Consider the following 71421-nt stretch of genomic DNA (forward strand, 5'->3'; position numbering starts at 1 on the left):
ATTGATATCATGGTCTGCTGGATTCTTAATCTGCAGACAGTGGCAATCAACCAAATGAACATGGGAGATGTAGCGGGATAAGATTAAGTGGGCTGGTAAAAATGACAGGCAGCCTGAAGCAGGTCAAAACCAGGCAAGTAGCCAAAATGGGATATTGGTCCCTGCAGGGTTGGTGTCAGCGCTCACCATCCTTGGGCATCTTCCAGGGCCCTGGCACGACCCACTGCTGCCATCTGTTCTGGGCTCCACTTAGAAGAAATAATATTCACCCACCACCCTCTAAGCAACCACCATTCCAATTTCCTACGGCGTTACTGGTGTAGCATCACTGCAGGGTATTGTGGGAAACGAAGAAGACAGGCTGCTTGGAACATTGCCATTCACTGCTGCAAACCAGGGCCCTGACTCTTTTCCAGCAACTGATGCTTGTTTACCCAATAATAACTTCCTGAAGGATTCACCCTAGAGACTCACCTGTCACAAAGTGCACAAAGGTGGTTTTTTTTAATACCCAAGGAATTGTTCCGCATACGAGATGATGCGAACATCAAAACGTCTTATATAAACTACCCACTGCTGACTGGGTTTGTAGCAAGAAGTTGTGCCTTTCCTTTCCATTTGCGATCATTCAGCTTGTCTGCATTTGTATAAATATATCCATATTTAAGCAAACATACATTTTTAAATATAGATTGCTCTGCAGTAGATCCTGCAAATCACCTGCTTCCGGCCTTATCTATTGATTAACTCGTTCACTACAGAAATATGCCAGAGCTGCCCAGAAAGAACTTGGAAGTTCTGGCTCCCATCAGTAACAAGGAGAGATTCCTCACCAAAGAGAAGATTTTTTCCTGGTTGTGTGTTGCTCAAGCATCATTACTTGCCTGATTATAAAATAAGCAGTAATGTGATTGTAGCATTTAAAGCTGGGATTTAAGCACAGCACTAACATTCAAGAGCCAATTTCCTTTCTAGCTCAACCTTTTAAAAAATGGGTTTTCCAGGAAACAAGTGGAGATTGTTTTCTTGAGCTTGGTCTCCCAGGCGAAAGATTGTGACATTGTGATAAGTAGCCTGTCACAAGGTCAGCGTCACGTAGGAATTTTGTCTGAACGGTCCCTTGATAAATTCCACCTGCTCTGACTGCTGAAAGGCATCTCATACACCCTGCACAGGACTGCTCTGTCACAAAACTCCTAGGTCAGTGATGGCGAACCTTTTAGAGACCGAGTGCCCAAACTGCAACCCAAAACACACTTATTTATCGCAAAGTGCCAACATGGCAATTTAACCTGAACTGGTGCATAATCTGCAGTAGCTGTCACTACTCTGACTCCTGTTTAGCCCTGAAGAAAGAACTACCTGGTTACCATATTGCACTGTATCTGGGGAATTTGTGTGAAGTCCAGGCAAGCTCTCTCAGCGTTTGCATTGAAAGAGAAGATGCATATAGATCTTTTTCCCATTCATTAACCCAACAATTACACATTCTCAACACTGTTGTTTGCCTTCATGAAGGTAAGGGTAGTTAATATGTTTTGACATCACCACCATGAGACTAGGTTTGTCTTCTCTAGGAGCTACTCATCTTCTCTGTTAGGATAAAATACTTGTTTCTGCAGCAGCCGGAGCAGCTTTTAGAGAAAATAAATTCAACAGTGTTTTCCTTGCTCCTTCGCCCAGCCCTGACCGGCCCCTATGCAGGGCGTCTGGTGTGGCCCTGGGCATACCCTCACCAGCTGCACTTGGCTGTGGTTGAGCTCAGTGAAGAAGTATGCCAGCAAGTGGGAGGCGATCATGGCATGGCGAGGCCGGTGGGGCCTGGAGCCCTGGTGCTGGGTGAGGGGCGATGAGGACGGGGCAGAGGCAGCCCTGCCTGGCTACCTGGCACTAGAACAAAGTGGCTTCTTTAGGCTTGCCAGCGATTCCATCCTCCCCGGCTGGCTCCCGCATGACGCGCCCTGCCCAGTGCCTCCCATTGGTGCCGGGCAGGAGAAGGTGGCTGCTCGGCTACCCCATTTGAGCTGAGGACTCTACACGCTGCCCTTGCCTTCTGCTGGCTCTGTGCTGGGGCAACGGCACACGTGCCCACAGAGGGGCCTCTGAGTGTCCCCTCTGGCACACGTGCCATAGGTTCGCCACCACTGCCCTAGGTAGCATTTGTTACATTGTGTTGAGCTAGGAAGTCATTTTGGACTGAACTCAAGAATGCTTTGCCTGGTTCTCAGGCTTACAAAGATGACTCCACAGCAGGACTCTCTGAACTTTGTTGTATTGCAAAACCTGGGCAAATAAACCCTGAAGTTCTTCGCGAGAGTCAGGAAAGAGCTTTATTATTATTATTATTCAAGAAAAGCAAGGAAAGGGTGATTCGGTTCTCCAAACAGGTCCTAGTGGGTTCGCCTGGAGGAAGTAGAATCACTAACTCGGGGGAGAGAAGTTGTCCTTTTTGCCATACAGAAGCTGGGCGTTGTCTATCGCACGAGCCACTAATGCCGGGCATGCACTCCAGCTGGCAGCGCCCACAGTGGAACACCATTGCCACTGAATCAGTTCTTCACACAGCGCCGTCTGTCTGCCCCCAAGGAGAAGCCTTGCTGGCAGTGGCAATGGAAAGAGCCAGGCTCATTGTGGCAGATGTGATCACATGGGGCCGGTCTTTCTCTGCACTCATTTACATCTGAAAAACAGAAGGAAGAGACATATTTCACCCAGCGGGAGGAGCAGATACCAGCGGGGATTTCAACGGAGTGCCCAGCAGCAGGGAAAACCAGCTCCTTGGAGCCTACCCCTTGCAGATGAAAAAATGATGCCTGCAGCAAACGGTTACCCTACTCCCTATTGCAAGAGGTAGTCACTGACCTGGCTCTTCCACAGTTTTGTGCCATGGAACACCTCAGAGAGATCTAGAAGAGGACATGCTATGGCAATGCCTGCCACCATGGAAGGTCTGGTGGTCTGGCTCATTGCTTGCAGACTTTTTGGAGCAACAGCTGCTGGCCTACTCAGCAGATACTGGCTACTATTTTTTAACCCCCCCCCAAAAAAATGTATAAACTACTTGTTTGTAATAAAAGCTTGCAGTGGTTTACAAAAAGGATTAATATTAATAAAAGACAATTTAAAAACTTACCCAGGCACTTGTTGGCATCTTGGGGATCAGTCTTGAAGCCAGGGTGGCACTGGCAGGAATGCCCACCCTGTGTGTTGACACAGACGTGGCTGCAGTTATGCAGACCATAGGTGCACTCATTTATGTCTGGGCAGAGAGGAAGGATCATAGTGAGCGCAGCAGTGGTTAAGTGTTCCTGTTCACACACGTGTCTCCAACCTCATGAGGAGACCTCATGGGCACCTCTCAGACAGCTATTACCACTGGGGAAAACATGGTTAGATTCCCATTCCTGATACCCTCAGGGTCAGTCTTGTAAAAAAGTGCCCCAAATTCCCATGACCATCACCACCCCCAAATTGCTGGGTGGGGTGGGGTGGTGGTGAAAACCTGGCCATGGCAACTAATTATGCAGACCTCATTGGGGCAGCAAACCTTTGTGACAGATGGCTCAGGTGGCACCCTATATTTAGCCATTTAGCAGGTAAGTGAAGCCTCCAAAGACACTCCAGAGGAAAGCCATTTTGCACCCAGTGGACAGTGAAGTAAGTTTTATCAAGAGCATGAACTGTGCTCTGTTTCCAAGGAGATGATCTGAGAGACTATCCAGGCACCAGCACTTAGCAGGGGAAAGTGGTGTTTCCTCATGTCCACTACTCTGGTGTGGGGAAGCTTGCAATGATAGGCTTCTGATTCTCTCTTTTTCTCCTCCAGAGGGCACCAGTGTCCTGTCTGATTGTTGCCATCTGGATATGCAGCAAAGAAGCAAGAAAAGGCTTGGTCACTCCTTCAGGTTGTGCTCTCAAACTTATCTGACCAAGTGACATGTCTACTTATTAATTGATCAATGGAAACTCTATGGAACCACAGCTCAGGTGCCCAGAGTATGTGACTTTCGCAACAGAGCAAGGGGGTGATGCGGCAGATCGGGATTCCAGCCTCTACTCCAGCTGTAGGTATCTCAGTGCCCCTGCTGGGTCAGGTGCATGGAAAGCAAGAGCCCCTCAAGAGTTCAGTTCCCTAGAACTAGGCAAGGCACACAATCCAGACACATAGCTCACGGAGGCACATAATACCCAAATACACATTTGAGCATATAGCAAAGAATGATAAGGTGTGACAAGGCCAACACTTATCAGCACCCTTGTGTGGCACACCAACGTTCACTCACATTTCTGGTTCATTCAGGCACACACTTGTGAACATGTGACTCACACAGCATGTATGTGGACATTGTATTGCCACTGTTTATCCCCTGAGGTCTGCTTCCAATCAAACTATCATGGGATCTACATGCATTTCTCTCCATCAGCAGCATAGTGGTATGTTAATTCTCTCTCTCAATTTTAGACATATCTGGGGACTTACCTTTCTAAGAAACATGGCCATATAAATCAGCAGCAAAGACCTCTGAGGGTTTAAAATGGGACCAGAAGCACAGGATCATGGAACTGGAAGGCACCTAATGGGCTACCAAATGGCCGATGTCTCCAACCTGGACTGGAACCCAGATGAGGTGTTCAGAATCTGGAGCCCCACATCAAACCAATGCCTTCAAGTTACAAGAAAGGAGAAAACTTTCTGACAGTCAGAGCTGTTTGACAGTGGAACAGTCTCCCTCGGGAGGTGGTGGACTCTCCTTCCTTGGAGGTTTTTAAAAGCAGAGGTTGGATAGTCATCTGTCATGGAAGCTTTGGCTGAGATTCCTGCACTGCAGGGGGTTGGACTAGATGACCCCTGGGTTCCTTCCAACTCTACCATTCTATGATTCTGTGATTCTTCACACTCTCTACACACACTGTAAATAAAGATTTCCCAGATTCAAATTATCCCTGAACAATTGCGCCCAGCCTTTTTAGCTTCCTGCCCAAGATGTATTTCAAATGTGATTTTTAGGGCAGGTAAACCCATACCTAGTGCAGAAGACTGGGTGGGGGATTTTTAAATCAGCCATGATGTGGAGCTCTTGGTGCCCTGCCTCCTCTCTGCCTCTTATTTACTATGTTTCTTGTGTTAGTTTCACTGATAACAGTGATGGAGAAGGTCAGGGATAGGAAGAGGCTAGGGTGGGATAGAATCATTAGTTATGTACACGCCCTCCTGCAAAATTGCCCTGTGGACTCACAACTGAATGAGTCCTCAGCAGAAATGCAACATGAAGTGCATGGAAAAAAGGGAAGCTGTTCTGACCCTCATGAAATGCAGCAAATAAATGATGTGCTGTAGCAATGGTGCTTTCTCTTGGCGACACCAGACTTTGAGGCTTGTTGTTCTGTGGCTTAGTCTGGCCAAATCGATCAGCTCCTTCTGTACAGGTGAAATGGTTGCAGAGAAAAAGCAGTCCTGCTTTTCAAGAGGACAAAGGCTTCACAGCAGTGCAAGGCCAACTGAATTTCCCATCAGGGAGATGTGGGTCCTGGCAACAATGCCAGAGATGTGACAGGACTTCAGGCAAACAAATAAAGGCTTCAGGAAACAGAATCCTCTAGAGGAGAGCCCCAAGAGGTCATGATATCTTGGATTTGATTCTACATCATATTGGAGAGAGGATTGTTAAAGCTGAAGAACCACAAAAGCTTTGCATTCCAGAGGACAGAAGTAGACCTAATGGACTTAAATTACTGTGTGGTAGATTTTGGTTGAACATTAGGAGAATCTTCTCAGTGCTAAGAGAACTTTGGCAATGGAACTAATCATGTCCAGTGGGGATTGGGCCCTCCTTCCCTAGACATGTTCTAAGCAGATGCTGAATGGCTGACTGTTGGGATTTTGGGTTTAATTTTGATGTAATTTTAGATTTCCTACATCAAGTAAGGCGTGGGGATTCTGCTAAACTGCAGCTCCCATCAGCCCCAGAAACCATGGCCCATGGCTAGAAATGATGGGAATTGTAGTTAAGCAGAGAGCAATCCACAGGCTCCCCACATTAGAAGACAGCCTACAAGACCCCTTCCAGTCCTAGGATTCTACGAGCAAAAATAGCAAAGGGATCTGTTCTCTCCGCAAGAAGCATATTTAGGCTGCAAATGAGACAAAGATGTATGGAATGAAATTCTGAAACTGTATCTCTAGAAGCAGGATGAGTAATGCCATTAGTCAAAAGAGAGCCAGATAAACTTATGAAGGGTGTTGAATGAGAAGCATCATCTTAGGTTTCAGGAACAGTCAAATGTGGTCAGGAAATAATTAACCCTCTCCAAAAGGTGTGAGTTTCTTTTCTCTCCTTAATAACAAAACAAAAAAAATCACTCATTGGTAGTGATGAATGAACTTGGTTTGGAATTGAGCTGGGTAGGGAATGAGGAGCAGGAATGAACTATCCCACTCCTAATTCAGAAAATAGTTAAGAAGTATGTTGAACTCAGTTCCAAGCCTGTTTCAGACACACTTGTGCCCAAAAATGACAAGATCCATAAATTTATCCAAACCCTCACAATGGCAACCCATACCCATTCACCTGTCTATGCCCTCTCAAGCCCCTTGTTCCTCTGCGTGTATCTTTGCTGCTCCTCCAACGCAGGGAAAGGGAGAGGGGTCTCTTTCTCCCCTTCCCTCTTTACTGTCTGCATGCTGCTATGGTTCTGTGTTAGACGCAAGGTGTACTGGGAAATGTAGTTTCCCAGAAATATTGGCATAGGTTACTGGAGTTACATTTTCCAGTGCTTCTCGCATCTGGCACACAGCATGCCAACTGTCCTCTCCCTTCGACTGCTGAAGCACACACACACACACACACACAAACAAAAGCATGGAAATGAAGGGGCAGTGATGGATGGGAGGCAGGAACACGGGACATTTGTAGTCCAAGGATAATGGTTTGATACCTCACAAGGGTTTGCAAAGGTATCTTCTACCAAGTCAGGTTGATCGGTACCTATATGGATTTCTGCCTTTTCCCTTTCCCCCTCCTGGTTTGTGGCACAGATCGCTTGTCCGAGCCTTCTAGGCTTCCTTTACTGAATGCTTTTTGTAGCAACCATGTTTTTCAGTGTGTCTAAGGCAGGAGCACAATAACTTGAGAATGGGAAATGCACAGCCATCAACACAAAGGAGAAATCATGGCCAATCAAGACACCCTGGGTAATGCCCATTTTTATTCATTTTATTTACATATGCATTGCATATTTACAAACATGCATATCCCCTTCACAGTTATGGTGTTCATAGTATAATAGGCATTGGCCATGCTGGAAACCTGTTTTCCATGTGACGCCCTTACCTTTGCCTTGTAACAATCTTTGGTATGGAGCGCTTTGCTCACTTCTGTTGTGGGCATGTTATGAATCAGGATTAATCTAACAAAAATCAGTTGTTGTTGGATTACAGCTCCCATCATCCCTGACTATTAGGCCAGTAGGACTCCAACAACATCTGGAGGACCACAGATTCTGCAATCGTGATCAAAATTGCAAGGGCTTAAAGAATTTGGTCGAGCTGTTTGCATAGGGAAGAAGTCACCACAGCTCAAACAACTGAGCTACTAAATAGTAGAATGGCATGGCCTTGGCTGGGAGGCAAATAGTCAACATGCAGTTGTCTTACAAGTTGAAGCTTCCTCATGTGTAGCCAAAGTCCCATGCAAATGCCTGCAGTCATTTGCCCTGCGGCTGTTATGGCTACCCATCTCCCTGAAGGTTCACACGTGTCTCTCACAAAAGGAAACTGGCACACAGCTTGGCACCACCTCATTCTTGGCCCACGTTGATCTTCTGAATATAAGTTGTGGCCCCGCATTCCCCATACCCCCAAGCATAGCTGCAAGCAGGTGCTTATAGACAGTGTAGAGTTTATTGGGTGGAGTGAGCTGAGAGACCGGGTGGGTTCAAACTTCAGACACACACTGGTAAGACAAGGTCAAGGTGAATCCCGGTCCAGTCGGGCTGGGGGAGCAGGAGGAGGAGGAGGGAAGGGAAGCAATCATGTCACAGGCCAAACCAGCAGGCACAGGGTAACTGTTATCAGTTTTAACCAAGCAAGCAACTACCAGCGGGAGCCGCCATCTTGGTTAAAGGCAAGCTCCTAGGAAGATGGCAGCCACTCTGAGGAGACAAAGCATTGGTGGGGCCTCTGCCCTGTCTTGTTTTCTCAGAAAACATGCAAGGGGTGTGACACTAGTGAGAGAGTGTCGTCCGCCGGGCTGCGTAGTGCCCTTTGCAAAGATGGCTGCCCCCACCTCAGTCCATGTTCCCAGGGACCACCATGAGAAGACTGGATGAGAGAGGTTGGAGGGGAGGATTACAGGGGAAGCCACTTCCATCTATAAAGGCTGCTTTTTGTCCTTTATTGGCAAGGCTTAAAGTGCATAGGAGTGAAAGCAGAGTCCGAGGCAAAGTGGAAGCAGAGGGGCAGAGGGCAAGATGGGGCCCAGCCAGCTCCCTGAGGAAGGGTATCCACCAAAAAAGGCCACTTGAGCTGCACAGAGAGGGAAACAGAAAGAGAGACAGAGAGAAGGAAAGAGAAAGACAAGGCAAGAGTTAGTGGCGGTTGGCAAAGAAGGAGGTCTTCAGGGGCTAAACCAAATGTTTGCTGCCTGACAAGGGCCTGGTAACCCTACCTACAGAGTAAAAGCAACATACCGAGGAAAGCAACAGGTGTTGGGGGGGGGGTAAGCACCCATTTCCACACGTCCCTGCAAATTGCACTCTTTGCCCACTGCTTTGCAGCTGTTCGGCAACTATTACGCTTTTCCAGACCCATGCCTGATGCCAGATGCCTTATTTGGCCCGAAGGTATACTTTACCGCTTCTCCTCCTTTGCTCAGGCATCCTAACACGGCATACAAAGCAGGCGCTACAGTGGCCCCCCACCCCACCCCACACCATTTTCTCATTGGCCAACGTACAGAGATCATGATTCCAAGCTCAGGACCTCACTGGCTTCACTGCTTTCCCTTGCTCCTTCCCTTCTTGGGATTATGAAATAAAGAAATCTCAGGTAAACTTTCCACTGCTCGGGTGGCTTCAAGGGAGGGCTCAGCCCCTGTGGGGAGCGCCTCTCTCTCTCCCTCCCTCTGCTCTGCCAAAGCCATCACTCACCAACGCAAGCTGTGCCGTCCTCGTTGGGCTCAAAGCCGCGATTGCAGCGCTTGTTGCTGCGGCAACGGTACCCGCCATATGTGTTGATGCAGATGGGCCTGCCCCTGGGGCAGACAAAGGGGAATTCTGCACACTCATCCATATCTGAGAAAAGGGGGCAGAGGGCGGGTGGAGGGAGGGAGGGGGGTAAAGAGAGAGAAAGAGAGTGTGACGGAGGCCCAGGACAGGACGGAATCTAACAACAGCCTCTTAACACCATGGTTGGGCTGTTGCTTTATCCCCAGAGACTATCGCTGTGCAGCTGTGGACGGCTGCCACAAAGAGCCCGCCTCGTGCCCCATTGAGCCCAGTTGTGGGTAGAGGAAATTGCACCCGAGCACCATTCACTGAGCTGCCCCTTGCAGGTGACTCACCAACACATCGCCCGTTCTCATGCTGAGAGAAGCCTTGGCCACACTGCAGGAGAAAGAGAGAAATGTGTTATCTGTGTGCTGCCTAATTGCCTCCCAGCCTCGGCTCCCTCTCTGCCTTGCCTCCTCCAAGATGCTATTTCCAGGAAATCAGGGGGTTTGTGTGGCTGCCTCAGACCATATAGCAGCTAATGTGGTAGCTCTCAACCCTTAAGTCTCTTTTTGTTATCATCTCAGTTCTGAAAAGGTATATGGAAAGTTTCTGCTCAACACTTTAAAACAGCAGGGGAACCTAGGTTGGGCTTTCACAGCTGGCAGGAGATGAGATGAGTTCCCCAATCATTCCCCAAGGTCTCAATTGCCTTGTGTGCCTATTTCTTCACCTCCAAGTGTTTTGCAATGGGCAAATTCACTGTCCTGCAATCTGGGCAGCAAAGAAGGAAAGGGTCGGTTTCATGCTGTTCTAGACTTCTTAAGATCTGTGACGGAGGGGATGACATACTCTGCTGCAACTCCACGTCTCTCCAGTATTTATAACAGTTCTGTGTAGCAGTGGGAGTAATGCTACAGCCAGACTACCCAAACCCAGACTCTGCGATTCACATATGGAACCCGTTGGGACAAGTGGTCTTCCCACTTCACTTCAATGGAAGGGGAAATCCATATGTACAAATGGGTTCACATTCAGAGCCGCTTCCTCTAAAAAAGAAAATGGGGCATCCTTTGCAAGTGATTTCCTATAATGCACAGTAAAGGACCCACGTCAGATTTCTGGATAGTGGGCTTCTTTGGGAGGATGGGCAGGAGCGAGTCTTGATCATTTCCATTGTGTAGATGCAGGTCCTCTTAACATCTAGTAAATATGCCACTGAACACGGAGAATTCACAACTCAGCATCCACCAAACAGAGAGGTTATCTAACCTACATAGCTTGCCCTCGTCTGGCTGCCCATCCACCAGAACATGACTGGTCCAACTATCTGATGATGGTGTACAAATTCATATCTAGACCTTTCTTCAAAGCAAGTGAATATTCAGGTTCTCTCTGCAAACTTCAGCAGCCTTTATTGGTCAACTTGACAGATGGCAGCAGAGGAAGCAGAGCAGGGGAAGGACAAAGTCTGCTCTGGACCACTTCACTAGGAATAACTCCAGCAATTCCTGCTGCAGCCAGAGCTGAAGAAGTCGTGTTGCAGAACTTTTTGGCACGGACTGTCTAGCCATTCTGTGCCCCCTTCCGCTGCAACTCTAGTGTTGAAATTCACTGAGCTGACAGAAGCACATTTTGTAGAAACGTCATTTCAGTTATTATCTGTCTAGCACACCAAGGCCCCTTCGGCTGGTTTACAGCCTCCCTGATCACTTGAACTGTTGCTGCCACAAATCAGGGAGCTCCAAAACAGACCACTCAAAGGGAACAGACTCAAATAACTGGTGTTATTAGTGGCATTTGTATGCCACCCCATAGCATAGGAGTAGGAAATTAGGCCAGCTGATCAGTCTTAAGGAGTCTAATCATAGAATCATAGAATCATAGAGTTGGAAGAGACCACAAGGGCCATCGAGTCCAACCCCCTGCCAAGCAGGAAATCAAAGGTCTGGTTGGTCCAAGTCCAATTTAAAAATAAGGAACTCTAAGAAGGGGAAGTGAGCAGGGGCCCTGGACCTGTAGCTAGCATCTAAACAGCAGCCAGAGCAGATACACAGGTTACCTGGCCAGAGTCTTCCCACCTGTATTTCTGTTTAAATGATAGTAATTGTTTTTCAGTTTGCATCTATATGTATAACTTGACATTTGCAAATTTTATGCCAAATTGTGTCCTCTTTTTTGGGGGGGGGGAGGTTATGTGAAAGTGGACACACTCCTGTTGCCTAACTGGGCAAGTAACCACCAAGTTTGTCCATTAAAAGAAAATGACATTTGAAAGAGAGAGAAAACCTTGCCCAATAGCAGCCTGTGAGCTTGTCCTTTTCTTTCAGTCCCCAAATGTAACTTCTTCCGCAAATCTAGGGCCCCCTCCAACTACTTGGAAGTCATTGTCTTAATTTTGGGTGGCCCCATTTTACTTGACAGGCACTCAACCACCACAGTTCACCCTTAAGAAGGGAGAAGAGGCCCCTACAAAAAATATTGCAGTGCATCTTCTTTCAGCATGCTATAAGTCACAAGCAGCTGAAGCAAGTCACTCTCTCCCAATTTCTATTGGGTTTTTTTTTATGACACTCTGCAAACTGCAAATCTTAGGTACCAGTGAACACATTCAGCCTTCACTTTCTTTTAAGAGACAGGGAATTGCCCTCTTTTGATATTTTATTTTTAGATTTATTTATTTGCACTTCTGTTAAGCTCAGGATTCCCCTTTGCCTGCTGAGACACCCTCAGTGGCTCTTTTGATGTCCGTTTCTTTCAACAAGGGGGCACTGAATTTGTTACTGGAGGGGGTCCTTATGACGAGGATTCTTGACATGCCTTATGCAGGAAACACAGCTTAGGTTTGCAATTTGCCTTTCTAAGGGGACAAAAATAATACCTCTGTCAGCACAGAGCCTCCAGCAGGATTTTGCATGGCCCTTTTTCTCAGTGAGATGAGAAAACGTAAAAATGTTTCAAAGAGGAAAGGGTGAAATTGAGGAGGGATCCATTCTAAGTAACATGCACATGGCTGGCAAAGGCAGGGCTCACCTCCAGAGGCAGAATGGTAAGGGGTGATCCCGGAGTGTCCCGGGGATAGGGGATCTCCAGCACGGAATTGATCTCGCTGCTTGCTATCGACCGGCTGATCACCCGGCCATCTGGCCAAGTCACCTCCAGGCTGGTAGGCTCATCCTGTCCTACAGGGAAGAAAAGCAAGGAAGGATTGAGCCCGGGAGAGATAAACAAAAAAACCCTGGCAGCCCACCCAGGGATCTGAATTGCTCTGGAGAACCATCTTCCTCCCATGCGGTGGTCTGTGCTTTCCTTTCCCTCTTTCCCCTTTCAACCATTTCTTCCTGCAGAGATGAAAGAACTTGGCATGTGATGAGGCTCATGTCCTTCCATCAAGCACTCTGAGCCAACACTAGCATGGCTCTTGGGCACAAGGCCAGCTGTGAGCAGGGATGTGGGGCATTGTGGGGCACGGGCCCTCTGACTTCCCGTGCCACTTGGCTTCTCAACTCACAGTGTGGTCTAACCCGGCCAGGCCCCACTAAGCTGGGCCACCTCGGGGCTGTGGAAGAGTAATGAGGTGTGGAGACATGCCGTCCCTTCTGCAGGAACAGCTGGAGGGGGCAGGCAGGGGCCTCGCTGCAACGCACGTCCGCTCTGCTTTTTAGGACGGCAAGCTCCTGCCACTTGCTTTTTAAAGGCAGACTTTCCAAATGTTTTGAAAAAAGAGAAGAAGAGGAAGAAGAAGAAGAAGAAGAAGAAGAAGAAGAAGAAGAAGAAGAAGAAGAAGAAGAAGAAGAAGAAGAGTTGTTTAGATTTGATATCCCATTTTATCACTACCCTAAGGAGTCTCAAAGCAGCTAACATTCTCCTTTCCCTTCCTCCCCCACAACAAACACTCTGTGAGGTGAGTGGGACTGAGAGACTTCAAAGAAGTGTGACTAGCCCAAGGTCACCCAGCAGCTGCAGGTGGAGGAGCGGAGATGCGAACCCGGTTCACCAGATTACGAGTCCACCGCTCTTAACCACTACAACACACTGGCTGCACACTGGGGATAGGTAGGTTTCACCAAATCTACCCTGTTTTCCAGCAACATTAGCAGACTTGGGAGAAGTCAAAGATGGGGTATTATGCCTAGAGGCAGAGGTTTCAGACTGAAGGGAGTTTGTTAGAGGAAGGACAGAAACAAATGCCTGCATAGCTTGCAATGTGTTCTGGTAGCGCAGGGCAGGTATTATCAGGGATGAGTGGCAGAGGGGATTCAGGAAGTTCAGAAGCATCATTGGGATGGCCGTGAAGATGGACAGGACGGGAAGAGACCTGGGAGGGCACACACCCCGCTCAGGCTCCAAGCCCTGCTTCCAACTCCTCCGCACTCACCCAAGCCAAAATGGGCAACGGGCTCCATCTCGCACAAGTACCCAGACCCTCCGTCAATGATACGCAGATGGGCACCACTCTGACGCGTGAAGAGAACCACCTTAGCACCACGAGCAAATGCCCCGAAGCGCGTACGTGGGATCACTCGCAGCCAGTTGTTGCCAGCGCCCTGTGGAGATGGACAGATAGACTAAGCTAAGGAATGGGCAGGTACGAAAGGGAGGAAGGAGTGGACCATGCTTGCTCAGATGTGGGCTGGGATCTGAGCGCATTGTGAGGAGCACCTCTCAGCACCCACCTCGTTGACCTTGAAGACTGAAAGCGGCTGGGCCATGGACTCTCCATGTGACAGGATCAGGTCCAGCCTTCCATCGCCATCAAAATCCACCACTGCCCCCCCTGGAATGACACAACGTCCATAAGCAAAGGTCTTGTTTAGCACCCATAGGACCATATTCCCCTTCCACAAACATGGCTGGAATAAGATCCAGCAGGAGAGTCAAGGAATAGGACTTCTTACATCTCTGCCCCATGATTCCACCCAAACTGCCTCCACTGACACTGACCATCTGTGTGCCTGTTCACCCCAGAAACTGTTTCTGTTCCTGGTGCCAAAGGCTTTGTAAATGGCGGCATCATTTCTGCGAATGTTACTCAAGATTTCAGCGTCTTGGTGGTGGGTGGGAATTCCACACAGCCAACCCCTGGATCTTAATGTAATTGTCATGAAGTAAGATTCTGGCCTGGCTTGGTTTCACCCTTTAGTGGGGTAGGAGTCATCTTGCTTCTTCTTGATGGAGGCACACTTCAATTATTTTTATGGGTTATGATATGCTATGAATTCTTACTGTTTGGTAAGTTGTTTTGTATTTTAATATTTTGAAGGTCACTTAGAGATGTTTTGCAAAACGTGCTGAAATTAATAATAATAATAATAATAATAATAATAATAATAATAATAATAAAACTTTGCTTTCATGCTTTGCTCTAAGAGTTGGCCAAGCATGTGTGACCAGATCACAGACCTTTTGTCTTGGGGCATGGGGATATTTTGTCTCTCTCCCCTCCACCCACCAAATCATAAAGTTCTGATCTTTTCATGGGGCACCGAAGCCCCCAGCTCTGCCAATCCTCTCCTGTCTCTTTTGAGTGCCTGCTGTCTCTGCAGTGAGGAGATGCTCCCTGCATCCATCCCCCTGCTGATGACCCCTTCTTCAGATGTTGATGTAAGTTCTTTGGGACACAAGAAGTGTGTGACTTTTAAAGGAACTGCTAACAGTGAAGCCAAAAGCTGGCCAGTCAGACCTCTGGATTCTTCCTGGCAGAAGAGGCAAGGAGGGTTCACCACTAGGGGAAATGGGTTGAGTGGCAGCATGAGAGTTTTGTGCCTGGGTATTTATATGCAGGGTGGAATATAAATACGAATTTTGGAACAAGCCCCCACCCCAGGCTGTCTGGTGGTTAGAGTAACCCCTCTGTTCACTAAGCCCACTTCTGCTAAGCCAAGCCACATGATCATGTTCCACAAGAGACATTGTGGAGACCCACCTGTGCCACGCCCCTCGGGTTCCACAGCATCACCAGGGTTCAGTTCCTCGATGGCCGGGTCAGCATGCTCTCGGCGGACCACCCTGTGGCAGAAGGGAAGTGTGCCAGTGCAGAGAAGACGCTCTTCCCTCCCACAAAAGGGCCCGTCATGGGAGTCAAGCCTACTACCACTACTCCTGAGTGGGCACCACCCTTTGCCCACACACTCTCTTGCCAAATCCTTATCTTCCCAGAAAGGGGCCCTGCCCACTCGCATAGCAACAGGTTTCCGCACGGACTGCCCAGATTTGCCACATGCTGCTGCTATCACTTTATTAGCCTGAGAAATGTAAGCGGCTCTGTTTAACGAGCCATTGATTGCCTACAATTAATGGGAACCGTGCATAAGTGCTAATTAGTGAAAGCCAGAACCTCCAGGGATGTGGTCTAGGCGGAACAGAACTGCTGTATTAGTAGCGGTGTAGGAAGGAGCTCAGTCACAGCTCTGTCAGCTGACCGGAGGGAGGGCAGAGCAGGATAGAACACGCCCTCCTGTGGGTTACGGCAGTGGGGGAACTAAAAGGCGCTAGATTCTGGGTGCAGAATCCAGCCCTCCCCCCTCCCTCGCCCCATATTCTCAAGTTCTGCATGCAGGACTTCCTAAGGACAGACTCTGGTGCGGGGGTCGCCCTCCCTGCAGTGCCCGGGAGCCTGGTAAGATGGGGAGCCCACTGCCCCAGCCTCTGGTGGCCACGTGGCTCTCACCCACCGGAAGAGGCGGTTGGCGGATGAGCCGCGATAGGCGATGTTGTTGAAGAAGACCTCCAACTCCTGGTCATTGTCAAAGTCAGCAGCGATGACGGTGCGGACGGGTGATGGCATGGACAGTTTGGGCGTGGCAATGTCCTGGGGGAAGGACGGGGGTTAGTGGGGCAGGGCTTGGGCTGGAGCAGGGCCAAGAGGGAGTTCAGGTCTAAGGAGGGGAGGGGTCAGGAGGCATTGTGGCTGGCAGGGCCAGAATACAGGGGAGCTGTGGAGTGGGGAGGGGAGCAGAGCCGGAGGAGCTGGGCACAGCGCAGAGACTGCAGTCTCTTGCAAGGCAGCAGCTGGGGAAGGAACCAAGGAGAGAAAAAGGCTGCCTGGTCGACACGGCAGGAATAAGCAACGGTGCGGAGCCGCGGGTCTAAAAGACGAGGCAACCCTTTAAAAACAAGGAACATCTGGCGGCCCAGCTGGGGGCAAAGGCAGCAGTCTCCTTGGTGATCTGCAGTTCTGCTCTGGCTTTCCAGAATGCGTGTGGGGGGGGGGAATAAAGCACAGAGGGAGCGCCGAGTGGCGGTGGCAGTGGGGATCCCTGCCTGCTCCAGCCCAGCCTTCGCACATTGAGCAGGAAGGGTCTGAAGGGGAAGGGTTCGCATATTCAGCTGAGCGCACTTGGAAGTGTGCCCGCAACTGGGAACTCTCAATTGCACAACGTTCCTGATCCTAAGCGCATCCAGCTGAACACACAAAGACTCCTCCTCCAGAACCTCAGGAGTCAATGCACGAAAGCTGGCAAGTGTTTGTGGAGTGGGGGGGGGTGAGGGGGAGCTAGGAGTGTGGCTGGCCCACATGGCCTTGCACAAAAACACACACCCCACACACTGTATCTTTCCCCAACACCAAGCGTTCACTGAATGCCTGAGTAAGGCTTCTCTGTTCCACTCTTTCTTAGGCACTTCCAAGGACTGGACTCTCCCTCCCTGATCCCACCACTTCCCTGCTCACAGCCCAGGCCTTTCAGCGTTTTGGGACCTCCCTCTTCCACGTGACACTTACTCGGAAGCGCCCACCTGCGCTCATCTGCAGGTAGAGCCGGTGAGGTCCGTTCCAGTTACCGTAGATCAGGTCCACTTTGCCGTCGCGGTTGAAGTCGGCCAGTGCCACGCCCCGACCGTGCTGGTAGGGGTCATCCAGGCCTGTGGGAGGCGGCAGAGGAAGTCAGCAGGGCTGAGAGTGCCCTGAAGGCAAAAGGACGCTGTGGACTCAACTGAGCCTTCCCTTCTGCTGATGCCTGGCTCAGAGGTTGAGCAGCTCAGAGGTTGTCAGGCAGCTCTTGCCCCAAGTGGCTCAAATTCAGCCTGTCAAGGGACAGTGGGGGGCAGACTACAGGGGGCAGAGGATGGCTGGTGGAGCAGGCAGTCCACAGGCAGGGGGCAGGGGACCTCTGCAGATTCCCATGGACACCTAACCCATCCTTCCCGCCTCTCCCCGCAGGTCCCTCTACTCCTATTCTCTTGCTGACAAGGAAGGAGTGTTTCTAAAGGGAATAGGTGTCATCAGCAGCACCACGGTGATGGATGCCACCCTGACACCTCGTTAAACTCCAGTGATCAGCCAGACGCTCAATTACTGGTGGTGGCTGAGCCCTCAGGCACTTGACATCACACACACACCAGCAGGCAAGGAGAGGGGCAGGGAAATGGCAGGACCCCGCCAGGATGAAAGAGGGCCAAGCAGCTGCTCTGGTGAGTTCTGACCCACAGCTAATGGCTTCCGATGACACCCTCACCCTTGCCACTCACTCACCAGCAGAGGGCGCTACGTCTATGAAGGTACCGTCACCCTGGTTCTTGAAGAGGAAGTTGGCTCCGTTCTCGTTGTCGCAAAATATGTCGGAGGCTGCTTCACTCAGGATGGGCCCCACAGCCAAGCCCCGGCCCCCTGGGAAGAGGAACAATGAAAACCAGAAGTTAGCGCAATATGGGCATTACAGGTGGGACAGGTTCCCGTCGAGATGTTTCGAAATCATCAAGCCATCCACTTCTTGGTCCGCTCTCCTGCTCCCTTACACCTCTTTTCACAATTATTGAACTTCACTTGAATGTTGGGGCCCAGTCTTCACCAGAAGTCTTCACCACAATTATTACAAAAATAGTCAGTGGCAGTTCACTGCCATAGAGACTGAGAGCAAGACAAAAATGGCATACAGCTCAGCAACACATCCCAGTTGCCAGGACTGAAGGTGCCTGCCTTCCACTCCTCCTCTCCCAGATGTTTCCTAGGCAGCCTCAAACTGTGTCCGTGTACCTCTGGTCTCTGGTCTGCCCTCCTTATTATCCTGCACATTCTTGGGGAGAAGGGGGGAAGGGAGCTTGTCGCAGCTGGGGAGGGAAACTCCCAGGATGCTTCAGTAGTCTCTTGACCACCCTCCTCTGCTTCAGCCTCAGAGTCTGAACTGCTGCCTGTCACAGGTTCCTCCTGCTCACTAAACCCTGTTGTCCCTTCAGTATCTAGCATCTCCTTCCAATCCCCCCCCCCCGATCTCACCTCAGTGTCCCACCACCAATGTCCTGGCTCTGATCCTTCCCTATCTGGGATTTCCAATGGGGTGGTGGTGGTATCCCAACTGGTGTCTTCCACCACTCTTCACCATCCAGCCAGGACCTGACACCTCCCTATACTGGAGGCTTGGGCTTAGTTGGCCAAACTTGGCTTTTGACTGCTATTTTAGTTTTCCTAATATCCAGGATCTGTGTGTTTCTCCAACAATAGAACATCTGAGGCATTGTGGGAAAACAAAATGGTGGACATATGTGGCTGTTGCTAGAGGAGCTCTGTCACTCTTCGCAATGCCCAGCCACGTATAGGAACATAGGAAGCTACCTTATACTAGGCCAAACCACAGGCCCATCTAGCTCAGTGTTTAGAGTCATAGAATCACAGAATGGTATAGTTGGAAGGGACCACAAGGGTCATCTAGTCAAACCCCCTGCAATGCAATGCCCAACACTGGGTTCAAACCTACAACTCTGAAATTAAGAGTCTCATGCTCTACCAACTGAGTTCAGACAGGAAACTCTTTTCCCTTCCTGAAGATGCTGGGGGCTGAATCTAGAACTTTCTGCATGCAAAAAGCAGAAGCTCTACCATTGAGCGACAGCCTTTCCCCTTATGTTGGGCTAGCTCTTGGGAGAACAATCCTCTGCCCTCATACCTGTGAATTTGTTGACTCCGGCATCTGCCGCCACATCATTCAGTGCCACAATGCCATTCTCCAGGTCGCTGGCAGCTGTGTCCATCTCGATGAGGGCATGGGGCCCAACTCTCATACTGGCATAGTTAGCTATGTAGATGGAGTAGCGGCCAGAGCCCTGTAGGAAGGGATGTGGGGGCAGGTGAGAGGCCTGAGTCTTCACTGGACTGGACCCCTCTCTTCCCAGCACGAGGACAGACGCAGAGGGTGCCACACCCAGGGCCCTGACAGGGATGAGTCTATAAAGGTAAAGCCACTCGCGGGCACCTGAGCAGAAGCGGCGTAGTCTAGCCATGGGCTTCCAAACAGGGGGATGCCATTCTTCATGCTCCCCTGTTTTGCCTCAGACATCTCTTCCAACCACTCCTTGTCCCCCCCCCCATTGTTTCCCTCATGGCACCCTGATTTAGCAATAATCGTTTGAAAATAAGCCACGCAAGGCAGAGGGAGAAGAAAGCGCAGGTGACAGGGGCATAAATCACCTAGACAGGCTGTGTTTATCAGCAGCACGGCACCCGCCTGGCATGGCAGTCCCTGATGGGAGTCCTGACAGCTGTGAGGGAGGGGGAGGAGGAGGCAGAGCTCGGCCTTGAGAAGTTGGGTGGAGAGCAGGCCCCTCTAAGCCCATGTCCTCCCCTCCTCCATACAACTGCACTGGTGCATCTTTGGCTCCCAGCTGGCCCCACCCCCCGTGGGCCTGACCCACAGCCCTGAAATCACAGCCTCAAGCCAACCCACCCCAACCTGTTCCACACACTCACCGTCCTGTCCACGCAGGCCACGGAGCGCCCAGCAAACCAGCTTGCCACACCCCGGTTCACCTCATCACTCAAGATGTCCTCCCAGCGCCCGTTCCGAAACTTGAACAGTTTGTCTGTATAGGTAGCTACACCTGGGAAGGAGAGATAAGGTATCAAGACATTTCAGGGTCTCCTGGCCAGGTGCTGAATCAGCTCTCCCTTTCTCTCCTTTTCTCCCAAGACAGGAAATCAGTCTGGGTTGTGCATGACTTTCTTTGGAGTCCTAACCGTGTAATTATGCTACGGGCCCTCCCTAATTGATGCTCCAGACGATCTGTTTGTTCAGCATTCATCCTGATTTGCTTGCACAAATCTTGCCTGGTTAGACTATGCATTCGTTCTGATTTGTTTATGGGGAGGTTATATGACAACGGGTCCCTTCAGACTGGTGCTTTTTGTGGCTATATTCTGCAAAATGTCACTGATGCAATAATTGCGCATTAGTGGAGGGTTTACACCACCCTCAAATCTACTGCTTTATGAGTTGTTCTGTGATGCCCATGGAGAACATCATCACCATCGAAAGAAGAACTTATGCTTAGTGCAACAAAAAGTGGATAAACACTCACTGACCCCGAACCTCTGTGGTCTGAAAAGTTGCAGGATTTCGGCACTGAGCTACAGAACATGCACTTATTGCAAACAAAGCAGTATGTCTGTCCTGAAACCTTTTCAGGAATGAACAGGCCTGAAACTGGGATCCTATAAAACTGTCCTGACACCATCATGAACACAACTAATGATGAATATTCAAGAGAAGAGACATCTGGAAGGACCCAATGAACATGCATCCTGATTTGCTTCTGGGGTGTTTACATGTCTTCCCATTAATCATTTCTTCATGCCACACTATTTAATGCATTTTGCTGTCACTTTCCAAACTATAAAAAGTCCCCTGCAAGTGGGTTTGTTGAGCTAGGGCAGCAGAGTGCTTTAATCCATTTGAATTGCACAAATCTAAATTGAATTGCTTTTGCAAAATACTGACAGTCTAGAGGCACCCTAAGCCTCCAGCAACTGGAGGTTTGGAGTGCAGAGACTTGCTGCAAGCCTGGCTCTGGACTGCAGCATTACACTCTGCAGGTGTGACACCCATAGATGCAGATCTTTGCAAGTGATGAATGCACCCCTGAATGCTGATCTAGATTGAACCCTCATGGCTGTCCCATTTGGATCGCATTCCCTCTGCCCACAGATGCCCGTTCCTGATCATCCACCTTTTGGGGCTCCCCCTACTCTGCCGACCTCGCCCAATGCCTAATTGCTCTCTGGTACTGCAGGGTTGTGATCAGGACTGCGCGACAATGAATGCAGCAACCCCAGCAAAGCTTAAGGGCTGGTAAGGGAGGCCCAAAAGAATAAACTCATTAAGGTAAAATGTGCCAGAGCAGCGCGGAGCCATGTTCATCATAAAGGGAAAGGGGAAAATCAATGGCAGGCACTGGCCGGGCCCTGATGCCAGGAGTAATGTGAATGGCTGATTTAGGGAGCCTTTGGCAGCTGCAAAGCAGTAATTAGGTGTGTCAGGAAGACTGATAAGTGGAGCCAAGAGCAGGTCGATGCTGCAGGTGAGGGGCCCAGCCCTTCTCAGGAAGGATGCGATGGGGAAGTGGTTGCTTTTCTAGGCAGATTTCCGGAGACCCCAGGCAGTGCTTTGGACCAAAGGAAAAGCGGTGGTGGTGGGAGGGCATTTATTTTTTCCAGATATATTCCAACTAGAAATGGTGTAGACTACAACTCCCATCATCCCTAGCTAACAGGACCAGTGGTCAGGGATGATGGGAATTGTAGTCCCAAAACAGCTGGAGGGCCAAGTTGGGCCACCATTGCCCTAGAGCAAGTCACAGGCTGCCAGATCTGATCAAGCAACATATTTCTAGGATTCGAACATGTGAAGCCATCCAAGCAAAGCGTCTGTTGACTTGGGTGCAATTCCTAACTAGCCCCAAGGAAGGGGCTTGGCCTTGGGACAGAACCAAGAGTGCGTATTTTGAGGCTGGTCACACCTAGGCATTGCAAAAGCACGCCGAACACCACCTCTGCAGGTGGGATCTCTTAGCAGCAGTCTAGGAATTAGGGAACCACCTTCCCAGAAAAGAAAATATTAGACCCTCTACCATTAGGTTGCAGCATTGCCAGTAGGTGGTGGGAAAGAATATGCTTTGGGGTTTCACTACTTTCTCCCTTGCGTAATCCCAATGCTGTCCCAAAGGATGTCTCCTTGCCCAGTGAGATACTTGCCTGTCCCTCAGAGATCCCAGGGCTCCTGGAGCTGCAGTCCCTGCTGGCAACTAGAGATGTGGCAAAGCCCTGAGTCAGCAGCCAAGTCTCTCCTCCCCCCTCTCCCTCCCCCCCCCTCGCCACCCGCTGCTGCCAGAGAATCGACAAAATCACTCAGCTGGGAAATTAACTCCAGCCTTGAAACATCCCACCCTGGTGGCCAGCGAAGGTCAGGGAACTGGAGTCAGTGGCTCGGGGCTGGCAGGTGAAGAGCCCCAAAGCCAATGGTGTGAAGGAGGGGAGCCTGCACTGCCAGGACATCAGCCAAGAAAGGAGAGTGACCACTGGCCATCACCACCACTGCCACATGCCCCTCTGTGGATCACTCCCATTCCCTTTTCATTCTGCTGTTTGTAGGATAAATGCCAGGAACTGTTAATGATAGGATCGTTTGTGAAGAAAACATCATGTTTTCATCATCAGTGAGTGAATGTGGACTGATGGGTGGGCACCACGTGTTTAATGGATATTATGGGATAGGCACGTCACAGCAGAGGTGAATGGAGATGGCTCATGGCAGACAATGGGTAGGTGTGCAAGAACTTAGTAAAAGATGTAAGACTGATCGAGGTGATTCTTGAGAGGCAGGTGGGTCTTGATGGATAGATATCAAGGACGAGGAAGTTCATAGGGCACAGGAGAAGCTGGATATGCTAACTGGGTTGCCGGCAGGCAAATGTCAGGAAGGAACAGCTTTCACACTCACCGGAGAAGGCGTTATTGGTGTTGAGGAAGTAGATCTCCTCCCGCCCGTCCCCATCAATGTCGCATGCTGTTACACCAATCGCATTGCCTTGGCGATCCCGCAGTGCATAATATGGGGAGCTACGTTCATCCACTGCAAGGTTCACCAGCCGGCCCCGCATCTTGTCATACTTCAGCACCAGGTTGGGACCATTGTACCTGAAGGAATGGAGAGCGGGAAATGTGATGTGGGAGGTGCTTCAAGGTAGCAGTGACCCTTCCCACCAGATCTCTTCCACCATTCTCATTTCGTGGGGTTACTGGGAGAGGCAGCAAAGGGCACATCCCAGCACTGCTATTCCTGGGGGAAAGGGAAGGATGTGTCACAAAGAGAGTGGAGCTTGAAGCCAAACATGGAGGAGACTTCAGAATGTCTGTATTTATTCCACTTGTATGCTTCTCCTCCCTGCAGTTCAGGGCAGCAAATGAGGGGACTATCCTATTGAATCCCCACAACAAAAAGAACAGCAAGGCCAAGGTCATAACATGGGTTTCATGGCTGGCTCCGTTTCAGAGCACAGTATCTACTATTACTATAATCCTGCTATAAAACCTGGCACTGTAGATGTTCCAAATCAGGTAGATAGCACTGCAAAAAGGTTTTTAAATTCTTACTTTACTGTAAAGAAAAGAAAAGGGGGAAACCATCAGCACCCATGAACAATAAGAACAAACCAAGAACCCAGAAAAATATGTATGTGAATGAGCTATCATACCTAATTTAAACATATATTACACATTCATATAATTCAGCCATATGCCCAAAAGAATATCCAAGTGAGACAGATGATTGTTTGATACATAATGCTTTAGTTGACATTCCCGCACTGCAGGCAGTTGGACTGCATAACCCCTGGGATCCCCTCCAGCTGAACAATTCTACAGTTCTATGTTCAAATGTGCAAAGGGCAGTAAAATTTTCAGACCACCGTGCGGTAGATGGTGGGTGGTTATTCTTCTAATTGCAGGGTTAAATTATAAGGATTTGGAGGTGGGCTTCTGGCTGTGGGGCACCCATCTCTATGGAAGAAGAGTTCCTTTTTCTAACTCATTTCACTCAAATTGAAGGACTCTGGGATCCAGAAAGGCAGTACTGGGGCTCCCAGGAAATAAAAACCAGCTGGTAAAGCAAGCAAGGGAGGTGCTTATTTGAAAGCATTGAACATCTATCAGAGATCTGATGCCCAGAAGATTCAGGTTGAAATTCCCCTTGTCAGTTTGGGGATCAACACAACCCACCTGGAGCTTGAATGCCAAACTGGCTTATGACATTGGGTTAGTCTGGAAACCCCTGCCAGGCAACAGCTGGCACTTATAGTAAGGGGATGGCACCTGCCCGTCTTCAGGACAGCTACGGCCCAGTGGCACCCTCCCACGCCAAACGTCCAGTTAATCAGCTTCTCAGAACCCTGATAGTCAGATCCAGCATGAGACCCGGATTCTTTTAGACATCCATCCATGCTAACATCACACAATGCGAAGTTGCAGAAACGCCTGAGCAGTTTCATCTGGCAGCTAATGATGTGTGACTCTAATGTGGTTAGCATGGAGTTTGTGAAGGCTGAAAATGCACAGTCTAGAGAGAGAAAATTAATACAGCAGAGGAGAAGGAGGTCAGGTAGGGAGGGAGAAACCTTGAGGACAATGTTACAAAGCCCTGGAGAAAATAACGCTCACCAGCACCCAAGGGGAATCAGGATTGGGGCCTGATAGTGAAGCGCAATCGATAAAAAGAGCCATAGCTGTATTGGAGGCTGAATCCTGAACATCAGAGGTGAACATATCAATATATTGGCCAGATTCACCTGAAAGTGCTAGCGCCTGTGAGACTTGGGAGAAGAAAAAGCTGGCTTTGGGAAATCTACCACACCATCACTGAAGCCATCTCAGAAGGAATGAGTTCCTATAAATGTACACACTTTCCATTTCTTCATTCTCAAACAGAACATGGATTCAGATACTTCCCAATTATTTCAACCAGTACATGATAGCCAGATGATCTGAAACTTTTCTCATATGACTGGCTACACTATTCCCCCTCCTCCCCATCTGTAATCATGAATAGGAAGGAGGCTTTCGTGTGATGAATCCCATGTAAAAGGGTTAACAGCTGCTCTGAGTTCTTCCTTTAAAAAAAAAAAAAAAAATTATTAACCGGCCAATCAAATCAAATTAAATCACATCACATAAATTCCGAATTACAAAGCCGAATTTTAAATTTTGTTGGGGGGACCCATATTTCAAGATCCGAAGGGGGATTCTGATCATCTTCTTGCTACTGCGTTAATGTCCAAATCAGTCCAAATCAATCTAAACAGAGTTCATAATTCTATCCAGTCTTATCTTGCTGTTTCCACAGCACATCTTGTTCATATATTTTCTCTTTTTTCTTTATGATCTCTTCTGATAGTCTCCTTAAGCCGATAAACACCAATAATAATCCTGTGTGAATTTTTCCGTTCTTCCAATCCTCAAATCGAGATGGTTTCCATATATCATCGCCTTCATAGATAACATTGCTCTTTCCATCGTTAATCTCGCAAAACTGTCGCTCTTAAGTCCCACTGAGGAGTTTCACCCACAATATAAAAACAGCTCTATTTCTCTATTTCTCCTCAGACTTAAGTCCTCTGACAGAACTTCCCAATATGGCGACGGCATTTTTAACTGCGTCATTGCAAAGCTCTTATACATTCCACACTCTTCTTAAAACATGCTTTGGTTCGAAAGTTTATCTCCACACAGCCTTAAATCCACAGCTTAAGTCCTTAAAACGACATTTCTGACTCGTGAGGAGAGGGGATTCTTGTTTAATCACATAAGGAAAGAAAGGAAAGTTTTTCCCCCTCCCCCATCAGTCATTTGCCATACCGAGTCTTGGCGTATCTTCTCATGATTTCTCTTGTTCCTCCGATTCGTCTTATTTTATCAGAGATCTCTTCTGTTAGCAGTCTTTACTCCCCCTTCTTCCTTGAGATATGTGCATTCCTTCATCCAAATTGTTTCTTTTGAAGTTCTTGCAGCTAGTGGCGTGGATCAGGGACGGCGTCCAGGAGCACCGGAATCCCCCAGGAGGGCTTTGTGCCTAGTGCCCCCATCCCCACAAATTCGGGGGTGGTGTAGGGCACAGCAGGCAAGGCAGTCCCCCCCACCATCCTGGGGGGGGGTAGGGAGGCTAATTACTCCCATCATAGCCTCCAAATTACCTTGTGTGGGTCGGAGAGATGTTATTGTCAGCCATCTTCCGATGCGCCCCCTAGTGGCCCCCCGCTCTGAGTTCTTCCAAAGTCTTATTTCTATGTGACGTTTTTGTGGTTGGCATAGCCTTTGCCCAATTGGACATGCACCCCACTGAAAAGCACAGTGCTGCCTAGGCTATGGTGAAGGTCTTTCCAGAACGGTGGCAGTCTGTGATCCAGAGCACTCTAGATCTGAGCAGCTAAGAAACTTTATTGGATAAGACAGTTCCGCCCCTCTCTCAGGAGCCAGACACACATTAGTGCAAAAGCAAATTAGAAGTAGCTAGGCATGAGAAAGAACTCAGCCTGCAGATGGTTTTGCATAGTTCTAACTCTAGTCTCTCTTGTTAAGGCAGCACAACACCACTTCTCCTCGATAAAGGCTTTCCCAAGAAAGCTGAGAAAAGTATTTTGCCGCTTAACCAGGTGAACTTGCCAACTCCAGTGCTAAAGTCTTTAAGAGATCCAGGATGGCGAAGCAAGATAAATGCTCTCCCACCTTGTTCCCAAAGCCAGGCAAGTTGGAGCAGAGGGCTGGGCGCTGTTGCTACATACCATTTCATTGCTCTAGGGCCCATAAAACTCATTTGGACATCGGAAAATTAAAGGGAGTACATGAAGCTTAAAATGTAGCTTTTTGATATGTATGAACATGCTCAAAGTCTCCTGGATCTTGTAATAATCTCAGCTAAGTTACTTGTCTATCGGGACGCAGGTGGCGCTGTGGGTTAAAGCCTCAGCGCCTAGGGCTTGCCGATCGAAAGGTCGGCGGTTCGAATCCCTGCGGCAGGGTGCGCTCCCGCTGCTCGGTCCCAGCGCCTGCCAACCTAGCAGTTCGAAAGCACCTCCGGGTGCAAGTAGATAAATAGGGACCGCTTACCAGCGGGAAGGTAAACGGCGTTTCCGTGTGCGGCTCTGGCTCTGGCCAGAGCAGCGATGTCACGCTGGCCACGTGACCCGGAAGTGTCTCTGGACAGCGCTGGCCCCTGGCCTCTTAAGTGAGATGGGCGCACAACCCCAGAGTCTGTCAAGACTGGCCCGTATGGGCAGGGGTACCTTTACCTTTACCTTTTAAGTTACTTGTACCAGATAGGTGCCTGAATTTTGAGAGGATCTCCCCAGGACGCATGCAAGAGGAGTTGCAAAGACGTTCTGTTGCCTTTCCCCTTCCAATTTTTAAAAGTTGTCTAGTGCCTCTTGCACAGATGAGTGAGCACCAGTTCCCAGCTTAGGGCTTTCTGCCTGGGCTGACTCAGCAAGCGCTATACCCTGGCCTCGGATAAACAAGTTACACAAGCAGCAGTCATTGGGTTATGAAATGTCCCGTCTCTGTTTATGGTTATGGCCTGGCACGGGAGGGAAGCAGATAATTGCCTTTCCCCTCCCCCCTTCCACATCTCCCTGGGATGGTTGCAGCCAAACTCCCTGGGAGGGTTTTAATTCCGCCCCCCTTCCCATGTGGCCCACCCACTCCTCATTCTTAGGCCAGGAAAATTTGGAGCACCGCCCTTGTCAAGACTACAGAACACAGATGGGATGGGTCATCCAAACAGGCTCCTTAGCAATGGAGTAGGGGCACAATCCCATTTCAGACCACAGTGAGCACTTACTCTGGGACTGGCAGCAAACCCTTGAGCTAGCAAGTGTCAGTGATCAAAGAGAAGCCAACAGCAGCAAACCTGCTTGTGCCCAGACTTGTCTTCAGGTGATACATTCAGCTCCTTAGCACACCCCCTCCCACTGCTAACATTTTGCATCCAGCCACAACAGCAGCATCTGTGCTATTAAGACTCCAAGTATCAACAATGTGGCCATGGACCATGTGAAAGTGGTATCTGAATTGACATTGCTGAATATGGTCAGCTTGGAGGCAGACACTGCATTGGCAGAGGAAGGAAGATACCTGCAACAGAGATCGCCAGGTCAGCCTGGTCTCACTTCAGCAAGACTCAGCCAGTCTCTGGTATGAGCACATCTTGGACAGCAATAGCTTCTCTGGCATGCGCTGGAGGAGATACTGGGCATGTGAGGGGGTGTTTGCTATAGGATGCTTCTTGGAGTTGCACCAGCACTAATGACAAAAACAGAAGATGAAAGGGGAAATGCTACCATCTGACGGGTGGAGAAATAATGGAATTCCTCCCCAGAGAACACTTAATGCATTGTTGAAGCTCTTCTACATAGATCAGACCTGGATTTGGTATTATTTGATTTCTATTAGCAAGCTGGAGAACCTACTTATTAATCTTGCAGGTGACACAAAACTAGCAAGGTCTGCAAACATTTTAGGGGATAGGAGTCAAATTAAAAATGAATTTGGCAAATCAAAATCCTAGCCACAGGTGAGCTGGGGGAAAAGAAGAAAATAGGAAGCGTTTTGAAGGAAAAAAACCCCAACTGAACTTTAGAAAAACTTGGCTAGGTTGGCAGTAATACTGCTGAGAAGTGTCTGGAGTTATAGCAGATCATAAACTAAATGTGAGCTAGGAGTATGGCCAAAGCAGACAAAATGTTGTTTTGAGGTTGCCTTCTCAGAAGCAGTGTGTCTAAGAAGCAGAACCTACTTGCTCTGTTCAGCACTGTTCAAGCCACCGCTGAAGAAGTAGTGTCTTCTTTTATAAGAACATTGACAAATTGGTGACAGTTCAGGACAGAATGATGGAGATGCCGGGTTTGGAATGCAAGTCCATGAAGAAAGGTCAGTGGGACGATGGGACAAAAAGGATGGATGGATTCAGGTTAAACACAAATACAGGTAAATGAGCAAGTTTGCTGAGCTGATACAGACATTTCCCTTTAATAAAACTTTAAGAAGTTAGATCAGATATAGACCCGCCAGAGATGCTGTAGATCAGGGATGGTGTTTCCACAGCCCCCCAGAAGTCATTGGACTCCCATCATCCCTGATCACCAGCCATGCTGGCTGGGACTGATGGAAGCTGGAGTCTGGAGAGCATCATGTTGGCTATTCCTGCTGTAAAGAAATTGTGCAATCCCAGTAATTCATGATTTAGCAGCACTCACTGGAATCAGAGTTCCTTCAAATTGTTTGTGTCATGAGGACAGCAGTCTTCATAATCATATCCATGTTAATATTAGTAGTAATGGTAGCAGCAGATCTCCACAGCCTAGATTTGTCTCATGAGGTGTGGGGTTTCTGTCTCACAGTGTTAAAAGTATTGTGGCTTGCAGTTCCTCAAAGGCTTCTTTCCTACACGGTTTCCTGACAGTCTAGAACATAGAATCATAGAAACGTAGAGTTGGAAGGGACCACAAGGATCATGTGCAGAGGTCTCCAAGGGACAGTCTAATCAGGGCAATCTGTGTATTGCCTGACACTTCCTTTGCTGAGGACTGCATCTTATTTGGCTAGCAGATTAAGGGGATCCTTGGGATACAGGTGAAATCCTGCTGCTATTGCAGTATGGTTCATGGGGGCGGGGCTGTCCTCTCAAGGATGCCCTCCTGGACCTGCACACATATATGCACACCCAGTCTTTATTATGCTTGCATGGAAACCTCCCTTGATGTCTGCTCCCTCCAAATGCAAAACTGTTGGATCCCTATCAGGACAATGTGGAATGGGCCGGATGGCTGGCTCTTCAAGCAGCTGGCCAAGCTTCAACTCCGCTCCTCATCCCCGCCAATTGGAACTAGGAAGACTGGGGATACGCACAGCTGAATGCCTTGCTCACTGCTGTGCACCTTTGCAAGCCAAGTATGCCAATAATGAGCTGGGGCACTTCCTCGCTCTGCAGCCAATTAACACAATGTCAATTGGTGCACACCGAGGCCTGTCAGCACAGCAAGAGAGAACCTGGAGAGGAAAGGCTTGCCCCTCCCTCCAAGAGAATGCCAGCAGCTGCTCAGTTCAGGTGAGATGCCACTGGCCAGAGTGCCTAGTCACAGCAAGGGAACCTTTGCTTTTCCTTGGGTACAAACCATTTTTTCACATTGCTTTTTCCTGCTGTCAGATACTCAACCTTAAAGACTGGGGAGAGGGTAAGGTAGTCTGGGTTCCAAGTCAAAAGTCCTAACCTAAATGGCTTGGGGCAAGGATACGTGAAGGATCGCCTTGTCTCACATATGCATAGCCAAACACTATCTATGGTCAGTTTCTGAGGCTTCTCTCTGGTACTTCCACTGAATGAAGTTTGGTGGGTAGCAACCAGAGAGCGAGAAATAGTCTTTTTAGTGGGGCATCTTTGTTTTGGAATGCCTTCCCTAAAACCTCTTGCCTCTGCTGTGGTCTTTTTGGTGCCAGATGAACCCCTTTTTATTTTCCTAGGCTTCCCTGTCTTAAAAGTTCTATCTTAAATTTCTTAGCACTTTCAAGATCTTTTCCACTGTTGTTGTTCTCCACTGCTGGTTTTAAATCTGGATTTATTCTGCTGCTAGGTTTAGTCTGTTTTCGGTTTTATGCTTACCTGTTATTATATTTTCACATATTATTGTTTTGTTTTAGTGCAAACCAGCCAAGGGACTTTTGTTACTGAGCAGAACAGAAATACGGTAAGTAAGTAAACAAGTAAGTAAATTACAAGATGGCAGCCACATCATAAAGAATGTGGTGGAAACTCTGGCCTGATAATGCTGATGGGGCGAGGGTAACTTCTGCAGCCAGGAAGTGTGCTGCTAGGCGGATGACCACACTCTGGAAAAGAATGGCTATCCACTTGGAGGAAAGGAGCTGGCTAAGTGTGCATGAAGTCAGCTCATCTGCATAGGCTGTGTCAAAGGCTGCTGACCTTAGAGCTGGGCAAGAGGACATGGCGAAAAGAGAGAGGGCTTGCCTCACCTTTGAGTGGATGACCAGCTCAAGGCACACACCACAGCAGTTCAGCATTAACACAGGTGATATGGGGCGTTGGGTATTAGGGCAAATGGGATATAGCTTTTATTTTTGATGCTCAGTGAATATGGCACCAAACACACACATGAAGGAGGTATAAGGAGGAATGCAAAAAAAGAAGAGGGGCAGACTTTGGGGGCAGGAAAAAGGAACAGAATGAGTGCCTGGAATCCTGAACTCCACATTGCAACATTTTGTTGCATGACTCACTTGTTTGTAATGTTAAAGAACGAGAGCCCAGGATCCTTCTGAATGGAAGGAAGTGCATCTACTTTATATAACGATGCCTGGAAAACAAGTTGGGCCCTGTATCACAAAGTAAAGGAGCCAACCCCTCAGCTAAACTTGTTACTGCAAAAGAAATTGTGCTTCTTTTGTGTTCATGCAGCACAAAGAGAATGAAAGCATTCTGGACTGGGGGAGCTTGGGGTGGAGTGCTCTGTTCCACAGAGGCAAATGCAGAATGTGCTTGCATGGAGCAAGGTGGGGCAAGGAGGCAGGGGACATAGGTGGCCATAAAACACACAATGTGGCTTTGGACAGCTGAGCGCAGCAGCCCAAGAGAAAATTCTGGAACCCTAATATCCCCAAGCCTTTACAAGCCGTGTTATTACTTTGTCTTGCTGCTGTATTAAGGATGGGCAGCACAGAGCAACACCTAAGGAGGAATTCAAGGGTTTCAGCGAGAGACGGAGGCTACGAAGAAATGAGATTTCTTTGGAAAGTGAACTCAGCCGAAGAGGTGAATACGATCCAGGAAACGCCAGACATAAAAGTTATCCGGCAGATATATGCTCCTTCCCCCAGCTCAGTGCAATTCAGAGAATGTTTTATGGGCCGGACAAGTTATACAAGTGGTGGCCAAGTATAAAGGGACAGCCCCCCCCTCCAGTGCCCATCCACCAGGTCATGACTCCCGGGTGGCCAGCTAGCAAGGGGGGCTCTAAGGCAGCTGCAGGCAGAAACAGTTTGTCAGAGAAACGACTTGGGAAGACAGCTGCTAAAGGAAAGCTTTACTGCAGATGCACGTTCAGGCCTCCATCCGTACCTTTGCACTGTTATTACTTCAGGTTTATTTCAGGTGCTACAGCCTGACCCCATCATGTTGAACATCAGAATGAAAGAGCAGAAATATGCACCTTTTTCATCCCTCTAGAACCCGCCCTCCAGCTCATGGACCAAACTTGGCCCATGCCAGGGGTTCAGATTTTGCCTGTGAGGCCGTTTCCGCCAAACCACACACACTTGCCCCCCACTCGATGTCAGTGTGACATCATTGTGGGGCCGTTATAGATACAGTTGCCAATGCACAAATCGGGAGTCTTAAAAGTGGGTCCACAGTTGTACGTTGACAAGGGAAAGCAGGCTTCAGCCAAAGCGAAAGCTGGCTAGAACCAAAATCTGCTGGATGATTGCATAAAGCAGGACTTGGCTCTACCACCCATCAGATGATGCCTGCTGCACTGCATGTCCATGGTGCTTTGAAGTCCCGACTTTAGGACTTCAAAGCTCCTAATCACCTGGTGTCAAATTTGGCCAAAGGAGCCAAAAAGATTTCTCACCCCTGCTCTAGAACAAAGGCAGGCTGCCTTGGGGAGGTTGAGGACACCAAATGACACCAAGCCCACACTTGCCTCCAGCCTAGAATCTCCACAATAACCCAGAAAGACAGGCAATCTCCCCACCCCACTGCCTGACACATGTCAAAGATGCATGTATACCTAGCCTAGACTTGTGAATGTGTATGTGAACCTGCCTAGACCTGCATCATGTCAAAGCTCACCCCAACCATGGCACCCTCTTTCTTGGCAGCCACCTCCATTCTCATACCTCTGACAGCACCCAGCATTATCCATGGTACCCACCCAGCCACGATGATCTCAAAGTCTCCATCCTGGTCCACATCAGTCACGGCCACACCATAATTGAGCTGTGTCGGATTGCTGTCATAGTCAGGTGGGAGGATCTGATCCGTGATGGCTGTGAACATGGGCTCACTTCGCTGAGATCCTTCACCAGGCCAAGCCAGGACCAAGCTCCACAACAATAACAGCCGCCACTTTGACATCTACAAGGAGAGAAGCAGGAGACTGTCAGTCCTGTTGCCCTCGCCCATCTAGCTGCTGGGGAATTCCCCCCCCCCCCCAGGCGTAAATTCTGAGCCATATTTCTGGTCAGTTTTCAATGTGTGTGACTGCTTCCCAAGGGAGATGAGCCTCTCATTTGGATATGGAAGTGAATGAATCCCGCCTTGTTCTAGCCTGGGCTCAGATGGTGTTAGTACTCCAGAAATCCCCCTGGTCTCCATCCATGGCAGACTATGCACCTGCAGAGAATCTGCCTGTTTCAGTGCTACTTACCCTGCAAATAATTGCATTTGGCAGGCGATCTGATGCAGCCTGCCTTATTGTTGGGAGAGAGCCACCCTGCCATTGCAGATCCCAGGCAAACAGCCCCCGTCTTTGGGTTTAGGCCTGGTTGCCTATTGCTCAAGTGCCAGTGATCCTCCGCACTCCCCAATTCAGTGCAAGCAGGAATAAGGAAAAGCAATGAAGTTGTGTTTCTTAATCCTCTGGGCTTGCTGGGGGAGAGCTCTGGAATGTGAAAGCTGTGGCAGCCTTGGGCTGGTGCCGAAAGCAGGAAGTGTTAGGACTACGACTGATGCAAAAAAGAGAGAGAAAAAAGTCTAGGGTGGGGATTTTTTTGACCTAAAGTGAATTCATCTGTCGCACAGATTTCACATTGGGATGCGAAACCAGGCTTGCTCCAGAGTTCCACATCACGGTTGAAGAGAAAACAAACAAAAGCGATAGTGGATTAGACCTCACAGATACTCTGCCCTCTTCAGGACTTTGATAGGAAGAGGGAGATCCTGAGTTAGCCTGTGCCTTCAAGCAGAATGACCCATCTCTACCCTTTGACTGCATCAAAGAGAAACAGAAGATTCTGTTTCTGGACTGGACTGGGCTGGGAGGGAGGGAGGGACGGGAGAGGAGAAGCTATAAACTGAGTGCCAGGCAGGAACAGTACTTGTGTGCTTATCTTCAATCTGGAGTTCTGTCACTTCTATGGGAAGATGTATATATGCACAGCCTTCTTGCTAGCCAGACGTTTGCTGGTGACCGTGAAATTAAATTAGCACTCATAGAGAATTAACACACTGTATGATACATGAGCAAAATAAGACAGAAATTTTCAATTGCTACAAAAGTGGAAAGGCCTTCAGTACCCCCAGACTCCCAGTGGGACACTACAAACATTTCTCATAATGGAAAAGGCCTTACAGGGATCTAAGTTCATTAAAGCCATAAGCATAAATGGTCTTCCTAAATCAGATCAAGGGTTCACCTAATTCAGGTCTCTTTCCAGCCAGGGTCATGAAACACTCACAAGCAGGTTAATCCCTCCAACAGCCAGCCAGAAGTATACTGCCCTTAATCAAGGAGGCTCAATTTGGAGTGTCAAGGTGAGCCAGTGTGGCTCAGTGGCTAGTGGGTTGGACTAAGACTGGGGCCCCGTTAAGCTCACTGGGTGACCTCGGGCCAGCTACTCTCAGCCTAACCTACCTCGCAGGGTTGTTCTGAGGCTTAAATGGGGAAAGGTGGGATACATATGCAAGCAAGCAAGCAAGCAACAAACTATACTATTCCATTTCACCACATCTGTAGTAGTAGTAATAATAATAATAATAATAATAATAATAATAATAATAATAATATACCCCACCCATCTGGATTGAATCTAAAGCTGGTCTTGGACTCTCCTATTAGTTATAAGAAGTATATAAATACAGTGAAGGAAAAGGCACCTTTCACTGTGTACAGGATGGGCACACCAGTACAAGTACACACCAGGGGATATAAACAACATCCAAAGATGTGTGCAAGGACTTGGTGAGATCACACTTATATTCTAGAAGAATCCCTGCCCCCTGCCTACACCTGTACAATAATTAAGGACTCATAGCATCATAAAGCTGGAAGGTATTAAGAAGCATCTAGCCTGCTCCTTAAGGCAGGGTCTTCTCAACATTAAGCCACATTCAGAGTGTTTATTGGCTCTTCCTACAGAATAATCCATCAGATGTGTGAGAGCAGAGACAGTGTCCTGCACCAGAGGACACTTTCCCAGTTCAAGGGGCTGTTTAGCAGGCGCCTCAGATCAGAACCACCCTTCTGCACTTGAGGGTGCATTTTCATAATTAATGGAGCTAGTCCTTAAAACAAGTTAAAGCCACCCCTTTCCAAATCTGTACATGCAATCAGGGTAGCCAGGAGCTTGGCAGGGGAGGCACTTTCTCATTCTGTCATTGTGTGCATATGGAAACTTGACAACTTACGCTAATAAGCAGCTTCTTCTTTTTCTGGGGCTGCCAGCTTGGAGCATTCTTATAAATGCAGCCAATGGCTAGGATCAATACTGTCTTTAAAGCCTCTCGGGGATACTTTATCCACCCTGATTGTGTGCACAAAAGGGTGGTCAAAGTGCAAAGCAAAACATGTAGTATGTCTTATGATCATTCCTATGGAGAACACCTGGTTAGCTCCACTATTAGCCACTCGGCGCTCCCCCATTCCCCTGTGGCAGTACCTGGCTGCGTTGTAGACTCCAGCATGCAGATCTGCTGTTCACTTCCCCATACCCACCTCTGAGTTGTGGCTTGGCTACGCAAGTGTTTCTGCATGTTTTCAACCTTCTGCAGCAATTTCCCTGCTTGGACCCATGATACAAGGGTGGGCTAGAATCCTTAGAAGCATCCAATTCACCTTAGGCCAGCAGCAGCATATAGTACCAGAACCAGACACATCCCAAATCCATTCAGCTCTTGGTCCAGAGCCAGCTAGATCCTGCTAGCTCCAAAACCTAGCCTCACTCACCATATGCTCAGTGTTATTTCCTGAAGGAGGAATAAGTGGTGCTTACATGGTCATTGCCTTTTATATAATAATGTTTAGAGCAGTGGGATTCATGGTGTGGCTGGCAATATTGCCATACAAGTAGCCAGAAGGCTATCTAATAAATACCCCACTGGTTTAAAAGTCTGTCTCAGATCAAACTTCAATGGGTGCCTGATATATGAGAGAGTAAGAGAATTCTGCTCACAGTCATGGTGCAACATGATAGGAGCCAACACGTGCAGTCCTGTTATTCAGATAGGATCTTGCCTCTATCCACTCACCATGGAAATAGTCTGAAGAGCGCCGTAGATTCCTCCAGACATGGGGATTAGGCAGGAGCTTATGGAGAGTAGGGTACATCTCCCATGTGTTAGGTCACAGCAAGCAATATATCACACAAAGCTGGCAGTCTGGGTGCTAGCAACACCCTCCCAGTTCAAGCCCAGATTAACTTGTTGTCAAATTAGAACAGGATGGTAACAGGTACCTGGTGACAAAGATGGTGTGTTCTACCATCGGGCTCCCAGCATTTGGTTTGGGCTAATTAAACCCATACATCAGCAAACTCCAGATAGATCATTAGGGAAATGGCTATTAATTAAGTTGCCTTCCTCTACACACAGAGAAAGTGTTTATACCTGTGCACAAGGCAGTCAAGCAGACAGTCACACACTTGATCTTTGTAACCCTTCTTCCTCCTCCCGAGGGCTCTCAACTTTCCCACTGGAGCTTGGACAACCTGGTCTCTAAAAGCATAATGTCACAACATAGTTGCTTAACAAATTAGAGTCCCTTACATTGATGGTATTCCATACAGAAATGTGGAGTGGGGGAGGCAACTGTTTACATGAGGAATGAGCCTTCTGGATGTTGTTGGGACTCCCAATCAGCATTGGCCAGTGGTCACGAGGGTAAGTTGCAGCTCAACAACACCTGGAGGACCACAAATTCCCCAACCCAGTTGTAGATCATGGAACATAGGAACACAGAAAGCTGCCTTATACTCAGCCAGATCACTGGTCCATCTGGCTTCATGTTGGTACCTATCATCTACCCTGAATGTAAGGTGCTCTCCAGAATTTCAGACAGGACTCTCTCTCAGCTCTATCTGGAGATGTCATGAATTGAACCTAGGATTTTCTGCATGCAAAGCAGATTCTCCGTCACTGAACTACAGCCCTGGAAGTCTCTACTCCCCAGCCCAACAACTTTGTATTCACACTAGCAAACCACAACTTCCCAGGACACGCACACAGCAAAGAAAACTCCCAGAGGCACAATGACCACACATTCCCCAGAGATTCCTATATGAAAGTCTTTACCAGGCATGAATTGTGTGATGAGAGAAGATTTTGTCTGATCCCTTCACTTGATTAACTGATTAACACCTTCTTCCTGGAGCCTGGAGAGCATCCAAAAAGGAACTGAATTGGCGGCGGGAGACAAAAATGAATGATCTAGTCCCAGAGCGGCTGATGGCTGCTTCTATTCTCAGGATGCTAGTCTCTGGTTTTGGATGCAGCAAGAGTCCAGCCCCACCAAGTGTGATGTGCCCATGGCATTAAATGTAGGATGGTGCAGGGAAAGGCAGCAGAATACTACATGAGTATCAGGCACCTGAGCAGGAAAAAGGGACCCTCCCAAAGACCAGGGAGACAGTCTTCACTCTGAACAAGGAAGGAAACTGTGCACAAGCAAAGAAGGAGAGCCGGGCCTTTGCCTGCTCATTGCTGGGTTGTTTAATAATCCCTTCCCTTGTCTCTTATGGGCAGCTCTGGGAATGGAGACAGTAGAGACTAGGTAAGAAGGCATACATCCAGTCTGTCCTTGGACCAAGCTTGGGCTCAGAACTGGGGTCAGGCATCTTGGCAGTCGCCTGCTAGGGGGATCCACGGTATAGATTTGCTTTTAGAGATGCCCTTGGCAGCTGGGAAAGGGAAAAAAAGCAGTTGGTCGCCATCTTGTTCCGAATGTGGACATTGATGGAAGTCCTCTCCATGACTTTGTGCCCTGCACACCACCATTTTCTGTCCCACTAAACAGGCCAGCTCTTGAGTAAAGGATGCAATGTGTACAAGAATGCCCACTCAGTGCCCGCACTGCAGTAAATTTGCCCTGGACAGCTTGCTGTGGTCATAGACAGATCCCCTTTCTCTGCATTCTGTGTTGCCTGCCCAACTCTGACGTTAAGGCGGTGATATGGCACCAAGGAAGTGAAAAGTTTCTCAAATGGGCAGTGCTGGTTCTCCACCGGGCAAAGGAGAAAGCACCTCTCTGGCCATGGAAGCAGCTGTGCAGTTCCATGTCTTGCTTGCTCCTACAGGGTGTGGTTGATTACACTGCAATTTGCACCCATTTACACAAATGGACGGAGATACACTTAACTCAGTAGACCCTGCCCCAAGGAGCAGATGGCACTAGAGGCTTACAGGAAGGTAGCTGGTCCTGCTAGTGACACAGCAGGGCCTCTGCATGCTGGGGGCAGACAGCGGGATCTGCATGACATGCTAGCATGGGCATTTGATAATTCCCAAGTGAAGGCACTGCTTTATTTCCTATCATGGAGAGAGAGGGAGCTGTGTCCCATTCGCTCCAAGGCGACAAGGCCAAGACAGGTTCTTTGGCGAATCCTGGACATCCAGAGAGAGGATGCAACAGAAGCAAAAATTTAATTGTATTGTTGCTCTGCACCAGCAAGCAGCTGCCGTTGTACCCAGTTCCTGCTATTTATCCTAAATGACTTCATAGCCCCCGTGGCACCGCCATCTCTGTTATAAAGCACGGCCCTCCAGCAACCTCGCAGTGAGATAACATTGCCTGCGCTACTGTGGACTAGTGACATCACTAGCTCACAATGTCATTATCCAAATGCATTCCCACATTTTCCTCGGTGACATCACAACTGAACAGCCAATCAATTGTGGTAGCATCAAAATAGCCTGGAAACATCACGAGACACCTCCTCTGTCTCCCCCCCCCCCACTGGCCCAAGCCACCATATTATCTTCCAAAGTGCTACTAGTTCAAGCAATCTGAGCACAAACAAATCCAGCAAGACTAATGTGTGGCATCATCACCACATTAGGGTTCAGGTCCTGCTCAAGTCTTTCAGGGCTGCTTTTCCTTCAAATTCTATTTTTCTGGAACCGCTGCTGAGAACAAGAAGAAAAATGTCCCTGTCCTGGGCTGCACTGCTGTCTTCCTTGAGCCCACTAAATACCAGCCCACAACCTGCATTAATGCTGCAGGAGACCTTCCCTGCAAAAGCGACAGGGATCACCCCCCAGGGTGTTCGGGAAGCAGCCAGAGATACCTCTCCCCGCCTCCCACCTAGTGCCTAGGGAGTTGTTCTTCCGAGTTGTCCCCCTTCTTTCCCCTGTGCCACACTGCAGGGTGGCCTGCCTGCCCCAAGCTGGGGCACAGCCAGCAGCTGCCGCCGGTGCAGTGTGGAGACAAAAGCAGTCACCTTAGCAGCAAGCAGACCTTGGCACCCTTGGGATGCTGTCGGGGGGCGCGGCGACCAGAGAGGCAAAGTCCTTCCTCAGGCAAGAGCTGAAGCTGACCTGAACGGGAAGAAGGGTGCCCCCACCCCACTTTAGTCCTCCTCAAAGCCAGAACCTCTTCCCTTAGTTAGACCCCACCTCTCTGGGCCACCCCTTCCACTCCACTTCCACAGCTGCCCGGGCTCCCATGGCTCTCCTCCGAGTCCCACCCTCAGCCCCCATTTCCGCCCGCCCGGCTCGCTGGCGCCGCTTGGCGTCCGGGGAAGCAGGGCGCAAGCGTGCGCGCCCTGTGCGCCCTTCCCGCCTCTCCGGCTCACTCGCAAGCGCCCAACTTTTCTTCTCCGGCTCTTTGGGAAACTTCGCCCCGTCGGCCGGGTCGCGGCCAGCTCTACTCACCGGGCCGGCGGCGGGGGCCCGTGGCAGGGCCATGCCGCCCAGCTGGCCACGGAGCATCCCGGGCGGGCTGCCCCAATGTCCGCAGCTGGTGCTGCCTGCCTGCCCGCTCGCTCGCTCGCTCGCTGGCGCCTCCGCTGCCGCTGCTGCTGCTGCTGCTGGCGCGTCTCCCTGGCTCCCGGCGTGGAGCTCCTCCGCCCCTTCTCGCGCTTGGGCAAGTCCAGCGGAGCGCGAGCGCCTCTTTATGTAAAGCCTTGTGCCCGGCAGGCGGCCAATCAGTGCGGCCCGAGCGGAGCCGGGCACCCAATGGCGACGCCGGGAGGTTGGGCCGCCTGGCACTGATTTACTACCTGGAATTGCAGGGGAAGCGCGGCCAGGCAGCGCCGATCAATACGGAGCCAAACTGTGACGGGCGGGGAGGATGTTGGGGGGCGGAGGTCTGGGGTGTGTGGAGGGCGAGGCGGGAGGAGGGGGGGTGCAGCCTCTTTCAAGAGCACAGCTGGTAACCTTCGCGAGGGAGCGGGGCTTGCCGGATCCGGGTGGCAAGAGCTGGAATCGAGCCCAGCAGCCCCGACGACGCGCACCCGTAGATGGGCTCCCGGGGAGACCCCGAGGCAAGCGGAGGGCAGGGAGATGTTCCGCCCCCTCCCACCAAACCTCCCACCGACTCCACCTCCAGTTCGCCCGCCTCCCCGAAGCTGATCTTGGCCGGCAGGATGCGTATACAGTACAGTATATATATATACTGCCGTGTGACACGCTCCATACTGTTCCTTTCCGGTGAAGATAGGAGCGGCAGCGGCGGCTTTGCCTAGGGAAGCAAAGGACTGGAGCTGCAGGAGATCATCCTAGGGATACTAGGAGATATTGGGGGGGGGGGCGGGGGGAACCGGGCTGAACACCTGAGCTGTAGCCTTGGGAAATGTGGCATTCGCTTCTCATCCGGGCAGCAACACCCCTTTCCATTGCACTCTCTTCTGCCTAATAACACCCACCACACCATCCTGTGCTGCCATCCTTTTCTCTTAGGCTCTTGCACACACACCCTGCCGCTTTTCCTCCTTCACCCGATGTGGTTCTGTGCCGTACCAACGCCTCGTGCGACTCCTCCGTTTACCTATAAGCTCTTGTCTGCCTAGTGATGAGCCTCCTCTCTTAAGCCTTCCAACTTTGGTTGAAGATGTGGACAGCAGATACGCCCCCAGCTGCCACTAACTAAACGTGGGGGTGGGGTGGGAGAGACGAGCAAAAGCCCAAGAGGAGCCGGATCCTCTCCAGCATCCTGTTCTCACAACGGCCAAGCAGATGCGAGCATGGCAGGAGCGCAAGCAGGCAAGCGAGCGCGGTTTGTGCTCCCCGGCAACTGGTGCTGTACCAGTGCATCTCTGGTGCATCCCGTGTCGGATGCTGGAGGTGGCATCGGGCAAGCGAGGACAGGGTCGTGGCAACATCCGGTCCCTTCCAAAGCTCATTCACACTTCCGCTAGCCGTTCCAGTCCCATCAAGTTCTGGCTCTGGCTTGACCAACTCCCTCCCTCCCTTAAGGAAGGGCTGCTAGGTCCTAGAGCACGTTGTACCTGAGACCCCCAATGGCTGAGCGTCCCTTGCTTGGACTTCGACTACTTTGGGCGCTTCCTGGGCTGCTGAGTTCTTCGCGGTATCAGGAGGGCGCCAAGCCCTCTGCGCGCTGTTACTAGGGAGATTACACTATGGTCTTGTAAAGGAAATTACCCTTTATTTATCTAGTCTGGCTGCAGATGTAAGCGCACGTGTTGGTCTTACGGGTTTTTGTGTGCGTTTTTTTTAAAAATGAGTCGCGTTGAGGAGAGTCCTTCCGTATGACCGTAGCACGTGGGAGCCAGTTCAGCCAGGGTAGCATAATCACAGGATCAGTGAGGGCTTAGGCTGGATGTGTCTGTGTGTACAGGCAACTAGTACCACCTTAGTATGGTCCAGATGTCAAGGGGTGGAAAGACACGTGGCCCTCTAGACCTCTATCTGGCCCTTAAGACTGTTGGTGGCAAAGGAAAAAATATATAGGCATAAAAGGAGACTTTCCTGGATGCCAAGATCCAGTTTGGGGGCAAGTACTCCACAGCAGTGTGAGATTCTGGGGGTTTCAGAGTCTGTATTTCCATTAGGAAAAAATTAGGCACCTTGTATACTGTGGTGTCTTTATGATATATGGTTTATTTACACATATATATGCAGCTTGAGCCTACGATGAAGGGATTCCCAGCATCGTACCCCAAGAGAGTCTTGCTTCTTCCCTAGGCACAGTCCTGGATTCAAACAGCTGCCAGCCATTTTTCTGTTATCTGTTTGCCACATAACTCCTACTCTCTAAGCTTCTGACCCATATTGCTTCCTCCCCCTCTTCTCTAAGCTCTTGGCTTTATCTCTTGAGTGAAAGTTGCCCCACCTCTTTGCAGTCTATGGTAAGTTCCTTTGGTCCATTGTAGTCCTTAATGCTCCATCCCTCTGGTGACTGCCTCAACAAAGGAAGCTTAAGGTAAAGGTAAAGGTACCCCTGCCCGTACGGGCCAGTCTTGACAGACTCTGGGGTTGTGCGCCCATCTCACTTAAGAGGCCAGGGGCCAGCGCTGTCCGGAGACACTTCCGGGTCACGTGGCCAGCGTGACATCGCTGCTCTGGCCAGAGCCAGAGCCGCACACGGAAACGCCGTTTACCTTCCCGCTGGTAAGCGGTCCCTATTTATCTACTTGCACCCGGAGGTGCTTTCGAACTGCTAGGTTGGCAGGCGCTGGAACCGAGCAGCGGGAGCGCACCCCGCCGCAGGGATTCGAACCGCCGACCTTAGTCAGCTTAGTCTATCTTAATTAGCCCTTAACACATGTTAATTCCGGAGGATTTAGAAGCATCTAATACATGCAGGTGGCGCTGTGGGTTAAAGCCTCAGCGCCTAGGACTTGCCGATCGAAAGGTCAGCGGTTCGAATCCCTGCGGCGGGGTGTGCTCCCACTGCTCGGTCCCAGCGCCTGCCAACCTAGCAGTTCGAAAGCACCTCCGGGTGCAAGTAGATAAATAGGGACCGCTTACCAGCGGGAAGGTAAACGGCGTTTCCGTGTGCGGCTCTGGCTCGCCAGAGCAGCGATGTCACGCTGGCCACGTGACCCGGAAGTGTCTCCGGACAGCGCTGGCCCCTGGCCTCTTAAGTGAGATGGGCGCACAACCCCAGAGTCTGTCAAGACTGGCCCGTACGGGCAGGGGTACCTTTACCTTTACCTTAATACACTTGTCTACAGGACGCAGGTGGCGCTGTGGGTTAAAGCCTCAGCGCCTAGGACTTGCCGATCGAAAGGTCGGCGGTTCGAATCCCTGCGGCGGGGTGCGCTCCCACTGCTCGGTCCCAGCGCCTGCCAACCTAGCAGTTCGAAAGCACCTCCAGGTGCAAGTAGATCAATAGGGACCGCTTACCAGCGGGAAGGTAAACGGCGTTTCCGTGTGCGGCTCTGGCTCGCCAGAGCAGCGATGTCACGCTGGCCACGTGACCCGGAAGTGTCTCCGGACAGCGCTGGCCCCTGGCCTCTTGAGTGAGATGGGCACACAACCCCAGAGTCTGTCAAGACTGGCCCGTACGGGCAGGGGTACCTTTACCTTTACCTAATACACTTGTCTAGCACAGTTTTAGCATTCTAAGCCTTCATTACATCTAACACCTACTGAACCTAGTAATTTAGGGTGCATCTCGCACCCATGAACTCCTAACAATCCTTTCCAGTGTCAGCCAAGACCCCTGCCTATTCTGCAAACAACCACAAAGTGCTGTGGCTGCAGAATACAAAGAAATCAGTCAAAAATTGGCCAAGATATAAAACAGAAGACCCCTTAGACCCCCTTGCAGGTGAGATCCATAGCTTTGCTACTCAGCCATATCATTAACCATACAGCTGCAGATCCCTTTAAAGCAGGTGTTGAGCTTAAGCAAGGGGGTTAATTATAAAACCCCACTTCCCTAACAGCAAAGCAAAGTTAATGGTTGCTTCTTCAGCTCAAGTCACACACACCATCAGAAGCTGTAAGGGCTGCTTTATGTATTCTAATTCCCCACATATATCTCCATGTAGATAAAAGCATGTACGCTTTGACGTTTCAAGTATGGCACGAGTGGGGATTCTTTGCATCACAAGTACATTGATCAGGCAGGCAATATGTGAGTGGTTGAATACATCATACACTGGAGATTGTAATATTTCATGCATCTCCAAAGCAATCCAATATTGGAAACATTCGTGTGAGATGTACCCAGTGCCCTCTTCTATAGTGCAATTTCATTTTCAAGTTGGTCCAGCCACAGCAGAGTCAGTATTTGCCAGTGCTAATTTGCATGCATTTGCTTCTTTTCTTGCATACTGTATTGAGCAAGCTTACAATGACCTGCACCTAGCAATCATTTTACCCTAATTGGGGTGGTGGTGGTGGTGGCATATTTTAACAGATAAACAACAGAACAACCCAAGCAGTCACACACATGTGTAACAGATCTTCCAATAGGCCAGATCTTAACCCTTGCACGTCAAAACTCTTCCAAATCCCCCTGCTTTAACCACAGGAATTATTACTCATCTTTTCATAATAATCCACCCTGATCTCTATTATGGTCAAAGCCTATGTATCAGGAGGGTAGCTGTGTTAGTCTGATGAAGGTGAAAGAGAAAAGAGTCTTGTGGCACATTAAAGACTAACAAGGGTTGCCAACAGGGCGCCCTTGAGCATGTGTACCTGCCAGTACCTCCTATGATGCCCATGAAATGTCTTCTCAAATATCCTCTTTTAAAATTCAGAACACATGAGGGGTTCTTTGCTCTTTTACTTATTAATTTATTTCAACAAATCATATACCGCTTAACACTGGTTAGAAGGATACAGGAACTATATAATTCGTTAAAAGTAACCATAAAACCAGAAAACTTTCTTCAGACACTTTCAGTTCCTACTAGCACTCAGCCTCTCCTACATCAAACATGTGAACATTTCACTGGATGCCCGGATTCAACACTCTCCCTTCGTTCTGTGCTACACAATGGGGAGATGAAAAGAGCTTTTCTCTGTAAGCAAGCCTAGTGGTAGCTGATGCTGGTGTACCCCCTCCCCCCCATTGATGGGGTGGCTAATGGGGAACATGCCTACACCCCCATTTTGTGGTCCTTTCTCTTTTTCTCTTTTTCTGCTCTTTTAGTTATGGTAACCATTATGCTGCATTCACACAGTAGCTGTTTTGTGACTGCCACTCATGGCACTTCCTCAAAATTTCCAATGTGCTCAGGCACAGGAATATAGGAAGCTGCCTTATACCGAGTCAAACCATTGACCCAACTAGCTCAGTACTGACTGGCAGTAGCTATCCAGGATTTCTGGCAGGACCCTCTCCCAGTCCCTCCTGGAGATGCAGGGGATTGAACCTGTGACTTTTTGCTTGCAATGCAGATCTTCTACCACTATGCTATGGCTCTTCCCCCTATAATTCCAAATGTGTCTGGGCATGATCATTCATGGACTAGAGTTCAGTTCATCATATGCATGAGAACAGTGGGAAATTGTCATGTCATTGCCATTTGACTCCACTGCTTACATTCTTCTCTCTAAATGTATATCACTGTCTATGTCTCTACACCTGCCTATTGACTACTACACCTCATGCATCTGATGAAGTGGGCACTAGTCCCCGAAAGCTCATGCTACAATAAATCTGTGAGTCTTTAACATGCCACAGGACTCTTTATTATCAATGTGACTGGAATCGGTATGTGAGTTTCATAGACAAGTGCGCAGTGTGAGCCTGGAACTTTTATCTCTTCAAAGGCAATAGAAGATTGCATTGGTGTGAGTGGATTTTGTGCTGTGTGCAGTATATACCTAGAACACCCACTCCCTCAGAAAGTAACAGTGGAGCTAAGATTGGCAAAGACTAAAGCAAAAAATGAAACCGATATTCGAGCCAAGGCACAGGTATAATTTATATTCAATAGGTGGTCAAACATAGACACTTACTTCTCATGTTTTCTACACCTATAACCGGAGTTGCAAACATAATGGCTCACTCCATTTTAGTTGAGGTACTAGAGAAGGGAATATTTTCCCAGTATGTCAAACAGCTGCTTTTAGGGGACAAATTTATGAGCTTCTTCCTTGTAGCTAAGCATATTAGAGTACAAGCATGGTGATGACTTCTCATCCTCTTGGGAGAATTAGAGTTGCTTCATATAATTTGAAAGTTGCTAAAGGGAAAAGTGAAAAGTTAATACATCACACACGTGTGCGTGCATGGGAGGGAATGAGGCACACTTACAGTGGTGAAATAGACATGTTTGTCAAACCACAGGTAGGATTTGCACAATTTATTACACAGCAGTGATTTCTGAGTTGGAAATGCCTCTCTCTTTTTAAACCCTGGTTTGTGTGTCACCTCACGTGCTTTGAAAGCAGACTATGTGACTAATTAGTTTTCGAAACAAACAAATAAATAAATCTTGTGTGAAGCAGCCCTCATTTTTCCTGCCTGATAGGATACCTGAAAACCACGCAGAGCCACCAATTAGGAGATATTGTCACAATAACAAATATGTGTATCGAGACACATGAACTGGTATAGAAGCAGACATATCCATACTTTGTCAGATACTTGCACATATAATTACACCACAGCCACCACATATATGCATGTGAATGAGCATGCACTTGCACAATCTCAAACAGTGACAGGATTAGATTGATGCATGCAGTAGAATGAGGTGGTAGAATAGAATTGGCTGCACCACTTCAGACTGAAGACAGGCAATATAAATTCCAAGTACACTCTACCTTAAACAAAATCTAAAAATCCCTGCAAGTGGAAAACTAGCACATCAGGGAGACAGTTTCTAGCTCAGCCATTTCCCCACTGTCCTAGTTTTCTACTTGCAGGGAGTTGTTGCTGCTGCTTGCTGGTTTACAGAGGGCAGTCATTCAAAGGAGTGTTTTCCATTCACAGTCTGAAGTAGTATCCTCAGGACTTTACTGCCTAATTTCCAATTCGTTTTGCTGCATCCATGCAGAGGTATCTTAATTTATTCTGGTGTCCTGATGGCTCTGTTCCTGTTTCATTCCTGTAAGAGATAAGACAAGGAAAACAAAGAAGCCCAAAGAAACCCATGTGTGCATTCTCCACAGATGAAGGTCTTCGGATGAAGAGTGGTATACAGTTTTAATAAATAATAATAATCATTCTCAGCCAACCAGTGGCTGGCCTGTGGGGGGGGGTCATCTTCCAATGCCATCTTCTCACACTACGCATTTAGGGATGACCTCCTGTTTTAATTAGGGGGATACTGTCACTATCCAGAGGACCATGAAGGGTAGCAGGAATGACAGATCTTGGAATGGGCTCCTAACAGTTGGGTTGGGAGTGGGAGTCTTTACCTTTGGTGATGACCCCCTGAGCCACTGCTTTTAGAAGGCTACTGTTGCCATTTGTCTGTCTCGACAGACAATGGAGTGTGCCTCCGGGGGTGAAGTCAAACCACTGCATTAGCAGTGCTGAAGTAACCCCACAGAGCACAAGCCTGGGTAGCATGTATGGAGGTCTTGGGCTCCCCAAATGACAATACCCTCCTCTCGGCCTCACTGATGTGGTCCAAAGGAAAGCAGAGCAATACACTTGGCACCAGCTTGGCGGCAGGAGATGCTGGAAGGAGGCATACAAGGCGCCATCGTAGAGACTCCAGATTTATGTAGGGTTTACTCCTTAGCCTTTTCTTCATTTAGAATCATAGAGTTGGAAGGGACTCAAGGGTTGCCTAGTCCAATTCCCTGCAATGCGGTAATGTCAGCGAAAGCATCCATGACATCTGCTGTCACTCCAAACTACAAGAAAGAAGATTCCACCTAAACATTAGGAAGAACTTCCTGACAGTAAGAGCTGTTTGACAGTGGCATTTGCTGCCAAGGAGTGTGGTGGAGTCTCCTTCTTTGGAGGTCTTTAAGCAGAGGCTTGACAACCATATGTCAGGAGTGCTCTGATGGTGTTTCCTGCTTGGCAGGGGGTTGGACTTGATGGCCCTTGTGGTCTCTTCCAACACTATGATTCTATGACTCCAGAAAGACGAATGCCTACAAGTGCTGGAACCCTGAGTTCTCTCACCTCTCAGAGATTAGGGTGGCGTGTAGCAGTTTTAAAAGCAGGATCTCGTATAACTGCCCCAAATGCCACCATGAGCACAAATAACCATGAAGGTACAACAGAAAGGACATCTCCAGCGCTGCCACTTTAAGCCACCGTTGTTATTGGCAAGATCTCTGAATAATAGAGAAGGCATTCTGTTTCGTGGAGCCCTTGCTTGGCCCTTGGCTGTGCTCACTGAATTGCTCTGTATTGCCTATCCCCGGTCTGCGTCTGGCTGAATAGACACAATGAAGGGCGAAAAGGCAGCGGGAATCCGGGATATGAAAAATGATGCCCTGATGCCTCCTGCTCGAGTTGTTGTCTTCTCCCCATTAACAATGCAAAAAGAATAAAGAGTGCTAATGATATTGGCAGTTTATACTAAATTGGGAGGTGTCAAAACAGCAAGGAGAACAGCAACAGGAATGGGGGCTGGCAATGGGGAGAGAGTGGCAAAGGTGGGTGGGGCAGTGAGCGGCAGCAAGTGACTCTGCAAGGAATAGAGGCTGTGGAGAGGGGGCATCAGCCCAGGGAGCTGGGAACAATGGACAGGATATTAGAGAAGAGCTGGCAGTGAGATATGGCAAAGAATGGCAGTGCAGATGGGACTGGAGGGGTGTGTGTGTGTGTGTGAGAGAGAGAGAGAGAGTTTTGTGTTCCACTGTCAGTCCAACTACGGCAAAAACAGTCTAAATGTTACAGGCCTCATCACTGGCATAGTTGTAGAGCTATGTGCAGAGCTTTGTACGATCTAATTAATGAATCGAATGTAACAAAAACATTGTGAAACAGCAGCTCCAAATTGTTCTCAAAGCCGTGTCTCACACCTTCAGATTCACTACAAAGTCAGAAATAAAGGCAGTTCTTTTTTTTTCTGGGGGGACACAGGGGTACACATACCCCTAAACATTTTGTGAATCTTTATACTCTTGTCCATTTACTGTATTTATTTCTCCCGATTTGAACTGTAAAATGGTGATTTTCTTGTGTCAAAATGAGAGCACTCCTAACCATTTTTTTTTAAAGAAAAAAAGCACTGAATAAAGGTATGGCAAGACACATGGTTCGGAAGATTAAATATTAAGTTTGCAATGGTTCTTCAAAGCTCAGATTGTTCTGATCTTTCTTTTCCGCGGCTGCAGCTTCCAGGACAAGCATTGTTTTGTTTAAAGCAAAGGTGCATGCCTGCCTTTCTAACTTACGACCTCAGCCATCTGATACGCAGGCCATTTTAAAACAAACTGATCTAAGAAAGACCCCTTCTGTACCTTCATCACAAATATTCACCTGGAGAACCCTGCTAGTCTCGGTACTCCAAGGAAGGCTAGCAAGCTGAGGAGTGGAGCCAAGCAAAGAGGGATCTCTGATAACTTGAACGGAAAAACAATTAGCCATTTCCCATCTGTGGATTACCTTGTAATTCTATCGCTCTGTCTGCAGACTGAGACTGAATGATGGAAAATCCCAAGGCCACAATGTTTTAAGCAGCCTTTCCCATCTTTCATTATTCCTGACCATTGATCATGCTGGCTGGGGCTGATGGGAGTTGTAGTCCAAATCATCTGAAGGGCACCGGGTTGGGGAAGGCCGAGCTAAAGAAGCACCACGAAGCTCTACTGGGCAGGAACACGCATTGGTTCCTGGCCTGATACTCTCAGCCCCTAACCCATGTGTGCTGGCAGCAGGTGGGGAGGTGACCGCAGTGAAGGGGACTGCGTGGCAGTAGCTCCGGTTACATAGCAAGAGCAAGTGCTTGAGAACAGCAAGACAGCAAAAAGGGCTTTTAGTGAGAATGAATAATTCACATTTTGAGCAATGTCCTGGCGACAGGAAGAGTCCAAATAGGTCCCTGGGGCCTGGTCCACCAAGGGAACGGCGAGGAGGGATGTCATGCAAAGAGGGGCAGGGAGAGCAGAAGGACAAAATGCAAGGGAGGGAAGCTTGGGCAGGAGTGGAAGAGTAATCAGGCTCCTGACTTCTGACTTCTTAGTAGTGATAGTGAAAGGGGAATTTTGCCCGCCGCTGCTTTTCCTGCCATTGCAGAGGTGCGTGAGGAGAAGCTGGCTGGGTATGATGGGAGTTGTAGTCCAGAACATCTGTAAGGCATCAGGTTCTGAAAGTCTAATCTAGATCCTGGGGGACTTTTTTCAAGACAGGTGTCCTTTCTCATAAAACCAAAGCCACTTTGTTATAGTGTCTCTTAAAGTTAGCAGCCTTGATGGCTCTTACCCTGATGGGTCTTTCTTAAAGCATTCAGAGTATGGAGAATCTCTGGCCCTCCAGATGTTGCTGGACTACAACTCCCACCAAAAAAAAAAAGGCTAAGAGGATGGGAGTTGTAGTTCAGCAATATCAGGAGGGCCAAAGTTTCCCTGCAGATGGAGCACATGGTCTGGTTGAAATAAAGAAGAGCCAACATACTAGTGCCTGTTTGCTTTTCTGCCATTCCTGGATGGAACATGCCCCATACCAGGTCTGTGAAAGCAGCAAGTATGCCAAGAGGAGAGGGCACTAGAAGTCTAGTGTGGTTTCTGCTGCAGGCTTTTTTCTGCGGAGAGGAGGGACACCCAAAGCCATTGTTTCTCAAGTGGTGGATTCTGAGCTGGTGTCACTATTGAGTCCAGGAAATAAAGATAAGAAAGAAGAGGCACTGGCAACAAGATAGCAGAGGGAGGAAGAACAATGGAGCCGCCCAATCACTGTACTTTGAAATGTCCCCAGACCCCTAGAGGCTCAAATCTTGTGCAAGACACTTGGGCTCATGTTCATGTTGTGTGTACACATGCAAGTGGTTCTAAGAATGCATGTGCATGTGCTCGTTTATACCGAAATTGCAGAGGCACAGGAGAACTTGAATATATTGGGGAGGTGCTCAGCTTTTCACTCAGCTCAGCTGCTGACCAATAGCATTTTGAAGCATTTCTTGCATGCCTATTTCTATCTCGTATCTGAATGCCTAATTACATGGACTGAAGACATAGAACAAAATGGATTTTTTAACAGTGATTGTCACTTAAGTAAACAAACAGTTGTAAACTGGTTGCACACACATTCCGTGTAACAGATGGACATCTGTATCGAAACTCTATGCAGGGCTAGGTCAAGTTATATTGCTATCCTCTGTGAACATTATTTTTCCTGCCTCCACTGTGCATCTTTTGTGTTCTGGGGGTTGAGTTGGGTTCCCTTCTCAGGGGTTTTCCAATTGCAGCCGCTTCCCTTCCTCTTCATAAGTTAATGAAACAAGGGGGGGGGGCTGCTGATGTCCCAAAGTCTTTCCCTCAAGTTTTCCAGAGGGGCAATGTCATGGACTGGCTAGATGCAGAGGAGTGGTGGGAGGCAGCAGCCAGGGAACCCCTCCCTCAAGGGAACCCCCAGGGGAAGAAGTCTCAGAGCCCATCATGGTGGTGGGACCATTATAAGTGGTCAGAGGGAGGAAAGGGAGTGGGCAGGGTGGCGGAGGTGGCAGCAGCAGGAGAGGTGACAGGCAATGTCTTACCATCTTGTGTTCCAGAATAGCCCAGTGATTCTTAATTTCTGATCTGTCTATACTGTGTCCTGGTCTGGCTGCCCCATATCCTATTTGCAGTGAAAACGTAACAGAAACCAGATGTCATTGTGGGCTCTAAAACTGAGATCGCTCCATAACAGGATTAATTGTGAGCTGGTGCGGGCTACTGATCCATTGTGGAGACTGTTCATTATGAAATCTCCTTACAGACAAGACCACAAGGTGAGGTGGTGCCAGAGACAGCAGATGCATGCCAGGGCATTAGAAATCAGGGCTGGCTGAGGCCAGGCTGCTTCGCTGCTCAAGAACCAGAGCAGATACAGAGCATTGGAAGTAAGTCTGATGCTGCTCCAAATATCAGACTCCGGGAAGCTCTGGAGCCACAACTGGATGCCTTCCCCATCAAGATCTGGGTACCAAAGGCCATGTGCATGCTGCCTGCTATTTCACAGCTGGCGTTTCCTACAGCCTAGACTCAGCAAAGAGTCTTGTCACTTCCTCAGTGATGCCATCGGGGCAGGATATTGGGGCCCAAGTCCAGGGGCCCACTCAGCAGAAGGAGCAAGGCTGGCTTACTAAGGGGATGCCTTGGGGGAATGACACTTCCCATCTAAAGAGCACCATGAAGTCCAGTGTATAAAATGACCTAACTGCGCCACTGTGCTCTGTGGGGAAACAAGTGGGAGCAGGGGTGGCAATAACTTTAGCCAGCTGCATAGGGTTCTTACTTAGAAGCATCTGCAAACCAGAGGAGGCTACCCTGGATTGTGGGGAGAGTGTTATTTGCATCCATGCAGGGGGAAAAACCTCTACTGAGAGAGCAAGCTGAGGCTGCATTTTCAGCCGGTTCCAAAACCCAGTTCCCCCATGACAGCTAGGGCCTCCTGCTCCTTGGAGATTGCCAGCATTGCCTGCAGTGACCGAAGCAGAAATGCAGGGCACAAGCTGCACATTTTGTAGCTTTCAGAAACCCCTGGAGTGTGGCACAGCCAGGTGACTTGTGAGCAGCACGCAGAGCGAGAGGGAATGGACCAGCACAGCTACCCGCCTATTGACCCTCATGAAAGATTGATTAGCGCCCAATGGATCTTGCTGACTAATCAGTTCCAGTCATTGTCTATCAGGACCATTTGGGTTCCAAATGGATGACACCACAGCCCCGCCCACTAGGAGCCGGTGCTCACTGATAAGGAGCCTCTCTCAACCACTGCATGGGCTGAAAGGAGCTATTTCTCTTTGGTTAAGCCAAACTCCAGGCACACCGTGTATTCATGGTAACAATTCAAGCCACGCTCTCCCAGAAGGTGGAATCTGAAGATCTCTGTTTACCATCATCTGCAAGGCAAGAATAGCTCTGGGCTCAGAACCAGTTGGCTGGTTGATCAGCGATCATCTTATAGTCAGGGTGACTGCCTGAAAGTCTGCCTTCCAAGCAACAAATTTCAGGTGGGCCCCAACTGAGAAACAGGTATCGATGGAAGATTGTAATTGCTACCATATCTCTCTGCGGTCTGCCTACAACATCGGCTTCCATTCTATTCTAGAATCAATGGAGACCAAGTACTTGTTTTTTTCCTACATAGTCCACACACAATCCAGATCATAGTTTTTGCCCCCTGCAAAGTGCTTCTTGAGAAACTGGTTTAATTGCCGATTGATTCTCCATTACCCAGCAGTGTGGCAGAAGAAGAGTGGATCTACTCCTGTCCAGTGATGTTGTGGGTGAGTATATGCCAAGATTGCAATTACTACAGTGGTGCCTCGGGTTAAGAACTTAATTCGTTCCGGAGGTCTGTTCTTAACCTGAAACCGTTCTTAATATGAAGCACCACTTTAGCTAATGCGGCCTCCCGCTGGTGCCGTGCCGCCATCATGCAATTTCTGTTCTCATCCTGAAGCAAAGTTCTTAACCTGAGGTACTATTTCTGGGTGAGCGGAGTCTGTAACCTGAAGCGTCTGTAACCCGAGGTACCACTGTACTTCCTTCTTATTCACCTGTGTGTGTGTGGGGGGGGAAGGCTTAGGTAACCTAAATCAGGAGAAGGTTTTCGAAGGTGTATCAGCTAACCACAGCCACCCTTGTGGACAGCAGGATGTGGAATACATCTAGCCTGAAAACAGCATGTTGGGTGCAAGTATGAACAATTATGGATTGAGACAAACTACATTTCTGTGCTACAAGCAGGTTAATGTGTACATGTTCACGGTGTGCTGTACAGTCCCCCAGCACAGCTTCACGACAGCTGTCACTCTTGGTGTGCTGGGAAAAAGATTCTCTCCAAGAGCCTGTTGCTGGCTGTCCTCTGCCCAGTCTTTGCTAAGGGGCTGTTTGGGGACATGAAGCCTGAACCCAGAGATACTAAAATGCATCCTGCTGGTGTTGTTCCATGCAGCTGCTGCTCCCGTCTGCCCATGTGCTGGGAGCTCTGGAGTTAACCCTTTCAGCAGCAAGGTCAGACGCACAATTTGAATTTGCTTGGCAGCATCACGTTTGTATCCGCCAGGAAGCCCTGGGGATGTGCTGGCCGTGATGTTACTTGGAGACGCTGCCGGGGAGCCTTGCTCACAGATTTCTGCTCAAGCTCCACTGGTTGGCACCAACCCCCCTGGAGCCCCCAAATACAGCTCTGTGTTGTAGAGGAAAGAGGGCTAAGCCCCGAGCTCACAGTTTGCACTAGCAGGGGAACAAATGTATGTGATTAGGTCTTGTAACCAACAATGATTTTTTAAATATATATATATATATATATACACACTGAAAAGTCCTCTCAGACTTGGTAGTAGTGTGGCAAGCAGCAGCGTTCCAAAGTTGACCTGAAGCTGCCGTTTTAGTTTCCCACAATGCTCCAGAACACCCATTATTATGTCCTTCTATGGCATTGTAGGAAATTAAAATAGATTCTTGCAGATCCAGCTCCCTGCCATTGAGGGTCCAGACCTGCTGTAAGCACTGGTGCATCCTGCTGGTGCATTGGGGACCCGTATTGTTCAGGTTTCTAATCCCTATATACTATCTTTTGGCCCAAAGGCCCCCCAATTGGTAAACAGTGTATTAAAAATATACCGGTATACAACAGAGTTCAGTACAATGCCATAAGTCAATTAGCAAAGAAATCTATATAAGATAACAAAATTGCAATATAGGAGCGCCAAAAGAAAGCCTCCCCAAGCCTGAAGACTAATGGGTGCTCTCATGAACCCTACAGGCCACATGCTTAGGGACAGCGTTGGGGAAGGCACAGAGAGATTTCCCAGATATTTCATGTTTCTTTGAATGCGTGATCTCCATAACCATGAGGGCTAGTACCTTAAAAATAAATGAAAGCTATGATTGTCAGGGATCAAAACGCTGAAGGAAATTCCACCTACCGGTATAATGAATTGAAAAAAATGTTTAAAATAACTTTTGTAAAAACAAACAAACCCAGAAGCCTTTTATTAGGAATTGTAGGTACTGACATTCAAAGGAACAGAAAAGACTTTTCATGTATGTGACAACAGCAATGCGGATGCTTCTAGCCCAGAGATGGAAAGAAGACAAAGTCCCTACCAGAGAGGAAGGGCAAACCAAGCTGTTGGACTATGACGAAATAACAAAACTGACCGGAAGACTCAGGAACCAAGAAGACCAAAACTTCAATGAAGAATGGGAAAAAATTATAATTTATCTAGGAGACCACCGTAAGCAGATGAAAACCTTAGCATGATTTTTATAACATTTGTAATGTAGCGAATATTATGGATAATATGGAAAGATATAAAACATGGACTATGAAATATGCAGTTGAGAAGGGGGACAATAGGACCCATGGAGGGGAAGGTGGGAAGTCCAGAGATTTGGAGAAATCTCTAAATAGGGATATGTAATTTGGATTGTTATAATTCTATATTTGTAAAATCAAATAAAAATTATTATATATGTAAAAAGGGAGGGTTGGGCGGTGTGAGTTGGGGCGGCACCTTCCCATTTCATACTGGTTGATGAAACAGGATGTCACTGTCCTTGCCCGTCCCTCAAAAATGCCATCTAAGAAGAGGAAAGGAATTCCTGCAGCAGGGCACATTCCCTCCCTTCCCCTTCTTGAATGTACACTCTGTAGACCAGTCTTATAGCACACAGTCAACCCAAGTGGAGGTGACGATCTTCTTGTCATTGCCCCAGTCCCATCCTTGAAACTATAGTCTGTAAAGAGGAAAGAAGGAGACACTCTAAGCAGAATAGGAGGAGACAACTGCCTTCTACTGAGCTCATTCACAGGGCCGTCTTAAGCATATTTGACTCCTAGTAAGCTCCAAAGCTTGGAGGAGACTCTTGAGAGTCCCATGGACTGCAAGAAGATCAAACCTATCCATTCTTAAGGAAATCAGCCCTGAGTGCTCACTGGAAGGACAGATCGTGAAGCTGAGGCTCCAATACGTTGGCCACCTCATAGAACTGCCTTCTATTGAGCTCATTCACAGGGCTGTCTTAAGCAGATGTGGCACCGGGGTGCAAAGATCCACCCGGCGCCCCTAGGTTGCCGATGGCCTGCCCAGGCGCATCTTATGGAGCGAAAAATACGGTAGTTTCAGAAGCAAACCGCAGGTGACAGAAACAATTGCAAGTCCTGTGGCACCTTAAAGAGTATCAGATTTATTGTGGTGGCATGACTTTGTACAGGCTAGAGCCTACTTCATCAGATCCAACACAGCAGATGATGAACAGCCCTCTTTATTGAGTGCTTGATCCTGGGCTAAAAACCTTAGGTTGCAGTTTCAAGTGATGCTGTTGCTGCTCTGCTGCTCTGATTCTTACGCTACCTCTCTGCCCTGTAGAGGGGACAAAGACAGGCTCTTGATATGAGGCATGCAATGGACAGAGGAGGCAAGCAGCCTGCTCCCATACGGTCATTTACACAGCACTACTAATGGAGTAATATGTGGATCTGTGAGGTGTCCTCTATTTTAAGATATTACCTGAATTTGAGCAGGAGCACCTCTTGTGTTGGACACAACTGCTCCATACATGTCAATGTCTGTTCCTGGGAGTTGTATCCTGTGAGTCTGGGAAGAGTACTCTGTGTTGAGAAAACCTTTGCAATGGGTCTGCCCTCATCCCAGAAAGCAGCACACTTCAAGAGTTGTGTTTATTTATGAACGATACAACAGCAACTCAACACAGCAGCTAGAACGTACTACCCCGGCAAGGCTATATGGGTCCAACTAGCTCCCACTGAGCTCTAGAGGAAGCTACACCCAGAGAGAGGAGTTTCTGTTACAGACCTGACATCCCTCACTCGCCACACAGGGCACCCTTTAGTTTGTCAAGCTGCATAGCCAACCCCACAACCCTAAAGAGTTTCTTCTTTCAGACTCTTTTGATCTGGCAATCTTCTTGGGGCTGAACTTTCTCCAGAAACAGTTGCATTGTGGGGCGACGGCTGGCCATGAAAGGCCTTCTCAAACAGCATTGCAAGACTCTTGACAGCTCCTTTCTCTCTGCTGCTCACCCTTTCACTCACAGGGTCCCTGTGGTCTTTCCAACAGCAGTTACAGATCAACAGACAAGGGGAGAGACAGGCAGCCGGCAGCCACGTCAAGGCTGATTCGAGCACCATGTGCTGCTGAGCAGAAGGTCTTCTGCACAACTTGGAAATATTCAGGACACGAGAAGAGCCTGCTGGGTCAGGCGAATGGCCCATCTAGTCCAGCATCCTGTTCTCACAGTGGCCGATCAGGAGTCGAGCGCAAGAGCACTCTCCCCTCCTGGGGTTTCCAAGCAACTGGGATTCAGAATCATTGCTGCCTCCAGCTGTGGAGGTATTGCACAACCATCATGGCTCATAGTAATTGATAGCCCTCTCCTCTAACCCTCCTTTAAAGCCATCTAGCTTGGTGGCCAACCTCACCTCCTGCGGGAGCGAATTCCATTGTTTAACTATGTGCTGCATAAAGAAGTCCTTCCTTTTATGTGTCCTGCATCTTCCAACATTCAGCTTCATTCAGTATGGAGGCCATCACAGAGATGAGACGTCCAAGGGAGCCAGCATGTGGCCACCTTAGGGTGCAAAACATCCCAGATGTCAGCATGCATAGGGCTTAAAGAATCTTGCATTTGATGAAGCCTCCATGGGGAAGCAACGTTGAGAGAGGCAAGACGCTGGCAGGTTTCTGAAACCTTTGTGGCTGCAATCCTAAGCATGCTTTATGGACATAAGTCCTTTGAAATCCACGGGAGCTGCTCCTAACATATTTAGGATCAGGGTTGCATGAAAGAGAAAAACCCACACCTGTCCCTATTGTTACAGATCCCTGACGGGGAAGAAGGCACGTTGGGTGGGATTTTCTGTGCAACTCGGAAAAGCACAGGAGCCCTGGCAAACCAATGGGTAGAATAGGTGACATTGCCTGCCACCCCCCAATTCAAAGCTCTGCTTATAACAGGAGATGCTGCTGACGGGATGAAAGAGCCCTGGAAACCTAAGCAGAGCTCTCTTCTGGGTCTGATGCAGCTGCTGCCATATAGGGCAACACAGAGGTGTGGGGCATGAGGGCCCACAAGCACTAGAAGACCCAAGAAACCCAGAAATCCTCTCCAATCATTGCATATCATATACATCATCATATAGCATATAAACTGATTATCCATCACATAGCCGTATATGATATATACCACATAGGAAAGGTTGTTTTTTTGTGGTACACAGTGGGTTATACAATCATTCAGTTTGCTTTTATTTTTCTCTCTGACAAATTACTTCATATTTAATTAAATCTCCTCCTGTCATGATAATGTTTCATCTCCAATCAGAAGGTATGTAATTGGATGCTGGTATATAATCAAACTTAAGTGGGAGGGCTTCCCCAATGCATTTCTCAGAAGGGTACACAGCTAAGTATGGCTGTCACCAGTATGATGAAGGTAAGAGGGCAGAGGTGGGGGGGGGGGTTGAAACTAAAACCCTTTCCTCCCCAGAGCCTTCTGTCGCATGGGGCATTTCCACAACGCCAGTCCCAGTGCCGGAAAGCAATTGTGCAATTCAGCCTGGGATGTGGGGGGCAGGGAGGAAGGCAGGGAGAGTGATAGGATTTGTAGTGTCATCCTGCACCGAAGTGGTCATTTCGCTTTTGGAATTCTCGTGCTCACTCCTGTCTCCTCTTTGGGGCTGGATGCTGATTAATGCAGAACTTTCACTGGGATTCTGCAGAGGCGAAGGAATGAGCAGGATGAGTCAGGGAAGGCTGCATAAGGGCCAGCATAGGAAGGTGCAGTGAAGATTTCGCTGGGGCTGCTATTGCCTCCATCCCCAGCTGCTCAGGGCTCGGCATGTTGAGGAGCTGGAATGGAGGATTTGACTCCGAAACTCGGTTACAACCTGATCTGCTGCTGCCGCTGCTATGGAAACAGTTGCTAAAACCAGGGCAAGGTCCATAGCTGGACTGACAGGAGGTCCCAAGGTGCAGGCAAAATTGCTTGGGCTTCTCTGGGGGCTTGAGGCACCCTGTCTTCTGTGACACTTCCAATTTCCCCAGTAGTAATAAGGAGACTCCCAAATCCCTTCCATGTCAGGTGTTCTAGGTGGGCTGGTTCAGCTAGGTCCATTCTCTACTGGTTTCAGAGATTGGTGGATGAGCCTTCCTCCTCCTGCATACCAGCGGTCACTACCCAGGAGCTGCAGCAGTATTGCAGAGCAGAGCAGAGCTTACTGCTAGGATATCCTAGAACATGGGTAGGCAAACTAAGGCCTGGGGGCCAGATGCAGCCCAATCACCTTCTAAATCAGGCTTGCAGATGGTCCAGGAATCAGCATTGAGTAGAATGTGCCCTTTTATTTAAAATGCATCTCTGGGTTATTTGTGGGGCATAGGAATTCATTCATTTCCCCCCCTAAAATACAGCCCAGCCCCCCACAAGATTTGAGGGACAGTGGACCAGCCCCCTGCTGAAAAGGTTTGCTGATCTCTGTCCTAGAAAGGTCAGTAGGGCAGCACTGTGGAAGGGAGCAATGCATTGTGCCTTGGCACAATGTGCAGGAACATAAGTAGCTGCCTTATCCTGAATCAGAGCACTGGTCCATCCAGCTCCATGTTGTCTGCACTGACTGGCAGCAGCTCTCCAGGATTTCAGATGAGGGGCTCTCTCAGCTCTACCTGGATACATCGGGGGCTGAACCTCGGAGCTTCTGCGTGCAAAGGAGATGCTCCATCACTGAATTGTAGCCATCCTGGTGGGTGTCTTGCTGCTGCTGTTAAAAAGTAATGGACAAGGGGCAAACCAAGGATGAAGATATTATAGTGAAGCAAGGTTGGGCTGGGCAACAAACCATGCATCACAATGAGAAGGGCACCAGTGGACCTGATGTGGTACAGAAGCAGCAGCCTAAAGGGGCCCATGGCTCAGGCTTCACTGTGGCCACATTCACAGCCTGCGTTTAAAGCATGGCGCTAGCACTTTAAACAGTTAAGACTATAACTCTCAGCCCCCTGAACAAACTACAGCTCCCAGAATTCTTTGCAGGAAGCCACGACTGATTAAAGCGGTATCACAGATTCTTAACTGTATGGTGCAAGTGTGGCCTAAAAAACCCTTGTGACAGTGTCAGAGTGGGCCTTGCTAGAATGGAGAGCTGCTCAGGATCCCTGCTCAGGATCCAGCAAACGCCCATGTTAGCCACATTAGGAAAAGGGGAACAATCCAGCTCAGGGAAAGAGCCATCGTGACCGGATATCTAAGGCTCCCCAACATGATTTTCTGTCTTTCCCAAAAGTGGTCATCAGTTCAACCCCAGTTCTTCAGCAGCTGGATGTGGAACAAGCCTGTCTTCCTTCTCAGATAAATCCCCCACCAGCAAGAAAGTGCACATGGAAGGCAATGTATGTCAGCAACTGACATAGAGACGAGGCATATTTTTCCACTGCCGCACTGGGGGGGGGGGGGACATACCATCAGGAACTGGTTTAGGGAGGGTTGAATAAGAGAAGGGTCTGAGAAAGGGACAAAGAGCAGCACTGCGAGGGTGGAGTCCAGGGCACATGCCTAGACTCTTAGCTACAGCAGATAGTCTTTCCATCTTCAGTCACTGATCTGGCCTGTCCACGAAAGATCTGTTTTAGCCCTTCCAAAGGGACCTGCTGCCAAAGGAGCAGTATCCTCATTTGGCTGTGAATCTTGTTCCTCATCCTCTGTTTATCACTGTTCCATCTTCAGTAAACTCATCTGATTCATTCTAATTGGGCACAAAATGTTTTGTGGTAAATGTGTGGGGAACTGACCCAAATTCATCAACTTGATGTGTGTGTGTGCATGCACACACACAAGCACGCACGCACGGCCTCTCCATGGAGACAAAAATCTATTATCTGAAACATTTTTAAAAGCCATTTTTAATAAGGTGCAGAATAAAATTGTACATAAATTCCAAAAACACAGATGACAAATGCATATGGATAGACAATATCGTGAAATGTGATGTTCCAGTACATTACAAACATGAAGCATTTCTGAATAAATTGCTTAGTTTGTTCCCCTGAACGATTCCTTATTAAGTAAGTCAACTTTGACATCAGAGTGATAGACCATATTCTCTTATACCAAACAGATCTCAGTGGAAATGTAAAGCACAATATGCTTTGGGGCTTTTTATAAATCCTGAAAAGACCTGAGATCAGGGGAGGAGGCACAGCTGGGGTCCTCCAGGAAGCAAAATTCAAATAGGACGGCTAGAGAAGTCATCTGCATGCGCTGAGCTCCTTGGGTCAGATTTCTGACCAGAGATAATAACTGGGATTTGTTTGTGTCAGTCTGAGAATCAGCAAGACCAACTGGAACTTGGGATATCAGAAAGACATTGCAATTGCCGCATTTTAATATTTCATGTAAGGTGCTAACACACCACAGGCAGGTGCTGTTTTGGAGTACATAGGAAGAGAAGGGAGTCCGGAACAGACCCTAGTCCAGCATCCTATTCTCACAGTGGCCAAGCAGGATTCAAGCATAAGAACACTCTCCAGCAACTAATATTCAGAAACATTGCTGCCTCGAATTGTGGAGGCAGAGCATAGCCACCTTGGCTAGTAGCCACTGATAGCCTTATCCTAAATGAATTTGCCCAGTCCTCTTTTAAAGTCATCCTAGTTGTGGCCATGAAGGGATGTGGGTGGTGCTGCGGGTTAAACCACAGAGCCTAGGACTTGCCGATCAGAAGGTCGGCGGTTCGAATCCCCGTGACGGGGTGAGCTCCTGTTGCTCGGTCCCTGCTCCTGCCAACCTAGCAGTTCAAAAGCACATTGAAGTGCAAGTAGATAAAAAGGATAAATCCGGCGGGAAGGTAAACAGTGTCTGGTTCGCCAGAAGCGGCTCAGGCATGCTGGCCACATGACCTGGAAGCTGTACGCCAGCTCCCTTGGCCAATAAAGCGAGATGAGCGCCGCAACCCCAGAGTCGGTCACAACTGGACCTAATGGTCAGGGTTCCCTTTAACTTTACCTAGTTGTGGCCATTACTGCCTCCTCCTGGATGGAACTGTTCACACAGCTAGAGAAAGAGAAGAAGAAGAAGAAGAAGAAGAAGAAGAAGAAGAAGAAGAAGAAGAAGAAGAAGAAGAAGCAGCGGCGGCGAAGGGGGGGAGGGGGAGGAGAAGGAGTAGTTTGGATTTGATACAGTGGTGCCTCGCAAGACGAAATTAAGCCGTTCCGCGAGTCTCTTCGTCTTGCGGTTTTTTCGTCTTGCGAAGCACAGCTATTAGCGGCTTAGCGGCTTAGCGGCTATTAACGGCTTAGCGGCTTAGCGGCTTTAAGAAAAAGGAAACAAACTCGCAAGAACTTGCAAGACGTTTCATCTTGCGAAGCAAGCCCATACGGAAATTCGTCTTGCGAAGCACCTCAAAAAACGGAAAACTCTTTTGTCTAGCGAGTTTTTCGTCTTGCGAGGCATTCGTCTTGCGGGGCACCACTGTATCCCGCTTTATCACTACCCGAAGGAGTCTCAAAGCGGCTAACATTCTCCTTTTCCTTTCCTCCCCCACAACAAACACTCTCTGAGGTGAGTGGGGCTGAGAGACTTCAAAGAAGTGTGACTAGCCCAGCAGCTGCATGTGGAGAAGCGGAGACACGAATCCGGTTCACCAGATTACAAGTCCACTGCTTTTAACTACTACACCACACTGGCTCTATGTGACCTGCTTTACAGAGATCAGTCCTTTATTTGAAGGAGTCCTCTATTTTAAAATCTGCCCAGTTTAAGATAAATAATCATAGGGAGGGAGAGCAGAGGAGTTGAAACTAATGCATAGTTAACATCCGGGCAGCAGGTGCACACAGGTTATCTGGTGAGATGCATTGTGTCTCCATTTAGATTCTTGTAAATATTTCTAAATGTGCACCTATACATGCAAATTAGCACATGCAAATTTCAAACTGGGAAATGATATACAGTGGTACCTCAGGTTAAGTACTTAATTCGTTCCAGAGGTCTGTACTTAACCTGAAATTGTTCTTAACCTGAAGCACCACTTTAGCTAATGGGGCCTCCTGCTGCTGCCGCGCCGCCGGAGCCCGATTTCTGTTCTCATCCTGAAGCAAAGTTCTTAACCTGAAGCACTATTTCTGGGTTAGCGGAGTCTGTAACCTGAAGCGTATGTAACCAGAAGCGTATGTAACCTAAGGTACAACTGTACAATGAAATGAAAAGGATGTTTAAAATAACATTTGGAAAAAAACAAAAAAAACCCAGAAGCTTTTCTCTTGGGAATTATAGGGACAGAACTACCTAAACGGTATCGAAACTTATTCATGTATGTGACTACAGCGGCAAGAACATTACTTGCCCCAAAATGGAAAGAAGTCCCAGCAATGGAAGAATGGACACAGAAACTTATGGAATATGCAGAAATGGCAAATCTTACCGGAAAAATAAGAAATCAAGATAACAAACTTTTTATAAAAGAGTGGAAATGGTTTATTGAATATTTACAGATAAATTGTAAACAGGAAAAAAAAAACCACTGGCAGGATTATTGTAATAAGCTGCAGTTTCATAAGAGTATATATTTAAAGAAGATAAATAAATGAGCAAATTAAGTTAATTTGGATACGCAGAAGATATTAAAAATAAATTTAAGGAACTGCAGAAAGAGGGGGAAGGGAGTCAAGTTTTGAAATGTCAAAATGATTGTAAAATCAGTGAAATGTATAAATCTTAAAAGTGTGTGTGTGCGTGCACGTGATGTTCCTGTCCACAAACATAATGGCTCAAGACTGATTTAAATGTGACACTGACATATAAGGGGAAGGAGTACCAGCACAGTGGGCCATCTCACTTAAAACAAACCTTCAGTTCCAATTTTAGTATATGTGCTGCCAAAGCGAGCACCAAACCTTCTGTTCCTATGGGTGCATCGCTAGAGCACCAACTGTCCAGTCCATAAATCCCTGGCATGGTTAAAACTTCTGGGACAGCTCAGTTTGTAGAGCAGGAGGCTCTTAATCCCAGGGTTGTGGGTTCACGTTGAGCAAAAGATTCCTGCAATGCAGGAAGTTGGACTATTTGACCCTCATGGTCCTTTCCAGCTCTGCAAATCTATGGTTCTGTGATTAACCTTACACGAATATGTGAGGCAACCCAGCTTATCCAAGGTGCTGGCTGCACAGATGCCACAAAGCAGGTGTCGTAGAGCAAAAAAGGTGCAATTCCATATTTTAGCCACCAGAAGGCACTGTGCACAGCTGGGTGTTCCAAAATTAGGAACCCTTTTCGTTTTGGCAGAAGGTCGTCCAAGGAACGCATAGGAGCACAAGGTTGTCTCAACTCAGCTGTATCTTGTACAGGGTCTGGGCTCCCTGCCACTCCCTTAGCCTCCTGGTGCCATAAATCATTTTCTAATTTATAACATGAATAATTGATTTTGCCGTGGCAGCCTCGGCGATAAATCTCCTGTGCACACATGCATAAGAAAATAATAATAATCCTTCGGTGGAGCGACCGGGGCTCCCTCTATTGATTACCTGTGCAGAGGGCCACTTGCCCACGATTCATGCTCTAACGCTTCTTTGCAGTGCTGTTGACTGAGCCGGGCAAGGACTCTCCCTATGGATAGGCCACGTGGGGCATGCTTTTCAAGGGATGTTAGCATAGTTTATCATAGAATGATAGGACTGTGGAATTGGAAGGGACCCCAAGAGTCATCCAGTCCAATCCCTGCAATGCAGGGTTTTTTTGGCCCAACGTGGGGCTCAAACCCACAAACCTGAGATTAAGAAGTCTCATGCTCTACCAACTGAGCTACCACAGCTCAAGGAGCAGATAAGAAGACCCCTGACAGAACTGTGGGAAGGACAGGTTTGTGGTGCAGTATTATTCGGACATTTTATCATGGGAAATGTTTGGCTTTGGAGATGGGCTCTGTCATGCTCTACAGGGTCAAAATAATATCATTTGCTCGGGCTTCATTTTGAAGTGTCAGTTTACAAAAGGAGCAACGTCTGGGTGTGATTCTGCTTGGAAATCAGACACATGCACTCTGCCCTGTAATCGCAAATGTTTGTGGAGAGCTTGTGACTTGTTTTTGATGGAAAGGCACTCTACACATAGAATCATGGAATTGTAGAGTTGGAAGGGACCCTGAGGAGCATCTAGTCCAGCCCCCCCCAATGCAGGAATCTCAACAGAAGCATCCATGACAGATGGCCAGCCAACCTCTACTCATGACCAGTAGCACTGTTTTTTTAATTACTGGTATATCATTTCCAAGAATGCTTTTAGAACCTTATAGGTCCACCACGTATGATAGAAGGTGCCTTCCTTTTGCTTACATTTCCAGCAGATATTTGCACTTGTCTTATACATTTTTGCAAGCTTTTGTTGTTGTTCAGTCATTTAGTCATGTCCGACTCTTCGTGACCCCATGGACCAGAGCACGCCAGGCACTCCTGTCTTCCACTGCCTCCCACAGTTTGGTCAAAGTCATGCTGGTAGCTTCGAAGACACTATCCAACCATCTCGTCCTCTGTCGTCCCCTTCTCCTTGTGCCCTCCATCTTTCCCAACATCAGGGTTTTTTCGAGGGAGTCTTCTCTTCTCATGAGGTGGCCAACGTATTGGAGCCTCAGCTTCACGATCTGTTCTTCCTGTGAGCACTCAGGGCTGATTTCCTTAAGAATGGATAGGTTTGATCTTCTTGCAGTCCATGGGACTCTCAAGAGTCTCCTCCAAGCTTTGGAGCTTACTAGGAGTCAAATATGCTTAAGACGGCCCTGTGAATGAGCTCAGTAGAAGGCAGTTGTCTCCTCCTATTCTGCTTAGAGTGTCTCCTTCTTTCCTCTTTACAGACTATAGTTTCAAGGATGGGACTGGGGCAATGACAAGAAGATCGTCACCTCCACTTGGGTTGACTGTGTGCTATAAGACTGGTCTCCTCATACTGCAGGGTCTTCCATTTTACAGAGTGTACATTCAAGAAGGGGAAGGGAGGGGATGTGCCCTGCTGCAGGAATTCCTTTCCTCTTCTTAGATGGCATTTTTGATGGACGGGCAAGGACAGTGACATCCTGTTTCGTCAACCAGTATGAAATGGGAAGGTGCCGCCCCAACTCACACCGCCCAACCCTCCCTTTTTACATATATAATAATTTTTATTTGATTTTACAAATATAGAATTATAACAATCCAAATTACATATCCCTATTTAGAGATTTCTCCAAATCTCTGGACTCCCCACCTTCCCCTCCATGGGTCCTATTGTCCCCCTTCTCAACTGCATATTTCATAGTCCATGTTTTATATCTTTCCATATTATCCATAATATTCGCTACATTACAAATGTTATAAAAATCATGCTAAGGTTTTCATCTGCTTACGGTGGTCTCCTAGATAAATTATAATTTTTTCCCATTCTTCATTGAAGTTTTGGTCTTCTTGGTTCCTGAGTCTTCCGGTCAGTTTTGTCATTTCGGCCTGGTCCAACAACTTGGTTTGCCATTCCTCTCTGGTAGGGACTTTGTCTTCTTTCCATCTCTGGGCTAGTAGCATCCGCATTGCTGTTGTCACATACATAGAAAGTCTTTTCTGTTCCTTTGGAATGTCAGTACCTACAATTCCTAATAAAAGGCTCCTCGGTTTGTTTTTACAAAAGTTATTTTAAACATTTTTTCCCATTCATTATACCGTATTTTTTGCTCCATAAGATGCACCTGACCATAAGACACACCTAGTTTTTAGAGGAGGAAAACAAGAAAAAATTATTCTGAATGAAACAGTGGATGTATGATTTTTGTGGTTCATGCTGTGGCCACAGACATATGTAATTTGATGGTGAGTTTGGGGTAGCCCAATGCAAAAATCCTGAGAATCCATGTGGATCTGTGCTTTGTAATCACATATTTGCGCCATTGCGGCCCCACGAAACAATGGATGTGTGATTTTTTTGGTGCAGGCTATAGCCATGGACACACTATGTGATCTGATGGTGAATTTGGGGTGGCCCAGTGCAAAAATCCTGAGGATCCATGTGGATCCGTGCTTTGTAACCAGGTTTTTGCGCCATTGTGGCTCCATGAAACATTGGATACGTGATTTTTTTGGTGCAGGTACTTCCAATATATGTGGGACAAAATCTGGCAGTGAAAATGGGCCCTGATTACATTGTTGTTGTTGTTGCTGCTGCTGCTGCTGCTGCTTTCGTCGTCGCTGTTGTCATCATCATCATCAAATTCATGCACCTGCACCATTATCCTTTCTTAACAATGGCTAAGAGCTAGAGTAGCCATGTGGCCCATTTTACAGTGGACAGTCTTCCATCTGAGGGCATTCTCTGTTTCACAGTTAAAGAAATGCTGGCTCGCCAGACATAGATAGTGTGGCGTAGATGAGGCCCTGGGAGCCCATGGTTCAATTCCCTACTCGACCACGAAGCTCAATGGGCGACCTGGGGCCAGTTACTACCTCTCAGCCTAACCTACCTCAGAGGGTTGTTGTGGGGATTGATGAGGACAGGGAGAACCACATAGGCCACCTGGAGCTCCTGGCAGAAGAAGGTGGGGTATTGATGCTATAAATACACAGGCTTTAGTCAGCCCCAGCCAGCATGTCCAATGGTCAAGAAAGACTGGAGTTGCCCTGCACCATCTGAAGGGCTGTAGCTGCATCACCCCTGCTTTAAAGCCCAGTTTAAAGATAAATAAAGGAGAGCAGGAGGCCACTTGAAGTTGCCTATTAACATTCAGCACCTGGACAGCAGATCCATCAGGTCACCTGGTCAGTAATTATTTCTAAATCTGCATCTATATATATAAATTAACCTATGCAAATCTGTGCCATCTTTTGTCCTCTTTTTTGCAAGGCATAAGTGGCCGTCCTCTGTTAAGAGCTGGATGCTTCACAGTAACGTGCTGGCTGCAGGGATGATGCACGTTGCAGAAGAAATGCCTTGTTTTCTGCCCACTAAAGTGGTTACTTCGAATCTTTCCCCATCCTAGACATTTAGAATCATCACTGCAAGGCTCCCTAAAGCAACAAAGCAGCTGCCTGAACCTCCCCATTGTTGTAAAGGCAAAATAAAGATGGTTTCCCAGTAGCGTTTATTCTTTTCTCAGACCCAGGCAGACAGACACACAGGGAGAAGTGGATGGATGAAGAGGAACCAAGACCACATGGAACCACAGCATGCTTGAAGGAGCCTGAGTTAAGATCCCCGGTAAAGGAAGAATCATGTGAAAAATGCACGGCAGGCAGCATATCCTATTGATCTCATTCTAATGTATGCAAGTGTGCTTAAAGGACTGCAGCCACAGACAGTTGCCTCATTGACTGCTTCTTTCTTTTTTCCACATAGTTTCCCCATTTGCATTGCAGCTCTCAGTGAGGCAGGTTCCACAGGCAATTGTGCACTAGCTGCTAATGGCTTTTTTTTATCAGTTTCAGAACTTTCCTAGGAGACAGCATCTAACCTCATATTTCTCACAATCCTATGAGTTTCTCAAGCTGCCTTATGAGCTGTAGCACCACAATAACCCACCCAAATGTTTCTGGGCGAGATCTTCCGTGAATTCTGGGGGACAGGGAACAGAAAGGTCAATGCCCGGCAAATGGTGTGTGCTCTGTGCGGCCACTCTTTGGAAGCAGATGCCCTTCTGGTGTGCAGGAATGCTTTCAGTTTGGGCTGCTCCCATTGCAGATGCATGGGCCTCACTCACCATGTTATCTGCTCTCACCAACTAAAGGTGGGACTACTGTTTCCACACTGCCAGCTCTTCTGGAGCTGCTGTTCTTGGGAAGGGGTTGCATAATGGACCAGAACAGTTTCTGACTCTCCTTGGCTAAGCAGTGGCATAGCATGGGTTGTCAGTGCCCGGGGTTGCATGGAGGAGGTGGGTGGGTGCAAAGGAAATAGACGGAGTACACATGTGCATTCAGCTACCTAATGGTGTCTGCATCACCCAGGAGATCACGGCTGCAGAAATAAGAGTCATTCCATCGTCCGGAGAGATCACTTCCGGATTCTCATGGAGAAGCTGTTTTCAATGCAGCCCAGCAACAGAAGCGCCCAGCTGTATTGAGGTGACACTGCGTGTTGACATCTTGCACTGGCCCATAATTCTTTGAGGAGGGAAATGTTCTTTAAAGGTACTGTATAGTGTGTACCGAGAAAAAGAAAGAGAAAGAGAGAGAGAGAGAGAGAGAGAGAGAGAGAGAGAGAGAGAGAGAGAGAGATATGGTTTCAGGATAAAAGCAGGGGTGAGGTAGATGAATGAGTTTCTCCATAAGTACTGCCCACCAGGGGACGGAACCAGACAACCTCTGAACATTGAGGGGGTTCAGCCCCCTCAAGAAAAACATTGGGGGGGACTGAAACTGCCTCAGACCCCAGGAACTGGTGCCTATGTTCCCCATTCATTTTGGGGTAAGGGGTAAATAAATTAAGCAGAATCCCCCCTTATGTCTTTTTTGGTTTGGCCCTATGTTTCAATCTAAGTTGGTCCAGCTACCTAAGTCTATCTGCCCGGGAGAGCGCTGCCTGCCTTGCATGGGTTCTGGACCTGTCTGGCACTAGCCCCAGTCCCTTCACTGTCCCTCCAGCCCGGTGTTCACCCCCTCCCCCACAGCACCCTTGCCTACATGCAGCCCTGGAAAGTCGCAGCAATGCCAGTTCGGCCCTGCCGGAAGCTCATAAAGCAGAGGAGTAACGGAGTGAATCCATATGGCTTTAATATGCGACATTAAAAGGTAATGGGAAAATCAATCCCAGCAACAGCAGGGTTCCCTCCGCAGCAAGTGCAACAAAGGCACCAGCCGTATTTGTTTGGCAGTGCCAGGGGAGCTGGAGGTGTCAGGTGCTGCACGCCTCACGCTGTGCCAGGGTTTCATGTGTTGTGACAAGTCGCGGGATATTCATTTGGCAGCGGCTCCCATTTTAAATGTTGAATAATTGAAGCACCATACAAGGAGAATAGAGATCTTGAGGTTTGCAATTCTCCTCGGCGCAGCTGTTTTTGTATGAAGCGTCACCTGTTGTTACTTCCACTATTTGCGTCGTGCCATCCTAAATAATGCCCAGGAAAGTGTGTGTGGGGGGGGGGGTATTTTGGATGCAAGATGTCCCTGAGCTCCAATAGCAGGGAGCTGGGGACTTTGCAATTCTGGCTACTGCCCAAGTGAGGATCCTGGGCTGTTGAAACCCAGCTTAGCAGTTACGACATATACACCCACCCTAACTGTTGCAATCTGGGGCCTGGTGTTAGGGGTTCCTGCGGCTTGTGTTGGCTCCATTAGCCTTGTGCAGACTTTATCGCAGTTCCCAGTGACTCCAACTGACAGGTTAAGAACACACAAAGAGTCCTACTAGGTGAGGCCAAAGGCCCATCTCATCGAGCATCCTGGTAAATCACAGAGGTCAACCAGGTGACTCTGGGAAACTGGCAAGCAGAACTGAAGCACAAGAGCACTCTCCCCTCGTGTGGTTTCCAGCAATTGGTATTCATAAGCGTTATGGCCTCCAACTGTGGAGGCAGAGCATAGCGATCTTGGTGAGTAGCCTTTGATAGCCCTCTCCTCCATGTACGACGCCTGTGGGAAGAGTCCACAAGCAGGGCATGCATGCAAGCTGGATAGCTCAGTCAGTAGAGCATGAGTTTCTTAATCTCAAGGTCATGGGTTTGAGCACTATGTCGGGTGAAAGACTTCTGAGTTGCAGGGGGTTGGAGTAGTTGACCCTCGTGGTCCCTTTCAATTCTATGATTCTACGAAGGGAGACCAGATCACCCCCTACGTTGAGTGTTCTGTATCTGAATCCAGGTATCATTCTGGCAAAGAGCGAGGTGGGATAGAGACAGGTAGAGGGAACGATAGTTGTGTACCCCATGGGATTCGGGAACATCTTCAGTGAAGCCTCCAAAGGAACTGGTGCTGGCAGCATCAGCCCCAAATAATTCAAAACTCCTTTGATCGGTAATGAGAAGAACCAAGAAGAGGGTTGAATTTGGAGCTGGAATTTGAAACTACCGTGGGTGGATGAAAGGAGTGTATGTTTGTGTGTATATGCATGCGTGTCTGTGCCCTGACGTACATGTGCAAATGCAAGGTTGAATTATTAAGAGCTGAAGAGGCATTCATATCCCAGGAGCGAAGGGCAGGAGTTATCGCCGTTATTACATCCTCTCTCTGCTAGAGAAATGGGAGCTTATCGCCTCCATCAGTAAAACTTCCCTGCTTAGTAAATTAAACACAGCACAAAACAGCACACAGGCCAGGATCACCTGTGCTAGCTGCTGCCGGAATGCACAACAGGGCACCTGGTGTCTGTGCTGCAGAGTGTGTGGCATGGAGTTCCCCCCACCGCAGGCGTTCTGTGTATTCTCTAATGATGATGCCAAGCTGGCAACTCAATGGAAGCCTCTGAATGGATCACAATGGAACCCTCTTTGTTGCATTTCCTAATCCTTTGC

General features: G+C 48.4%; 1 protein-coding gene across 3 annotated transcripts; it reads right to left on the bottom strand.

Moving 5' to 3' along the window:
• Positions 1–2304: 2304 nt before the first annotated feature.
• On the bottom strand, positions 2305–40333 carry CRTAC1 (cartilage acidic protein 1). 3 transcript variants are annotated; one of them, XM_079976595.1, is made up of 16 exons: positions 40187–40333; positions 32908–33110; positions 22914–23110; positions 19889–20019; positions 19089–19245; positions 17681–17815; positions 16931–17070; positions 15882–16018; positions 15134–15216; positions 13884–13984; positions 13586–13754; positions 12241–12389; positions 9561–9603; positions 9148–9291; positions 3134–3259; positions 2305–2680 (listed from the first exon to the last, which is right to left on the bottom strand). In XM_079976595.1, exons 2-16 carry the CDS (start codon positions 33108–33110, stop codon positions 2550–2552), a joined length of 2046 nt encoding a protein of 681 aa, XP_079832721.1. In that variant the 5' UTR covers positions 40187–40333; the 3' UTR covers positions 2305–2549. The 3 variants fall into 3 exon arrangements, with proteins under 3 accessions (XP_079832721.1, XP_079832719.1, XP_079832720.1); XM_079976593.1 differs by lacking the exon at positions 40187–40333 and adding an exon at positions 39840–39993; XM_079976594.1 differs by lacking the exon at positions 40187–40333 and adding an exon at positions 39424–39443.
• Positions 40334–71421: the final 31088 nt, after the last annotated feature.

The sequence above is a fragment of the Podarcis cretensis genome, assembly GCF_951804945.1.
Source record: "Podarcis cretensis genome assembly, chromosome: 5".
NCBI lineage: Eukaryota > Metazoa > Chordata > Lepidosauria > Squamata > Lacertidae > Podarcis > Podarcis cretensis.

Excerpts from the sequence above, each read along its gene's own strand:
- CRTAC1 (XM_079976593.1), bottom strand. The coding sequence starts at position 39,896 with ATGCTCCGTGGCCAGCTGGGCGGCATGGCCCTGCCACGGGCCCCCGCC. Across the intron at positions 33,111-39,839 it reads GGGCCCCCGCCGCCGGCCCG|ATGTCAAAGTGGCGGCTGTT; the intron begins GTGAGTAGAGCT and ends CTCTCCTTGTAG. Across the intron at positions 13,985-15,133 it reads ACCCGAGGGGCGTGGCACAG|GGGGGGCAGTGGTGGATTTT; the intron begins GTGGGTCTCCAC and ends GTGTCATTCCAG.